At 42.9% G+C, this 72,089-nt stretch overlaps 1 protein-coding gene across 1 annotated transcript; it reads left to right on the top strand.

Moving 5' to 3' along the window:
* Window positions 1-1,276: 1,276 nt before the first annotated feature.
* B3GNT2 (UDP-GlcNAc:betaGal beta-1,3-N-acetylglucosaminyltransferase 2) lies at window positions 1,277-45,829 on the top strand. Its single transcript, XM_040351209.1, has 2 exons — window positions 1,277-1,571; window positions 42,740-45,829. The coding sequence occupies exon 2, from the start codon at window positions 42,749-42,751 to the stop codon at window positions 43,940-43,942; it is 1,194 nt and encodes a 397-aa protein (XP_040207143.1). The 5' UTR covers window positions 1,277-1,571; window positions 42,740-42,748; the 3' UTR covers window positions 43,943-45,829.
* Window positions 45,830-72,089: the final 26,260 nt, after the last annotated feature.

Genomic DNA, 72,089 nt, shown 5'->3' on the forward strand with positions numbered 1-72,089 from the left:
CAGTGTATAGAGATCAGTGCACAGTGTATATGAATCAGTGCACAGTGTATAGAGATCAGTGTATATAGATCAGTGCACAGTGTATAGAGATTAGTGTATATAGATCAGTGCACAGTGTATATGAATCAGTGCACAGTGTATAGAGATCAGTGTATATAGATCAGTGCACAGTGTATAGAGATCAGTGTATATAGATCAGTGCACAGTGTATAGAGATCAGTGCACAGTGTATAGAGATCAGTGTATATAAATCAGTGCACAGTGTATAGAGATCAGTGTATATAAATCAGTGCACAGTGTATAGAGATCAGTGCACAGTGTATAGAGATCAGTGCACAGTGTATATGAATCAGTGCACAGTGTATAGAGATCAGTGTATATAGATCAGTGCACAGTGTATAGAGATTAGTGTATATAGATCAGTGCACAGTGTATATGAATCAGTGCACAGTGTATAGAGATCAGTGTATATAGATCAGTGCACAGTGTATAGAGATCAGTGTATATAGATCAGTGCACAGTGTATAGAGATCAGTGTATATAAATCAGTGCACAGTGTATAGAGATCAGTGTATATAAATCAGTGCACAGTGTATAGAGATCAGTGTATAGAGATCAGTGCACAGTGTATAGAGATCAGTGTATATAGATCAGTGTGTATAGATCAGTGCACAGTGTATAGAGATCAGTGCACAGTGTATAGAGATCAGTGCACAGTGTATAGAGATCAGTGTGTATAGATCAGTGCACAGTGTATAGAGATCAGTATAGATCAGTGCACAGTGTATAGAGATCAGTGTGTATAGATCAGTGCACAGTGTATAGAGATCAGTATAGATCAGTGCACAGTGTATAGAGATCAGTGTGTATAGATCAGTGCACAGAGATCAGTGTATATAGATCAGTGCACAGAGATCAGTGTATATAGATCAGTGCACAGTGTATAGAGATCAGTGTGTATAGATCAGTGCACAGTGTATAGAGATCAGTGTGTATAGATCAGTGCACAGAGATCAGTGTGTATAGATCAGTGCACGGTGTATAGAGATCAGTGTGTATAGATCAGTGCACAGTGTATAGACTCCCCGGTATATAGAAGTCTATCTATCATAGACCAGTAGAGTGGATAGGGTACAGCCTGGATCACACTGACATCCTCCGTCTGTGTGTACAGGAAAAGGCTGCTCTCGTGCACTGTGTTCCATCACACACACCCCGCCCACTTCCCCGGACTCTCCAGTTGGGCGGGGTTAGAAAAGTGCAGCCCCGCCCCGCCCTGTTCTCCGTCCCCCCGGCGGTGTGGGAAGGTGGATCAGTAGTCTGGTGTCGGTGATCTGGTTGGAGGGTTCGGGTTGCGTGTCCCCGGACTTCTCTCCTGTCGGATTTACTCAGAGATCCTCCGGCTGGATTGTTTCCCCCCTCCCGGGGCGGACAGTGTGTCCGGAGAAGAGGGGCTCCCTCAGGTAATGCAGTACAGCTGCGGGGCGATGAGGGAGCGGAGAGGATGATCGGACCCTGGGAAGACTCAGCGCCGCCACAGAGCCGTCCCGACCACCGAGACTACAGACAAGGTAATCCCCCGACCGATCACTACACCATCTATATCGTCCGATCGTCACTTCTGTACTCCGCCCCAAAGTGTCCGATCACTGCAACAGGGTGTCCCCCCCCTCTCTCCCTGTATGCTTCGTCATCACCCTCCTCCGCTTCCACCCAGGTGTCACCCCCCCCCCATCTCTACTTGTGGGGTACAACCCCCTCCCCCCACTTCTAGTGTCATCACCACAACTTCCCGGAGATGTCTTCTATGTTTTTATAGTCGGCTGATAGACTCAGCAATCACACCGGACTATTTATACATCATTAATACTGGCAGTAAGGAGATATTCAGGGGCACCCCGATACTTCGGTGAGGTCACCCCCAACACGATTGGAGTAGAAGAAGGCAATGTACACAGGATAGTGACATGTGACAGCATGCTTTATATATTTTATAAGTGTGTGTGTGTGTGTATATATATATGTGTGTGTGTGTGTGTATATGTATATATGTATGTATGTGTATGTGTGTGTGTGTGTGTGTGTGTGTGTATATATATATATATATATATATATATATATATATATATATATATATATATATATATATATATATATATCACAAATATATATGTGTGTGTATACAAATATTGTATGTGTGTGTGTGTGTATATATATATATGTATATATATATAATATATATATAATTAGTCTACAGTCTACTGTGGTCTGGTCTTCTATAACAATACTGGGCATGGTGATGAACTTGGCTAAATAGATGTAGATATCCCTACTTTCTTATGTATACAAATCAGACCGTATTTAAAAAGAAACCGTATTATATAAATCAGAATGAATAATATACATTACTAATCTGAGATAAATATTACAGAAAAGGGGAACACCGCTGAGGTTATCCTGCTCAATGTTGCTATAGGAGACCATGGGATAATAATAATAATAATAATCAGTCTGCTATGGTCTTCTATAACAACATTGAGCATGATGACCTCAGCGGTGTCCCCCTTTTCTGTAACATTTATCTCAGATTCGTAATGTATATTAGTATTATTATTATTATTATTATTATTATTATACATTCTGATTTATATAATACTGTTTCTCTTTAAAGCGGAGGTTCACCCATAGATTACACATTTTCCCCTTAGCTTCATGCTCGTTTTGTCTAGGGGAATCGGCTAGTTGTTTTAAAATATGAGCAGTACTTGCGGTTTACGAGATGCATCCTCTCCGTCGCTTCCGGGTATGGGCTGCGGGACTGGGCGTTCCTATTTTGATTGACAGTCTTCCGAGAGGCTTCCGACGGTCGCATCCATCGCGTCACGATTTTCCGAAAGAAGCGGTGTGCAGGCGCAGTATAGAGCCGCACCGACGTTCGGCTACTAGTGACGCGATGGATGCGACCGTCGGAAGCCTCTCGGAAGACTGTCAATCAAGAAGGAACGCCCGCTCCCGAAGACCCATACCCGGAAGCGACGGAGAAGATGCATCTCGAAAACGGGTAAGTACGGATCATATTTTAAAACACCTAGCCGATTCCCCTATACAAAACGAGCATCCAGCTATGGGGAAAAGGGTCTAAAAATAAATAAATGGGTGAACTCCTGCTTTAACCACTTGCTTACTGGGCACATAAACCCCCTTCGTTCCCAGGCGAAATCTCAGCGTCCGGCACTGCGTAGCTTTAACTGACAATTGCGCGGTCGTGCGACGTGGCTCCCAAACAAAATTGGCGTCCTTTTTTTCCCCACAAATGGAGCTTTCTTTTGGTGGTATTTGATCACCTCTGCGGTTTTTATTTTTTGCGCTATAAACAAAAAAAGAGCAACAATTTAAAAAAAAAATATATTTTTTTTACTTGTTGCTATAATAAATATCCCAATTTTTTTTTAAAAAACTATTTTTTTTCTCAGTTAAGGCCGATACGTATTTTTCGACGTATTTTTGTAAAAAAAAAAAAAAAATCACAATAAGCGACTGGTTTGCGCAAAAGTTATAGCGCCTACAAAATGGGGAACAGAATTATGATTTTTTTTATTATTATTTTTTTTACTAGTAATGGCGGCGATCTGCGATTTTTATTGGGACTGGGATATTGCGGCGGACGTATCGGACACTTTTGACACAAATTTGGCGCCATTCACATTTATACGGCGATCAGTGCTATAAAAATGCACTAATTACTGTATAAATGTGACTGGCAGTGAAGGGGTTAACACTAGGGGGTGAGGAAGGGGTTAAATGTGTAGCCTGGGTGTGTTATAACTGTGTGGGGGGAGGGGGGTGACTGGGGGAGGGGACCGATGCTGTGTCTCTATGTACAAGAGACACAGATCGGTCTCCTCTCCTCTGACAGCACGTGGAGCTCTGTGTTTACACACAGAGCTCCACGTCCTGCTGTCACCTGCCGTGTCACCGACGATCGCGTGTACCCGGCGGACATCGCGGCCGCCAGGTACACGCATCGGGTCTTCGGCGATGCGTCGGGACAGTTTTTACCCGCCGCGCGCCACCCAGTGGCGCGCGCGGGTAATGCACATAAAGGCCGTTTTTAAACGGCCACTTGGCACTTGAGAGCCGCGCTGCGGACGTATTTTGTCTATAGCGCGGATTTCAAGTGGTTAAATACTGGTCTGATTTTTTTTTTTTTTAAATAGAAGAAAGTAGGGACATCTCTAGAGGTATTTAGCGGAGTTCAACACCATGCTTGGTATTGTTATAGAAGACCATGGTAGACAATTTAATAAATAATAATCATTTATTATGTGACGGCATGATTTATATAATACTTTGTTAAATATCGAAATTGATATACATAAGAAAATGGGGACATCTCTAGAGAATCACTGCTACTTGGCTGAGAACATCATAATCGTCAACCTGTATTGTTATAGAAGATGGTGTCTACCATGATCTTCTATAATCACTTTGTCACAAAAAAAAAGAGGGGGGATTATATATATATATATATTCCCCTCTTCTTTTTTTTTTTTTTCTTTTTTTTTTACAAAATGATTACCGTATATTATACTTTGTTAAATACCAAATTGATATAAATATAACAAAGTAGGGGCATCTCTAGAGATTTGCTGCTACTTGGCTGAGAACATCATCATCATCATGCCCTGTGTTGTGATAGATCATGTCAGACTGTTTACCAAATAGTGACATGTGACATCAATATTATATTTATACTTCGTCTTTTTTTAAATGTTGATCTGAGATAAATATTGGAAAGAGATGTCGGTCAGGTTTTCATAACCCGGGCTTGTCCCTGAATACAAGGAGTGATTGAACCCTCTTTTATTTTTATACTTTTTTTTTCACTTTTTGTTAAAGAGGGGGTTCACCCTAAAAAAAGAAATTGTTTTTGTCTATCATGCCATCCAGCATACTAGCGTCAGCTGCAGTATGCCTTTATTTTTTCGCTGTACTCACAGTTGAAGCCATTAGTTAAGTTTCAGACTCCCGCGGGAGTAGGCGTTCCTATGAAGAGGGGAACATGATTGACGGCCGGCTATGGCGCGTCACGCTTCCCGAAAATAGCCGAAATAGGACATGGCTCTTCACGGCGCCTGCGCAGTCAGCTCCTAGTCTGTGCGCAGGCGCCGTATAGCGCCATGAAGAACCGAGTCCTACTCCGGCTATTTTCGGGAAGCGTGACCCGCCATAGCCGGCCGTCAATCATGTTCCCCCTCTTCATAGGAACGTCTACTCCCCGCGGGGAGTCTGAAATGAAACTAATGGATTAAACTGCGAGTACAGCGCAAAAAAATAAAAATAAAGGCATATTGTAGCTGACGCTAGTATGCTGAATGGCATGGTAGAAAGTTGTTTTTTAGGGTGAACCTCCGCTTTAAAGCAAACTTGCACTACAACCTGATCGTATAATCTCCCTTTTTAGCTCTATTAAAAGCTATGCAAAGTAGGGCCTGTGTGGTTGGATACAAGGTGATTTGAAAAGCTGACTATAGATGGATAAAAATGTGTGTGGATCAACAGTGATTGACAAAATTTCAATGCCTCTGTGGTCGTTTGTTTGAGAGGAGTTGATGTAATGATCGACTCTTCTCAAATGGGACTGCTAAAAAATGTGTTCGATCAATGCATGCATCGAATCGGCTGCAGCACTGATCCGTGTATTCTGACAGCAGAGGAGACCCATGGTCCGAATACAATAGCTCAGTGAAAAGTATAAATGCTGGTGTGTGTGTGTGTGTGTGTGTGTGTGTGTGTGTGTTGTCCCCTAAGCCAGTGATGGCAAAACTTGGCACCCCAGAGGTTTTTGGAACTACATTTCCCATGATGCTCAACTACACTGTAGAGTGCATGAGCATCATGAGAAATGTAGTTCCAAAACATCTGGGGTGCCAAGGTTCACCGTCGCTGCCCTAAGCATTAGTAATGAAAACATTTGGAAAAGTCTACAGCAAAGGTTAGAATGTAACCCCAGAAAAATGTACAGTTTGTGTTGAGCGATTGATAATATGTTGATTAATTAGGTGATCGGTATTGATACAATGATGGCGTTATCGCATGCACGTTGGCAGAAATCGACCTCCTTTTTATTTTTTCTCAATCAATTTCTTAACCATGTATTACCAGCTTTAGGTTGGTTGCACATGGGGCATCCAGCTGGTGAGCACAGGTACAGCGTTTAGCCTTGCGGCCTATCAGTCGCAGGCTGAAATATGCTGTGGCTGAACGCTGTACTGAGTGATACTCAGGTTTAGGGGCCTATGTGTTCTGCAAAGAATGCCCAGAATGCAGGTATTTTGGAATCTAGGCGTAGCACTGTCCAGCATATTTCAGCCTGCCATAGACTGACAGGTTGCAGGCAGCAGCGGAGCTGGATGGTGCATCTGTACTTCCCCACCGCACATAAATATTGGAGTCGCAGCATATAGACACGCGATATGGAAGCGGCCAAGACCACATTCTTTATGTAACTAGATCAAGTTCGTCTGTTCCTGCCATATGCTGAACAATGTATTCTCAGTCTATACAAATCAATGACAGGCTGACAATCCGCGGGTGATCTCATGTCATCACTGAAGGAATGACAGCTCTGTACACAGAATGGGCTGCTCATCCTTCGCTAGCAGCAGGTACTTGCTACATGCGGTGGTGTATTCTGGTTTTGTGCTGTCCTAGGCAGGGCTAAAATTGGGAGCCCCCCTAAATTTGTCCCACCCCAGCCGCGGTATACCGTTCTGGTGTCAGGGTCTACAGTGAACAGCTGTGCCTTCCTCATCAGACCCTGAGACCTGATTTGTCAAAGTGCCACGTGGGGGTTCAGCAAGGCCACGGATGGGGTCAATCGGTGATGAGAAGGAATCTCTGTATGGATCAAAAGCAAAACGCAGAGCGCCACTCTTAAGTGCAGCAATATAACTAAACAACCAGTTTATTGGACAAATCACAACGGGAGGATCGCAGAGCTGTAGAATCCAGAGCATACGCTGCTCAGTCAGAAGTCCCACCAGCAGTGGTGGCTGGTGTTCCATCTTTTAGGGGGGAGCAGCCCACTCTTTTTATGGAGCCTCAGGCTCTAATCATGACCTGTCTAAAAAGCAAACAAAAAACCCCCTAAAAACAAACCCATTGGAATCCATATGTTAGGGGCCGGGTGCATGGATTAAGAGGGCTGCATCCCGTATGGAAGGGCCGCCACTGCCCACCAGACAGATCACTGTGTTCCAGGGAGCCTGGTGCCAACCATAGTTGCAGGAAGGCGGCATGGCTGACCGCCACTGCCCACCAAACAGATTACTGTTTTCCAAGGAGCCCAGTGCCAACCATAGTTGCAGGAAGGGGGCATGGCTGATGCCTTTCAGCGCCAACCACGGTTCCTTTGTCAAAACACTATGGTAGGCACCAGGCTCCCTGGAAAATTGTGATCTGCCTGGTGGTCCTTCTGACTAATTATAGAGCCGACTCTGCCCTTCTGCCTGGGGGCGCCGCCGCCCCCCTGAAAAATGCCACCCAAGGCAAATCGCCTTGTTTGGCTCGCAGTAGAAATGCCCGACTCTCATGTCCGATTAGATGCAGACAATTGCAAAGCATGTCTTTTTTCCTTGCACAGACTAAATTTAAACACCTGTCCGTACCTGCCGCAGACATACGCTGATCTGGGCACTGTATGGGCATGTGAATGAGCCCCAAGGGTATTTGCATTTTACATGCACTCATGCATTATGTAGCATTATAATCTGCCCCTGAATAGACAGAATTTTATTTTCTCTGAATGCAGCTAAAATGAACGCAAATGGTAAATATACCCTTTAAAATCATTGCATGAAATTCTGTGCGGTAAGGATGTCCTATGTGCCCACGTATGTCTCTGCTAGAGTGAATGAGACCTAATCAATGGGCGCCTGTTGGAAATCGCCTGTGCCTGACACATTCTACGTGTGATTTGGACTCCGGTCAGTGGCAGAGTTAATGATTGGTGGACGCCGCACATTACACTCGTGGTGTACTTTGTGAGTACAGGTGGTCTCAGTTCAGCTGTGACCCCCCCCCCCCCAGTCTCAGCTTCAGATCTCCTTTCACTTCTTGGGCATACAACTAGTTTTAGCGTTTATCATTGTCTGACGACAGAAAAAAACTGGATTGTTCAGATCAACCATCGGCTCTCCTTACTAGGATTCTGAAAAGCTGGAGAAAGCCGGATGTTTTGTTAAGGATCATGTGTAAATCCTTCCCCAGGCATCACTCATTGGATAATATGCGAGAGTTGTGTGACAAGCCCCCTTAGTCTGACCATCTTGGCAGCCGGCAGGATTTGGCAGATCGGTGGATGGCAGAGGATTTGCAAGGGCATGGCTGGAAGAACAATGTGGCGTAGAATTAAAAATAAATGAATGCAGACCCTTCGCTGTATTTTATGGGATAATTTCATTTGAGAAACTTTTTTTTTTTTTTTCGTTGCATGTCATGTCTGCAGATTATATTAAAAGTGTCTGGTTTTCCCTGAGCCATGTGATTTGCACAGTGATATCTTTCAAAACGTTTTGCATGAGGCTGTCTACCTGCCTGCAGCATGCTATAAGCTTATCTTACAAATGCACGTTGCGTTTACCATGGAGGCAAATTAGGAGGTGCCGTGACATGTTTGACTCTTTAGGTGGTGTTTTTTTATTTTTTTCTAGGTGGAAAATTGTGGTTGTGCACGTGTCTTCCCTGCCTGGTTTTTACTCCCCAGCTCTTTTTTTTTTCTGCACAGGAGCGGTTTCTATAAAAGCTTTTGGTGTATGCTAATGGGGTGTGCTCTTGTTGGGGCTCATCAGGGTGGATAAAAATCAATACATTTATTTATTTTTTAATAACCTTAGATTTTTTACTACAAAAATAAAAGGTTATTAAAAAAAAAAAAATCTAAAGATGTTTTATCTATTTAAGATGCATTAATAATTTAGTTTATTCAGCATGAAATGTAGCTTTATGTATCATGAGGCTGTATATGCTGCAATATTTACATCAATCAATGAATCCAAGCTCTGCAAGCTGAGATAACATGCACTGCATTCAAACAATGTCACACTAACCTGACCACTTATTCTAAATGGGAAACCTTTAATTTTTTTAATTTTATTTTTTTTGCAAATATTACATTTATTATTATTCTAACTACTTTCAAGAATAAGTTCTTGCATTTAAAGATTTTAAGAGCACCTGTCATTTCAGAACCATCATGGCAGCGCCTGTTAGGGGGCATCCACTCACCCGCTGCTGACATGTCCCTCACCTTGTTGTATCGCCAGCCGTCCCATTAAAGTGAATGGGACTGTCTGTGAGTTAAAGCGGATGTTCCACCCCAAAAATATATTAAAAGCCAGCAGCTACAAATACTGCTGCTGCTGACTTTTAATATAAGGACACTTACCTGTCCTGGAGTCCAGCGCCGTCTGCAGCAGAGCACGAGCGATCGCTCGTCGCCCTGCTTCTTCCCCCCCCCCCCATCCACGCTGAGGGAACCAGGAAGTGAAGCGCTGCGGCTTCACTGCCCGGTTCCCTTACGGCGCATGCACGAGTCGCGCCGCGCCCGCCGATTGGCTCCCGCTGTGTGCTGGGAGCCGAGTGTTCCCAGCACACAACGGGGGGGGGGGGGGGGAGGGCGACGGGATGTGACGCAATGCCCGTCTTTTGCCCGTGAATGCCGGGCCAGAAGTGGGTGAAAATACCTATCTTTAGACAGGTATCTGCACCCCCCTGAAAGGTGTCAAATGTGACACCGGAGGGGGGGAGGGTTCTGATCAGCGGGACTTCACTTTAGGGTGGAGAACCGCTTTAAAAATGGGTCAGGGGAGGAGCCGCTGCGGGACTGATGAGTTGCTGTTTAAAAATTATGATTTAAATCCAGTCTTTTTACTAGTGATTTAAATCCACTTCATCCTAAGACTCATTCACGTGTCCTGCATTTTTCTGCACTGGATAATTGCATATCAACACTAGGTCACAATTGTTTTCTATGTGCCCCGTTCTCATGACAATGCTGGTGTGGTGTGCAGAAAAAAAAAGGCAGATAGGATGTCATTTTCTGCTGCTCGCTGAATAGCCCTGCCGGTCAAATCAAACAATTGGGGGGTGGAACCAGTGTTTTGCACTCTAAAACACTGCTACAGCAAAAGGCTATGTTTACCTGCGCAAAAAAAAGTGAATTTCTAAAAGTGTGTGTGTGTGTGTGTGTGTGTGTGTGTGTAAAATATATAATATAAAAAAAAATGTTGTGCATGCATGTGCCCGGGAAGCATTGCACCACCGATCAGCAGGTCCCTTGCAGACCTGTCAGATACACTGACAGGAAGAATCCATAAACTATCACCTGCAAAGGGAATTGTAGTTCATTCATACAGAGCTCTGTGTATGAATGCACGGCCGTGTGGGCAGAGCCCCGCATGGCCGCGCTGCTTTAAAAAAACAAAAAACAGAGCTAGTACGGGGAACTTCTGCTGTCATAGGGGGGAATCGAGCAGCGGCTGCAGCATTGGGGACATTTTACATGTTCCCGACGGTGAACATATCCTTTTAGAGTGGTAGGAAACCTGTGTGTGTGTGTGTGTGTATGTGTATGTGTATGCGTGTGTGTGTTTTTGTGTGTTTTTTTTTTTTTTGTAACCTGCATGGTAAAACCATAATGTGCTAGTATGCATAGCACATTATATGAAGCTTACCTGAAAACGAAGCCCTCCAGCGCCGTGCTGTCGCATATGAGGGCTTGCATCTTCACCTGGTCTTCCTTCCGGGTTCACAGACTCCGGCTATGCGAGTGGCTGGAGCCGCGATGATGCCACTCCTACGCGGCCCAGGACTCTGAAGGAATGGCCCGGGTGGTGGTTTCTTCAGAGTGCATGTATGGTAAATATCTCCTAAATGTTGCATGTTTAAGACATATTATTTATAGGGCCTATAGGTAAGCCTTATTGTATGCTCACCTATGGGTAAAAGTCAAATATGGGAGTTTAGGGGTCGGGTGACGTGAAGTAAGTCAAGGGGTGTGCCTGATTTTTAACTTATAACCATATTGCCAATAGGAATAGGCTTCAATTCGTTGTGCAAGTAGCCTTGTCCTAAGCAGAGTTCACTCTATGGTAAAAAAATAAAAATACACATGTCTTGTGAGGTAACAGACAACAATTGTCTAGCGGCTTCCTGTATAGAAAGTTTATCTGCTGATTTAGATCTTGCTATGTGTCATAGGCGAGGTTCTCTACTGCCTGACAGTATTTCACCTCCATTTTTATATGTAATCGCTCAATGATTATTAGATGTACTGAAGATGTCTAAATCTTCTCCTTGTCTTCACCAGCAAAGATTTGTCTCTTTTCCAGCCTATTTATGGAAGCACGTGCACTTGTATCCTGAGATGTTGTTTGTGCGTCTTTCAGACACTCCCAGTGGCATGTTCTGAGGGAACATAAAATAGGCCATAAAAAAATAGACGAGCTGATAACATGTACTTATTGAGGGGTTAACACAAGGAAATAAAGCTTTTTAGGCCTCGTGTACGCTGCTGCTGGTAAACAGGTGTGTGTGTGTGTGTGTGTATATGTATATGTATATGTATGTATGTGTGTATATATATATATATATATATAACATTTTGTACAGTTGTTTACAGTAGTTTCTAGGCAGTTGAGTTTAGAGGCTTTTTTGGAAAGCAAAAAATGCATTCAGATGCTGAGTTTAGAGGCATTTCAAGCTCCAAACGCGGGCTAAATGTTTTGTTTACAGGTGTTTTTTGCCTATTTTTGCGTTTAGAAATGCTTCTAAATGCTACATGCGGCAGGTAAATGCGGCAAAACAGACGTTTTAAACATGGGTTATTATCTGTCAAGTTAAATCGTTGAGAGGTTGTAAAAAATGTCCTGTGTACGTTAAGCCTAAAGGCCCGTACACACGATCTGACTTTGCAACGGGAATTGTGTGATGACAGGATGTTGTCGTATAATCTGACTGTTTGTATGCTCCATCGGACAATTGTCGGATTTTCTGACAACAAATGTGTGATGTCGGATTATCCAATCGTGTGCGTATACAAGTCCGTCAGAAAAATATCCAAAAGTATACACACGCATGCTCCAAACCAATGCCAACCATAAGACAACATTAGCAGAAGTTGCCCAAAGGGTGGTGCTAAAGAGCTGAAAAAACTCGTAGTACGTCTAGTACGTGACTACGTTCGTGTTTGTTGGTCGACAATTGTGTGCCGTTTGTATGCATTACAAGATCAGTCGACACACAAAATTCCACTGCTTTGTCCGATGGAAATCTGATCGTGTGTACGAGGCTTTAAATTGATATGCGTCCATTTCCAGTAATGTCTGATAGCATGCACTAAAATTGCACCAATGTCATAAGGTAAAGATTGTTCTAAAAAGTACACAATTACCACAAGGGTGTAAATGTATTGAGAAGGGGGGGAGGGCAGAGAGGAGCCTATTTGGGTACTGTTAAGCAGTTAGCGTCCTCTGTAAGAAAGAGGGTGAAATCGGCAAAAAGCATGGAGGTCTACAGAGTTACCCTTGATACGGTTCAGAGGCCGCCTTGACACAATGTATTATGCATATCTTATGACCAGTATGGGTTTGTTCTTGATGCTCAGGCTTCAAGTATTGTTTTCTGTCATGGGAACTGTAGACCTGCAGGCTTCTTTTTTGGCCTTGTATTCTCAATCTCTCATGGTATAATTGAATGGGAAAAGTCACCTCAGAATCCTTCAGATGGATGGTAGGACAGTAAAAATAGGAGGCAGAGACATCGCTTCCAAAAATTTTTTTTTTTTCTGTCATACGAACTTTAGTGATCTCCTTCATTTTCGATATGGAGATTAGCAGGCAAAAAAAAAAAATGGATGGTCATTCGTCCGATTTAGCTCACTGTGTGTACCAGACTTTAGGGAACTAGCACTATCCCAGTGCGGGTTCCCACATCGCATGTTACTTAATCACGCTGCCCTCTGCGAACCACTGCGGGTGTCAATAGCAAATTAATGACACCCCCAGATCATTTCACAGAAAGCGGTGCAAACTGTGAAATGGTACAGGAATCGGATTGCATTGGTGTGAAAACTTATGTGACCCGATTCAATGCCGTTCTGTACCATTTTGATGCAAATTCAGCCATACAAACCGTGGCTGAATTTGCATCGCATGTGATCTACACCGCACTGCTGTGCAGGAATCGCATTGCAAGGTCTACGTTCTCACCAGTGTGAACCCAGCTTCAGTCATGAAATCTAAGCAAAATATAATTGTATGGCTTATGCTTTGCTCAGATTTCATTTATATTCATTATATGTGTATGTCTACTAATCTCTCTCCAAAGCTCAATGCCCTTGTTCACATTGAAACAAGTAAAACCTATGTAGGGAGATTTGTTTAATCTGTGTATCATCTGACACTGTTCACTTCACTGGGTATATGTGAGGGTTTACATCCATTTTTAGTTGAATTGCTTTAGAGCAGGCCATTCATCTAAATGGGCCACCCAGTGCACCACGCAGACCAAAAATCGCACAAGCAGAATTTTAGGCAATGCATGTTGATGCGTAACTTGGTGTCAAAATGTCCGATCGTGTGTACGCGGCAATAGTGTGCATTTTGCAGTTTCTATTCCAACTGATACTAATTTTTACTTTTTTATTTATTTTTTAGGACCTTTTGACCCTAGCCCTGACCTAGATCATACCCTGATCAAGCCAGTTTAATTTTCTTTTTTCAGATTACTTTGTTTACGTTTTTTTGCCTCCTAGTAAGGAGAAACAATGGCATATTTCTCTATTCAAGAGTAGGAAAAAAAAAAGGGTTTGGGCTAAATAGTCACTGTGATAACCAATCGGGTGATTGGGAAGCGGGCCTCCCATTTCCCGATCATTAGTACAGGACCCAGGGCTCTCAGTGAGAGGTACACGTATATGGTACAGTTGGAGGGAGTGGTTTAAGAGGAGAAAAGTGCAATAGACTGTGAGTCGTGGAGAGAAAGGCGTGCTACTCTGAATTGCATCTTAATTAGTGAGCTGTTGAAATTGCGAAGCAAGAAGTGACATTGTCATTGTCAAATCTACTTTTATTATGCCACTTAACATACCACATGGCAGTGATATAGTAGTCTTGGCATTTACTAACTTTTAATATTTGCTTTCTATTTTTATAGGTGCCATATAAATTACCGGTTGTATATGTTGTTGTTTTTTATTGGTTATTATATATGTAGTAAATTATCAGGTGTTTTTTTTTTTTTTTTTTTTTTTTTTTATCACTGCAAAAGAAAGGTATATAGTTGGTATCCAAAGCACATGGATTTCACTGCCACAACAATAAATGTAAAGGATCAGCAAGAGATTTCCAGCATTGATTCAATCAACATCATCCATCTAGCATACGAGCAACAGTCCACATAAAGCTACTAATGCTTCTGGTGGAATTGTGGCTGCAGTTGGGTATCCTTCCTAAACACAATTTGAGAAGGAGTAAAAGTGGTAGTAAAAAACAAAACGGGGAGGAAAAAAGTTCTAGGGAGGAATACATTCTCCCTTCCAATCTTGGTCAAGAAGTACATGTCAAAACACAAAGGCTGGCCATACATTATACAATTTTCTTCTACAACTTTCCTTTAGAGCATAGGTGCTCAACCTGCGGCCCTCCAGCTGTTGCGGAACTACAAGTCCCATCGTGCCTCTGCCTTTGGAAGTGGTGCTTGTAGTTGTCAGCGGCTTGCAATGCCTCATGGGACTTGTAGTTCTGCAATAGCTGAAAGGGCCGCAGGTTGAGCGCCCATGCTTTAGAGTTACCAAAACCTTATAATATGAGGTCACAGCTAAACACTTTAAATTTTGTATGCAATCAGGCAGGCCCTTGTACTACATAGTTGAAGGTAAATCTTAGGCCCCTTTCACGCGGGGGCGGCTGCGCTTTACAGCAATTTTTGCGTAGGTTTTCCACCGCTAGCAGGATGCTTTTAACCCCTGCTAGCGGCCGAAAAAGGGTTAAAAACGGCTGCAAAGCACTGCTAATGTGTGGCGACCAGTGCCAGACGCTAGTATAAAATGTAGGATTAATGAGGTTGTTAACCTTCATGTTTTTATTTCACCTTAATGCATTTAATGCATTAAGGTGAAAAAACATCCGCTACTTGCCAGACCCCCCCCCCCCGTTTACTTACCTGAGCCCTCGAAAGTCCAGCGTCGAATGCGCTTGCTTCTTGGCTCTTCTCGGCCTGGTCTTCTCGGCTCTTCGTTGGATAGATTGATGGCAGCGCAGCCATTGGCTCGTGCTGCTGTCAATCAAATCCAGTGACGCCGGGGGCAGGGCTGAGTCCGGTAGTAGGCGGCTAAGGACTCCAGATACAAGACTCGGGAGCGCGCCTGCAAAGTAACCCCCTTGGGAGAGCGCTTCCCAGAGAGGTTAACAGAAGCCGGGAGGAGCCGAGACAGCCGCCGAGGGACCCCAGAAGGCGTGGATCGTGGCCACTCTGTGCAAAACGAGCTGCAAAGTGGAGGTAAGTATAACATGTTTTCTATTTAGAAAAAAAAAAAAAAAAAATTGAAGCTTTACAAGCCCTTTAAAGTATCTTTGTGGGGGCGGGGGGTTTAATAAAGCAGCTTTATTATCGGACTGTCAACAAAGAAATGAACTAATAGTGGCACGTGAAGACTGGTCCATGAACTAAATATTTAGAGCATGTTTTGTCTCAACACTTTAAAGGAATCTAGAGTATTTCTGTGTATACAGTGTGATTCATAAAGAAGTATTCGGTTTCAACGCTCTATAAAGCAAGAACGTAAGCTATTTTATGTTAACAGAATTGTAGGGGAATGTTTCAAGGTTTTTTTGGAGATGATCACACATGGAGACGGAAATCCATTTCCGCCCAAACGCAAGTTGAGCTATCTGAATCAAGTGCAGTGATGGTGGCTGTGATGAGCTGTTTCACCTTCGCTAGATCAACAAAGGGGAGGGTAAATACCTTGTCCTTTAAGTACATCTGCAGGAAAAAGTCACAAGGTCTTCTGGGTGGCCATTGGGTCAGTGGCATGTTGTAGTCTGCAACTCGTCTAATCCATTAGTGAGGAAGATGTTCATTGGGGTAATCTTGCACGTTGCCTGCCCAGTGTGGTGGTGTACCATCCAATTGGAGAAAAAAAGTTGTCAATTTGAAACTCCAACTTTTTGACAGTCGTAGATAGATTTTCTGGTTGGAGGTTCTCTTGCCAATGCACAAGTTACAGATTCCATTTTGCTCATTTCAAGAAAACGACGACGACTCCACTGCAGACGCTGCCATTTTGATTGACCTTTCCTTTGCCTTCTGGCTCATCTTTCTTTCCCCCGCTCATGTAGCAGGCTGTATTATTCATATTTACCTTGTCTTCTCCACAGATACTCTCTGGCAATCCTATACAGTACTTGCCTATATTATGTATCCTGCTCCATGGGTTTTATAGGTGGGAAGACCGCCGCTCCAGGTGAGCACCTCCAGGTAATCACTGTCTGCTCAGGAACCAGATAGGTGCTGGCAATGCACAGGATATGCAGATAAGGAAATTGATGGACAGCCGCACTCCAAAAAAGTCTTAAAGACGTGCTCTTTATTGAAAAATGCTACGAGCTATGACCAAGCATTGAAATCCAATGCGAAACGTGTAAGCTGTTTTCCCCACTGTATGCTGATTGTATGCTGTGCATTTTTTAATAAAGAGCACGTCTTTTTTAAGACTTTTTTGGAATGCGGCTGTCCATCAATTTCCTTATCTGCATATCCATGGGTTTTATACCCACGTTCACATGGTCACAATACGTTTTTGGTCGGCCAGCACAGCCTTGGACTATGTTGCCTCAGCCCCAGGGGGATGTTACAATTGTGGTTCCTCCAGCCATCAACATAACTATATGTATCATATATTACCCCCAGGTAAGAGTGCTTGGGAAATTCTTTCATTCCCCCTCTTCCAACTATTCCCCCTTGCCCTGCCTATGGTATTAGTTTGCACTTACCCCCATAAATTTTTGTTTTATTATAGATAACTTGTTTTTAATCGCTCCTGATGATTGGGAATACCCATGAAACGCGTAGCTATTCAACGATTGTTACATGCTACTCCTTTGCAGAACTATGTTCAAGATTCAACTGTTTACAGTGTATACGGCCACCTATGGTCATATGTATTTGTTCACCATTCCCAACTATGTTGGAATATATGTGTACATATAAGAATCATTTACCTGTTATCCATTGTTACTGTCATTACAGTGCTTCATTCAAAGTCCCACAATTCCCCCTCTAACCCATTTTGATTGACTAGTCACATGATTCACGCACCTACACGCCCATGTCACTTCCCTCAGTAGCGAGACTTTTATGAATTTATGAGTAAATCTACCTATTGGTTTGCAGTTGTGGTCCGTATCCTTAACTTGCTGTTTTACAGCATCTGGAAACGGTATACTTTATGAATCGCACTGTATTTTGTTTCCGTTTGTCAAACTAAAACAAAAATGTAGAAATACTTTTATCTATTGGTGCTCCGGGTTCTTTTTCAAGTCTTTACATATCTATTCTTTGCTGCTCTGCGCCAACAGCCTGCTTGGAGCCGGATCACACTGGGGCGGCACGACTTCGGGGGCGACTTGGGAAGGCGTCCTGAAGACGTCTTCAGAGGCGACTTGCAAAATGACTTTTGTATAGAAGTCAATGCAAGTCTTCCCGAGTCGCCCCTGAAGTCGTACAAGAACCTTTTTCTAAGAGCCGGTTCACACTGGGGCGACTCGTCAGGCGGTATAGCCGCCTGATGAGTCGTGTCCCATTCAATGCAATGGAACCGTTCTAATAGGAGCGACGCAAGTCGCTCCGACTTAGAAAAAGGTTCCTGCACGACTTCGGGGGCGGCTTGGGGCGACCTGCATTTGACTTTTATACAGAAGTCGTTTTGCTGGTCGCCTCTGAAGTCGTCCTCAGGACGACTTGCAGAGTCGCCCCCGAAGTCGTGCCGCGGGAGTGTGAACCGGCTCTAAGTCGGAGCGACTTGCGTTGCTCCTATTAGAACGTCTCTATTGAATACAATGGGACGCGTCGCCCCAGTGTGACCCGGCTCTTACAGATTTCTGTATCTCTAGCTTGCAAATAACCAAGTTCTAGGCATGACTTCTCTCCAGGCCTACTGGCTGTATTTAAAGGAGGCTGTAAATGTTTCCGATTGGAGGAAACGTTTATTTAGAAAACATAATGCTTTGTGGGATGGGTGCACCCTGCAATAAAAGTTGTGTGTGTTTTTTTTTTTTTTTTATTACAAAAAAAAAATCTATAGAAATTGCATGCACAAGTTCACACCAGTGCCACGCTAAAGTCATGACTTCTTGCGCTCTATGGTAAGTCGCTAGAAAGTGACCAAAGTAGTGCCGGAACCTTTTGTAAAGACGCTGCAACTTTAATCCCATAGATTGGAAGGGGCGCCATTGAAATAAATGGGTTTCGACTTGTGTGACTTTGTGTAGCAAGTCACATTGGTGAGAACGGAGCGTTAAAAAAATAAATAAAAAAAGTCTAAATTATAGCTTTAAAAAATTTACAAACGGGTATATAGTTTCCCTTTTTTAATATGTAAACTGAAACCCACTTAATTTTCTGATCTCGGTGAAGTGTCCAATTTCTCATTGTTGCAAAGTTGGCTATCATTCCCTTAATGCAGTTCCATCGTGTTCCACTGTGGTGTCTGGCATTGTTTCAATCTTCATGTCTCATTGGGCATTTGTGTTGTATGTCACCGTGGTTTCCTAGTGACTTTGTACATCCATGCATTTTAAGCCCACCGTTCTGGGAGGTGTGAACAGCTGGTGTCTAAAATCTGGCTGAAACTGTAGACGGGGCTCCTTGGCAGAGGGAAACAGGTCTAGCAGGTTGTGGTGCTGGCTTCTAGTTACTCCATTAATCTAGGTGACTACAAAGTAATTGACAAGTGCAGCCTGCCAGTATGACTTTTCTGGCAATCCTTCAAGAAAAATATCATTTTGTGAACCACAGACGCATGTGTTGATAGACATTTGCTAATTCTCTGTGCCGCTTTATAAGCAGACTGGTGGCCTGTCACGTCTAGCCGGGACTAGCTGTATGAAGAATAAATTGGCTGGACAGAACGCCCAAATCATGGAAGGCTCTGTGCCTTCGTTTATTTATCTATCAATGTGGTAACCACCTTCACTTTGTGTATTTTGTCATATTGTGTCATAGGGGAGTGCAAAGTGAATTGTAAATATTTTATATATTGACATCAAGAGGAAAATATAATAATAAAAATCTTTTTCTTTTTTTTTTTTAAATAGTAATGGCACTTGAGGCACCCTAAGGCTGCATTTACACCTGAGCGACGGTTGTTTGGTCATTTTTTCGGGCGTTTTGTCGCGCGTATTCATGCTTATTTGCATACAGCATCATTCGACGTTTTTGTACTTCGACGGGGCTCCTTGGCAGTGGAATGTGCAGTGGATAGTATGTGTATGAGAGGAGTGCGGAGTGTATGGGTAGTATGTGAAGGTGAGTATGGAGGTGGGTAGTATGTGCAGGATCATGTCAGTAGTTTTTTTTTATTTCAAAATGCTTTTTGGGGGCCACTGAATGGTGTCAGTAGGGCAATGGACAGTGTCAGAATTGTTATTTTATTTTTTCCACAATGATTGGGGGGGGGGGGGGGGCAGTAGGGCAGTGGCTGGTGTCGGCAGTTTTCTGTTTATTTTTCATCTATTTTTTACAATTTTGTTTGTAAATTTTATTTTTGACAGTGCTGGTAGGGCGGGGGGAGGTGTCAGTTTTTCACTCTATTTATTTATTTATTTATTTTATTTATTTATTTATTTTTTATCCAATTTTGTGCATCAGCCCTGTAGATGGGCTTTGGTGAGATCAAGGGTCTAAACAAGTCTCTAACATCTCCCCTATGAGACAGGGAAAGGGACTCCCTTTCTCGGGAGCCTTGGCACTGAAAATGAATGGATAGGAGAAAGGCATTCATAAACTGAAGCATAGTAAAGGTTTACTCTGCTTAGTTATTACAAGAGCAATCTCTCACTGTGTGCAATTCAGAAAAGGAAGGAGCCGGTAAATGACATATTTACCGACCCCCTTCCTCAACTCTCCATCCTGACACATACACCACAGCAGCTGGCGAGAGAGGAGGGGAGCCAGCTTGGGGGGTCGGCAGAGGACGACACAGCATACATTGGAGGGGATGTGTGGTGCGGCTGGGGAAAGTTGCAAGTACCGATCTCACTGTGTGGCATTTTAGCTGAAATCCGGGAGAGAAGAAGCTGCGGCTGTATGAGAAGCCATGCAGGAGATCAGTACTTGCATCCCCCCCCCCCCTCCGCACCGATCATTCATAGCTGTCAAGGTACAATGTTCAATGTGTGCAGGGTGGGCCACAGGCGCCCATTTGTGGGTCAGTGTGCAGTGAACACCATGGATGATACGGCACTGGTGTTTCTCTTTGCTCCCGATGACTGAACAGAGCAGCAGGAAAAAGGGGTATGTTCTGCTTTGGAGAGGGAAATTGTGTAAACATGTTTGTTTTCCTTGGTTGGGCAAAGCACTTTAAAACTGAGCCCCGCGATCCGTATAAGCCCACCGAGCCTTTACCTCTCCCTATTGTACACCTGCAATAATTTGCTTAAAGGGGTTGTAAAGGTTCGTTTTTTATTTTCTAAATAGGTTCCTTTTAAGCTAGAGCATTGTTGGTTCACTTACCTTTTTCTTCGATTTCTTCGATTTTTCTTTTTAAAGTGTATTTTTGTGCGTGTACTCGAGAGAGGAGCCGGACTGCAGGAGTTGGGAGTAGGCAGGCCTCCCCCAGAGGCAGTCTGCCACCTTTCTCCATGCCCCGGGTGGCAATGGCGGGTGTGTGAGGGGGTCCTCTCACACAGCCCGCCCTACCTGCTCCGCTTTGAAGCCCAACGGGGCAGAGGGACTCCCTATAAGGGAGTGAGAGGATTAGCCCGCTCAACCAGCCCCATTAGTCCTTCGCCTCTCTTTTAGAGACCGCGTGGTCAATGTGAGTGTGTTAACCCAATTTAGAGTGCGTGTGTAGGTGTGGTGGTTTTTGTGGGGGGGGCGTACTAAGCACAGGCTTACCTTGCATAGCACACCCACCGGGAGCCGGGCTGAGACCACCAAACTCAATTCACATGTAGCCGAGACCGGGATCCGAACCTCTAGCTGCAGAGGTGAATGGCTTGTCAGCGCAGTGCCAATCGCGTTGAGCCACCACAGCTCCTTCGATTTCCCTTCTAATAAATGTTTTTCTTTGTTTTCTTTGTCTGAATTTCTCACTTCCTGTTCCTCCTCAGTAAGGTGTTCTAAATGACTTTCCACCGCTCGGATGATGGTGGAAAGCTTACTGAGGAGAAACGGGAAGTGAGAAATTCAAACAAAAGGAAGGAAAATTGAAGGAAAAGGTAAGTGAACCAACAATGCACTAGCTTAAAGGAACCAATTTAGAAAATAAAAGACGTACCTTTACAACCCTTTTAAAGCGGGAGTTCACCCCCAAATCAACTTTCTGACATTGGTTCCAGCATACTGCTAACATCTGCAGTATGCTGGGGTTTTTTTTCCCCGCTACTTATCGTTTTATGAGCCCTTGTTATCCGGCTCCGAGCAGGGAATCCTGCAGGGAGTAGGCGTTCCTAAGCGAAGAGGAATTGATTGACGGGCTGCTAAAGCGCGTCAGGGCTTCCGAAAATACCCAAAGTGACACTCGGGTGTTTACGGCGCTAAACGGCACCTGCGCCTGCCGTGTAGAGCTGACTGCGCAGGCGCCGTAAACACCCGAGTGTCACTTTGGGTATTTTCGGAAGCCGTGACGCGCTTTAGCCGACCGTCAATCAACTCCTCTTCGCTTAGGAACGCCTATACCCGGAAGCGATCCCCGCTCGACGCCAGATAACAAGGGCTCATAAAACGATAAGTAGCGAAAAAACAAAAAACAAAAACAGCATACTGCAGATGTTGGCAGTATGCTGGAACTAATGTCAGAAAGTTGATTTGGGGGTGAACTCCTGCTTTAAGTACCATAAATGTGATTATAGCTCTGGCCACTTGGTGACATGCTGGCCTTACTTTCTTGTATCTAGCATTGGGGATGTAAGCGCATATCAACAGCACTCTGGCATCAAAGTTGTAATGTGTGAGCAAATCCTACTCCGAGTCCAACAGTAAGCTCAGGCAGTGTGATGACACGGTGGACCGATCGTTGGGTCCACAAATGCCAGGGCTCGCGGGAACAGGTTGGATGTGCATCAGCAAGAAAGAGCAGTATGTGTAGAGTAGCAACAAAAAATGTTGCATGACATTTTTTCTAGTGCATACCCAACTTTAACCACTTCCCGCCCGGCCTGTGGCCGATTTACGTCCGGGAAGTGGTTGTGAAATCCTGACAGGACGTCCTGCAGGATTTCATGCTGCGCGCGCCCGGCGATCGGTGATGCGGGGTGTCAGTCTGACACCCTGCATCTCCGATCTCGGTAAAGAGCCTCCGGCGGAGACTCTTTACCACGTGATCAGCCGTGTCCAATCACGGCTGATCACAATGTAAACAGGAAGAGCCGTTGATGGCTCTTCCTCACTCGCGTCTGACAGACGCGAGTATAGGAGAGCCGATCGGCGGCTCTCCTGATAGGGGGGGTTCGCGCTGATTGTTTATCAGCACAGCCCCCCCTCGGATCGCCACACTGGACCACCAGGGAAGCCCACCCTGGACCACCAGGGTGGGCAACACAAAAAAAAAAAACATTGAAAAAAAAAATGCCAATCAGTGCCCACAAATGGGCACTGACTGGCAACATAGGTAGATCAGTGCCACCCCACAGTGCCCATCAGTGCCACCCCACAGTGCCCACCTATCAGTGCCCATCTGTGCCGCCCTTGAGTGCCCCCATCTGTGCCGCCCTTGAGTGCCCCCATCTGTGCCGCCTATGTGTGCCGCATACCAGCACCGCCAATCGGTGCCACCTCATCTGTGCCCGTCAGTACTATCCCGTCGATGTCCATCAGTGCCATCTCATCGGTGCCCATCAGTGCCGCCATATCAGTGCCCGTAATTGAAAGAGAAAACTTACTTATTTATAAAAAAAATTAACAGAAAAAAATCAAAACGTAATTTGTTTTCAAAATTTTCAGTCTTTTTTTGGTTGTTGCGCAAAAAAAAAATTTGCAGAGGTGATCAAATACCACCAAAAGAAAGCTCTATTTGTGGGGGAAAAAAGGACGCCAATTTTGTTTGGGAGCCACGTCGCACGACCGCGCAATTGCCATTCAAAGTGCGACAGTGCTGAAAGCTGAAAATTGGCTTGGGCGGGAAGGTGCGTAAGTGCCTGGTATGGAAGTGGTTAGATACGGTCCCTTTCGGTTTGGGTACAAGGCATAGGAGCAGCTTTGTTTGGATGTTCAGTGTTCATGCCAAATTAGCACTGCACGCGATAAACAAACATTCATGTATAATCCTTTTGATCGGTTCCATGGAATCGCTCGAATTCATTCAAGGTATGTAGATTTGCTAGCCTAAGACCCGGTTCACACTGGGGCGACACGACAGGCGGCTCAGCCGCCTGACGTGTCGTGTCCCATTGAATGCAATGGAACCGTTCTAATAGGAGCGAAAGGTTCCTGAAAAAAGGTTCCTGTAGTATTTCGGGGGCGGCTCGGGGCGATCTGCATTGACTTCTATACAGAAGTCGTTTTGCGAATCGCCTCTGAAGTCGTCCTCAGGACGACTTGCAGAGTCGCCCTCGAAGTCGTGTCGCCTATGTGTGAACCGACTCTTATAGTTGACGTCTTTTCTTTTAGGTCCGGAATCTTCCTTTTGGAAAGAACCGTGGCTATAACTAGGTTTCATTAGCAGTGTGTTTGGTAATAATGAACGAGGTCTCCTAGGGAGACTTCTCTGGGGAAGGAGCGAGTCTCTCATCTAAGGCTTGGAATTGATGTTTATAGCAGGGTGCTCACACAACAAGGGATCATCTGCTGAGCTCGCACACCAATATTTACCTACGCTAATTTTGTAATGTGGAATAATTGCAGACTATTCTTTCCCTAATCCAGTTTTTCAAGAGCCTTTAGTGCAAAAAATCCTGTAGGCCCTCCAGCAAACCTTTCCTGTTTTTCCTTGTTTATGGCTCATTGACGTGACGTGCCAGACTAGCCCTGGCTGACCCTGGGGAGGTGACTAATAGTTGTGGGGCACCTCCTTGGAAACTGGCTCGCGTCTAATTCACCTGCCGTGACGGTTTCTCCTGTTTTTACATGCTTGTATTTTATCTGTGTAAGTCTGAAGGAAAAGGGGCTCTTGGAGGATTGTATGGTGATGGCTATATATACTACAATGCTATATTTAGATCTACATGTAAAAGACAACATCACTGTGCAATTCATGCTATGCAAAGTGTGTCATCTTGGCATAGGGGCAGTCAAGGCTTAAGGTGTGTGCGTGTGTGCGTGTGTGCGTGTGTGCGTGTGTGTGTGTGTGAAATGTTTGCGTGCTTTGATGCAGGGGATTGGCAGAGCAGCCCAGATCCTTTTTTCAGGTCCCTCTTTGCTGCTTGCTATGGGGGCACCTGAGCAAGCTGCAGCTCCGTGTGTCCATTCAAACACAGCGTTGCAGTTCGGCCCATCCCCTCTCTCCTGATTGGCTCCCGCTTCTGTCAGTCAGCTAATGGTGCCACTGCTGTGTCTCAGCCAATCAGCAGGGAGAGTCCTGGATGGCTGAGGGATTCGTGGACATCACTGGCTAGAGATGGGGCTAAGGTAAGTATTAGGGGGTGTGAGAGTGGCTGATGCACAGATTTTTATTTTTATCTTTATGAGTAGAATGCATTAAAGTGGTTGTAAACCCTTAGGCCCTGTACACACGACCGGTTCATCCGATGAGAATGGTCCGACGGACCGTTTTCATCGGTCCACCGCTGAAGTGGTCTGATGTGTGGACGTAAAAGGCACGACGTGCTGAAAAATTAAGTTCATTGCTTCCAAGCATGCGTTGACATGATTCTGAGCATGCGCGTGTTTTGAACCGATGCTTTTGTGTACTAACCATCGGTTTGGCCCGATTGGTCAGCGGTCCATTGGTTAGATTTTTTAAAAGCAAGCTTTAAAATTTTGGTCCGAAGGACAAAAGACCGATGGGCCGTACACACGGTTGGTTTGAACTGATGAAACTGAACCTTGGTCCATCCTCATTGGTTTTGACCGGTCGTGTGTACGCGGCCTTAAAGACAGTTAAGCCTATATTAGGGCTTGCCTGTAGCTACCCAAGATATCTCCTAAACCTGAACGGTTTAGGAGATATCCCCTGTCCCCTGCATGTGCAGATGTAATCGGCACTGTTGCAACCTGAAGCAATAGCACCTATGTGCCGTTGCTTCAGTCTGTGTGTCGTTACCGGCGGCTTCCGCGCAGGAGTGATGTTATAGCTGCTCTTGCCAATCGCAGCACCTGAGCTGTGATATCCGGAAGTAAGCCACGGGCGATATGTCGGCGGCCAGAGGGGGAGACGAGGACCGCTGCGGGCGCTTTGATCTCGGGTAAGTCGTAATGAGCTAGTATGCATACAAGCTCATTATGCCTTTTTTGTCTTGCAGGGTTTTTTAAATGTGTATATACTTTCTTATTTTTAGACTGCTTTGGTCCGGTTACGTAATCTCCCTTGTGTAAGCCAGTGTCTGCTGCAGGGAAGGTGAGAGAGTTCTCTCCAATAATGGAAGTGGTGAAACTGACCCCTCCGGCTTCTTTTCCAACCGGCTAGTTGATTGCTAGATCTACGTGTGTAACCATCAGCCTGCCCATACATTGGTCAAAATTGAACTGGCCGATCCATGTATGGCTGGCTTAAGACGCATGCACCTGAATATGGTGGGGTGTCGGATGCTAAGCCCCCTGCTGTGCACTGCTACCTCCCATCGACCCCTATGTGACTATTGTATGTTGTAGTGAACTAGTTGCTGGTGGGAGTTACCACCGTAAACGCTTTGGAGTGTTGTTGGATAGTCAACCACGTAGATCCTTACGAGATCAAGGTTGGAACTTGCTGACGGAAGATATTTTGCAGGGGCTATTCAAAAAAGTTAAACTTGTCAATTGCTCTAAAATGACAAAAATATCCTTGTATCACCGTAAAAAGAATGAAGAAAGCTGGAGTTGGAATAATTATCGGTACATTCCACTTGACCTCAAGTTCCACTCATATCTTGGTCAATGATTAGCTTAATGTTTAACAGGAATCACATGAGCTCAGGAAAAGTGAAGTAACTTTTCTTGGGAAAACTCTTTCAGGCTTGTGATCCTAAAGTACAGAAGGAACGTTTTTAATTCTTTATACCTGTACAGCATATCGATTTTTATATCCATACTAAAGGTAACATTTGGAAGATCGTTGGATCGTCACAGCTGCTATAAGCAATTGGGAAAATTCCAGCATTTCATGGCAACCGTGTCATGCAGCCTAAACAGTATTGCTTGTTTGACTCGATCATTCCTGTTCCTGGCAGAAGCTGACCCAAAGGCATGGTGTGGCAGTCCTATTGTACTTGCACCAGTAGCCAGCCAGCCTTGATGGCCCACTATCACTATTACCATCGTGCCAGCAATGTGTTACGGGCTGAGATCTGTTCAACTGTCATTAAAAAAAAAAGTATACAGCATTCCAATAACTATGTGTAATTGGTGCATGAATTAATTTTTACAGAGGTAAGTCTGTGAAACCACTTAAGAATTAATTGGCTTTCTGCAGTAATTTTCCATAAAATGTGACGTCTTCATCTAAAGACTGGTACACACTGCCTGAATATTTCTGCTGATCTGGCAGACTTTTTGCCAGTCTGTACAGTAGCCTGGCCTAATGTCTTGCTTTTGTTGACTGGGCATGCTGGGAAAACCAGCGGCTGATTGGCATCCGTCTAGCTCTGGCAGATAATGGCTGACTGGAGTGATCTGGTGGTTCCCCAACACGACTCGGCAGTGGGATCGCTGTACTAACACCACATTGTTGACAAGCTCCACTGTTTGTTAAACCCGCACCAACAAACACATCCAACCCACGGTACTAAAATTGTATGTATATATGTATGTATGTATGTATGTATGTATGTATGTATGTATGTATGTTTATGTGTGTGTGTGTATATATATATATATATATATATATATATATATATATATATATATATATATATATATATATATATATATATATATATATATATATATATATATATATATATATATATATTCACACTTTGTCTTGTTGGATGCCTTAAAGGGGTTGTAAAGTATTTTTTTTCCCTAAATAGCGTCCTTTACCTTAGTGCAGTCCCCCTTCACTTACCTCATCCTTCAATTTTGGTTTTAAATGTCCTTTATTTCTTCTGAGAAATCCTCACTTCCTGTTCTTCTGTCTGTAACTCGCCACCGTAATGCAAGGCTTTCTTCCTGGTGTGGAGAAAGCCTCTTGAGGGGGGAGGGGGCGGGCAGGCAAGTCAGGACACTCTCTACTTTGCAGATAGAGAAAGGAGCTGTGTGTTAGTGGGCGTCGCGTCCTTTACACTCCTGCTCGCCCCCTTCCCCCTCAAGAGGCTTTCTCCACACCAGGGGGAAAGCCTCGCATTACGGTGGTGAGTTACAGACAGAAGAACAGGAAGTGAGCATTTCTCAGAAGAAATAAGGACATTTAAAAGCAAAATTGAAGGATGCGCTATAGGTAAAGAAAGCCATTTAGGGAAAACTATTTTTTCCTTTACAACTCATTTAAAGTAAAACTATAGGTTCAGTTTGTTAAAATGAAAAAAATCATACTTGCCTCCACTGTGCAGTTCGTACTGCAGAGTGGCCCCGATCCTCCTGTTCTGGGGTCCCACGGCAGCTCTTTCCCGAGGGAGTTACCTTGCGGGCGCGCTCCCGTGTCATACACTTGGCATCCATAGCTGCCGAGTGTATGACTGGAAGGGGCCCCCCTGCCAGCACCCGCGTCATTGGATTTGATTGACAGCATCGGGAGCGACGCAGGATTTGCAAGCTGTTTCATCTTAATGCATAGGATGCATTAAGGTGAAAAAACACGAAAGTTTACAACCCCTTTAACACTTTGAAGACATTTGTTCAAGAGTAGTCGACCTGCATAAGGCTGTAAAGCGATACAAGGCAATCGCAAAGTTCCCTTTGCAAGGCATGGTTCACAGCAGCTTATGCTTCTTATGAAAAGCAATCTTAAAATGTTTATTTTCCAGCCTCATTAATTGCACTCCGGGTGTGCAAATGCTGATGCCAATTGACTTTTGTTGGCCTAGCTTTATGGGCTTGCTTAATTTTTTACCTCCAGAACTGAATGTTTAATGAACGCATCAATAGACACAAGATATTTGAATTGTGTTTTCCAAGGGGTTCACATAATTTTTTTTGTTTTTTGCCAATGTAGATTTAAGTCAAGCAACCCGCCAAAAATTAAGTGGCTGGGGAAAACTATAGCATGCACAGTAGTAGGCCGTAAAGCTGAAAGGCTATACTGCTGGGTTCCCTTTCCCGTAATGGCAGCACCCGATGAAAACGGCTGCGGTGCCGACATCGCTGGACTCCAGGATGGGCATGTGTCCTAACGTTAAAAGTCAGCAGCTACAGTGTGTGTAACTGACTTTTAATTTTTAAAGGGGCGGGGGATCTCCACTTTAAGCCGACCATAGATGGATCAAAATTTTGCTGGTTTAGCAGGGACTGCCTGAATTTCAATCCATCTATAGGCAGGCTAGTTGTACAGAAGTTGATCTCTTGATTTGATTTCTGTACAACCAGCCTATTGGAAGTTTTTTTGTTTGATCAGTTTGCCGAGTGTATTCTAACAGCGGGGACGTCTCTCTGCGGTCAGAATAAAATAGCTCTGCAGGAGGGATTACCCCATCTACCTTCTACTGTATGTGTAGATGGGGAAATGTATTTAATTTTCTTTCGTTCAACTCGCTGGTTGAACAAAAGAAAATGAATCATGCCTGCTTTAGTTTGTCCCAGCAACTGTCACTATTGTTGGACAGTCAAATAACCCTGTACAGATTGGAGCTAGCAAAACCTTTGCATGAAATGAATGCAGCCATTTAAATGCAAATGCTTTGCTAACACTGTTGGTTCTTGTACATTTCTCTTCAGGTTGGTGGGGGAAGACAGAGGAGCTGAACAGACATTTGTATCTAGAATGTAGGTGTGTACTTAAAGCAGAACTCTACCCATAACAACTTGCTAAAAGTTCTTTAGCAAAACCTGTCACATTGATGATTTGGGGAGCATAAGTAAACTGTGGAAAATGTTGCATTTTATTTGGAAATCAAGGTCCCAGAGTCTGGAGAGGCACAGAATCCAAGTCCAGTGGGAAGTTTCCAGTCAGTGATGATTTAGAGCCATGTCATCTGCTGGTATTGGTCCATTGTGTTTTATCAAATCCAAAGTCAGCGCAGCCCTCTACCTGGAAATTCTAGAGCACTTCATGCTTCCCTTTGCTAACCAGCTTTATGGAGATGCGGATTTCATTTTCCAGCAGGACTTGCCACCTTCCCACACCAAAAGTACTAATACATGGTTTAATGATCGTGATATTGCTGTACTTGATTGGCCAGCAACCTGGTCTGACCTAAACCCCATAGAGAATCTGTGTGGTATTGTCAAGAGGAAGGTGAGACACCAGACCCAACAATGCAGATGAGCTGAAAGACACTATCAAAGCAGCCTGGTCTTCCATAACCCCTCAGCAGTGCCACAGGCTGATCGCCTCCATGCCACGCCGCATTGATGCAGTAATTCATGCAAAAGGAGCCCCGACCAAGTATTGAGTGCATTCTATACTGTACATGGACATTTCAGTAAGCCAACATTTCTGTATTAAATATTAATTTTTTTATTGGTTTTATGTAATCTACTTTTCTGAGATACTAAATTTTGGGGTTGTCACTAGCTGTAAGCCATAAAAATTAAAAGAAAAATGCTTAATATATCACTGTGTGTAACGCATCTATCTAAAATGTGTTTCACTTTTTGAATTGCTGAAATAAGTGAACTTTTGGATGCTATTGTAATTTTGAGGTGCATGTGTGCCGCGCACACATGTTTTTTAATGCGCCTATGCAAATGATACAGTGGACAGTGCTGTTCACATGATCAAAACATGAAGTGATGGCATCACTTTTCTTCAAAATTGAAGCCTTGTGTCGAGTCCTGAGGAGTTTGAAGCCTTTCAGTGACTCTCATTCAAGTGTATGGTAATAATCTTCGAATGCACTGGCTGGCATTTGCAGCTTGTTTTAAAATGATTTAAAAATAAAAATCACACAGGAGGAATATAATGTCCCACAATGACCTGTAATGATGGAGGAGAGTATAGTGTCCTGCAGTCACTTCCTTCTATGCACTTCCTGTTTGTGCTGCTTGGCGATGGCCGACATCTTCTGAGTGTAGGTGCGTAAATTATGATTCTAAAGGGCACTTTCATGCCCCCAATATCTGACAATTGAATGTACTCAATAGCGCCTGGAAACCCTCCTCCTCTTCTTCTGCTCAGCCAATTGCTCAGACATCGGCATTATCTGCAGGACAAACGTGAACTAAAGCTTCACCATGAAAAATGTTTATTTCCTTACAGATCCCTGTGGGGGGGAGCTTTTGTGGAGCTGTTTTAACGTGCCTTAACACGCCTTAACACATATCAAAATCGCGCATACGGTATTTAGGGGGTGTTTTTAACCACTTCAGCCCAGAAGATTTTACCCTCTTTCTGACCATAGCACGTTTTACAGTTTGGCACTGCGTCTCTTTAACTGAAAATTGCACGGTCATGCAATGCTGTACCCAAACAAAATTTGCGTCTTTTTTTTCACACAAATATAGCTTTCTTTTGGTGGTATTTGATAGCCTTTGCGTTTTTTTTATTTTTTGTGCTATAAACAAAAAAAGGGTAATATTTTGGACAATATTTTTATTTTTTTGCTATAATGTCCCCAATAGGAACAAACAATCTGTCTCCTCCTCCCCCAACAGAACAGGAATTTGTGTGTTTACACACACAAATCCCCAATGCTGGCTCTCGTGCACGCGATCGCACTCACCAGCCACGCTCATTGGGTCCTGCCGCCGTGCAGCGGGCGCGCACAAGCCCTCTGGCGGCTTCTAAAGGTAAAGCCGTACTTGTACGGGGTTTCACCCAGGAGAGTCATTGTGCTGCAGTATATTTACGTGAGCCGGTTTGGAACTGGTTAAAGCCTCATTAACCACTTGCCAACTTAGAAATACAATGGCAAAGTTGTCTGGGGGCATGCATGCTGATTGGTGGGTTCCGTGGACTCTGTCTGGCACCTGCCGATCCTTCAGTACAGAGGGAGAATGGCGGTTTGCCTATGTAAAGCAGGGACACGGATATTTGCCTTCCTCTAGTAAAAGCACCTCCCACACTGTAAAAACACCAGCTAGGTACACGGTTAACCCTTTTAACGCCACTGATGTTAACCCATTCCCAGCCAATGTCATCAGTACAGTAACGGTGCATATTTGTTAGCACTGATCACTGTATTGGTATCGCTGGTCCCAAAAAGTGTCAAATCTGCTTTGCCACAATAATGCAGTCCTGCTATAAGCTGCTGATCGCTGCCATTACTTAAAAAAAAAAAAAATCATCCCACAATTTGTACACCAACTTCTCCTCAAAGCAATCTATGCTTGGCCTAAATTGTGACAGACGGCTATACATCTATACACTTTATTTGTTATGTGTTTTTATAGCAGTAAACATTTTGGAAAAAAATAAATAAAAAAAAATTGGTTTATTTGCGCTAGAAACCAAAAAAGAGGTGATCAAATACCACCAAACAAGCTCTATTTGTGGGGGAATAAAAGATATAAATTTTATTTGGGTACAGTGTCACATGACCATGTAATTTGCAGCTAAAATAACGTAATGCCATATTTTAAAAAAATGGCCTGGTCATGAAGGTGGGTAGTCTTAACGCCAATACTAAAGCATATTGATGTTATAGGAGCGTTTGGTAAGAGTTAGAAATTTAGAGTGTGAACAAGCTTGCCTCTGCTGATTTCCTGCACATTCCTATTGGCCAATAAGGGTGTCCAGCATAGTGATGATCCAGTAGAAATGTGTGTGTGTGTGGCGCGGTTCTGAGTGGCGGGCTCCCAACACTTGTCACTGCCCTCATTCTGAAAGGCAAAGTTTTTTTTTTTTTTGTGTCTGGAAATCCCAAATCTATTTGTGTGTGTTTGATGTAGTAGTTTTGCTGTCGGCTTAGCTTTTTGCTAAACTAACAATTTCCACACAAAAAAACCCCCATTAAACCAGATATCTTAACTGTTGTGCTATACCGTGCTCCCCTCCCCCCCCTTTTTTTTTTTTTTTTTTTTTTAAACCACTTCAGGTCCCGCCCATTGTCGTCATATGTTGTCCACAGCATTTCTTGTTTAGCTGGACAAACTTGATTTTATTTCTAGGGGCTATTTGGCTGTTGTGTTTACTGTTCCCCCCCCCCCAATATATTGCAGATGTTCCTTATGAGTGCTAGCTTCCAGTGTCCTATGTTAACCCTACGTGCCTGAAATAATGCCATGGTCGCTTGCTGCTTCTACTTCTTGAATTCCGCTCACGCTCCTGTCAGAATAAATTGATCAGCTGCTGATCAAGAAAGATCTTCCAGCATGTCGCTTCAGCAGCAGCTGATCAAATGATTGACTTCCCTTGAGCGAAGACGGAAATCCACTGTTTGTAATTGTGCCAGTCCCTGCTTAACCAGCCAAATTTCAATCGCAGTATGGCCAGCTTTAAGGATAAGTTCACCTTTCATAACATGTTACACCCGTATTCAATCGGCAGCCCCTATTGTGACAGTTGGCAGGGTATCTTCTTCCAGCACTTGCTGTCGCAATTTTATAAACCAGGTGGAAATGCGGGGCTCTGCCCTCCAGCTGCGGCGTTCATTCTGTGAATGAGAGAACTACAACTACCATCAGTTGCAGCTTATGGCTTGTAGTTCTCAATGAACTTACTAGGGTGCCTAGAGCTCTAGTAGTTGATTTTTTTTTTTTTTTTTCCTGCCATTCAGTAACTGCCTGCCCATAAGAGGTACGGGCAGACAGCTACACTGACAGTCTGGAGGAGCCTGACAAGATCACAGGTGTTTGTTTTTGTTTTTTTAACCTGCAAAAAGATGTGCATTTTTATACCAAGGTGAGCTTCACCTTTTTAAGAGGGGAAACCTCAACACTGGCTCCTGCAGTAAAGCCATGGAAATAGCTGCCATATAAAGCATGTGCAAACATTAGAGATATGCGTCTTTATTAGGTAGCTATAGCTCGCGTTAAAATTTTGTTTGCACTTCCCTATTAAAGTACATTACTCTATCGGGGTTAGGGGAGTTACAGGGCCGCTGATTTGAATGTTATCAGTTTTCCCATATCCAGGAACCATATAGACTAAATACAGATTTTTTTTTTTTTTTTGGTAATTGTTAACTTTATAGCAAACTTTGCAGCTCCTTTTTATTGCTGGTTGTATTTTCATTTAGGTTGAAGTTCCTCTTAAATCGCACCTATTACCAGAACAATGTCCCATAACCAGTCTGCTTCTTTAGACTTATAAATGGTAGTAGAAGTAATTCTAAAGCCTTGATTGAGGAAGTCTTGATTTGGCAGTTGGTCACATTTGGACAGTTGGACTCGCCCCCGCATGTAGTCACATGGCCATTCTAAACTTTGATGTCTCCATGTTTCTTTATTAGACAGTCACATAGCATTGATTTACAAATCTACAGTACATTCACCTCATTTCCCATCTTCAAAGTGCTTACATGCACATGCACACATTTTTGGACCAGTTTAGACAATAGTCCATTAACTTACCAGCATGTCTTTGGAGGGTGGGATGAATCCTGGAGTACTCAGAGGAAACCCGCACAGGGGAAAATATACAGTCCGAATTTATTTGGTCACGTTTCTAGCAGTGGTAGATTTCTGCATCACCAATATGGACCATGGCAGCACAGTACATACACCACATGTTTCTGATTGTCTGTCAGTAACGCATTCCCATAGACTTAAATGGGTTGTAATGTGTTTTTTTTTTTTTCTAAATAGGTTCCTTTTAAGCTAGTGCATTGTTGGTTCACTAACTGAAGCAGCCAAAGTTTTGTTGGGAAGGATACTATAAATAGATTAGCAAAGAGCTAAACTATTCACAGAACAGCTCTGAGAGTCTCTGCCCATGTGGAGTGGGGGTATATGTCTTTCCTCCAATCATCTGTCTTGGCTGTATGCCAATAATCCCCTCCAAGTGTTGAACAGAAAGAGAAAAATCTCCAACACAATCTGAACTTTCTAAAGAATATATAAAGGTGAAGACAGCACATATACATGTAATACTTGAAGATTCGTTTGATCCGAGGCTGTTCACTTCTCTAGGTATATGAGAGTTTACATCCACTTTAAAAGGGTTGTAAAGGTTTGTTTTTTATTTTCTAAATAGGTTCCTTTAAGCTAGTGCATTGTTGGTTCACTTACCTTTTTTCCTTCGATTTCCCTTCTAAATGTATTTTTTTCTTTGTCTGAATTTCTTACTTCCCTTTTTCTCCTCAGTAAGCTTCCCTCATCATCCGAGCCATTCTGGCCGGGGGTTAGTCAGTCAGAACAGCTTACCGGGGAGCAACAGGAAGTGAGAAATTCAGACAAAGGGGGGGGGGGAACATTTAGAAGGGGAATCAAAGGAAAAGGTAAGTGAACCAACAATGCACTAGCTTAAAGGAACCTATTTAGAAAATAAAAAACAAACCTTTACAACCCCTTTTAAAGTGGATGTAAACTCTCATATACCCAGAGAAGTGAACAGCCTTGGATCAAACAAATCTTCAAGTTTTACATGTATATGTGCTGTCTTCACCTTTATATATTCTTTAGAAAGTTCAGATTGTGTTGGGAGATTTTCTCTTTCTGTTCAACACATGGAGGGGATTATTGGCATACAGCCAAGACAGATGATTGGAGGAAAGACATATACCCCCACTCCACATGGGCAGAGACTCTCAAAGCTGTTCTGTGAATAGTTTAGCTCTTTGCTAATCTATTTATAGTATCCTTCCCAACACAACTTTGGCTGTTTTTATCATATGTGAAGGAGAACTTGTCAGGAGTTATCATGCTGATAACCGAAGAATGGAGCAGGAGACAGCTACGGGACATAATGCTTTGAAGAGAGATAAGAAAATGCTGCAGAAATGCAGTATCCCGTGGGTACACCCCTCACATTTTTGTGAATATTTTAGAATATCTTTTCATGTGCCAACACTGAAGAAATTACACTTTGCTAAAATGTAAAGTAGTGAGTGTACAGCTTGTATAACAGTGTAAATTTGCTGTCCCATCATAACACGCAGCCAATAATGTCTAAACCCCTGGCAACAAAAGTGAGTACACCCCTAAATGAAAATTTCAAATTGGGCCCAATTGGCCATTTTCCCTCCCTGGTGTCATGTGACTTATTAGTGTTACAAGGCCTCAGGTGTGAATGGGGAGCAGTTGTGTTAAATCTCGTGTTATTGCTCTCACTTTCTTATACTGGTCACTGGAAGTTCAACATGGCCCCTCATGGCAAAGAACTGAGGATTTGAAAAAGTATTGCTCTACATAAAGACGGCCTAGGCTATAAGAAGATGGTTGCCAAGACCCTGTAACTGAGCTGCAGCACAGTGGCCAAGACCATACAGAGGTTTAACAGGACAGGTTCCACTCGGAACAGACCTCGTCATAGTCATCCAAAGAAGTGGAGTGCACATGCTCAGCGTGATATCCAGAGGTCGTCTTTGGGAAATAGTCAGGTGGGTTGGGGGGGCACAGCCTGTCAGTTTTTTTTTTCCTGACAGGATTCCTGGCCGTGTGTACAGGGCTTGAGGCCGGGTTCACACCTATGCGAATTGAATGTGCGTTTCCCCCCATTCATAGCAGGAGAATGTGACTGTCTCTCTATGGAGCCGGTTCACATATCTCCGCAGCGGGTGCGGTGTGCCGGAAAAACGTGTGGCTTTTTTTTTTTGCTTTTTTCAGGTTGGACTTCAGCCCAAAATTCGGTCTGAAATCGGACCTGAATCGGTGAACCCGCACGCACCAGACCCCCTGCTGTGAGCCGCATGTGACTACAATGTGAACCCGGCCTAAATTTCAGGACTGGTAGACAGAGATGCAAATAATTTTGACAGGAGAAACCGATCCTTTATGTGTATAATAATGTTGTATTGAGCTGTAGAGGTCCTTTTTTTATATATGCCATTTTGTTTTAATCTAGGTCCCCCTGGAAACCTAGACTCTCGTATAACTTACTGGTAGCATGCTGTGGCAAAATAAACTAGGCATTGCAAGCTGCTAGCTTGTAGTTAATGAGTGACCATAACTGATTTCAAATTCAGTAATTTGCATACCACCTGCTTTGTAAAGTGCTCTGTCAAAACAGTGACGCTCACTACATAGCCCGTGCACGCTTTTCTTGATTGCATGCACCATGAAAAGATGTGTGTTTGTGTTTGTGTGTAAAACTGGAGGAAGGCCAGGTTTATTGGCGATTATACTCTGTGCAGAAGTCTTTATCTATAAGTCCTGGTGAGTTGTATTTGCATGGATAATACTAGGTAGTTTCATTCAGGGTGGATTTGATTTAAATCACTAGTAAAAAAGCTTGCTTTAAATTGATTCGCTTTTTAAAGAGCAACTGTCATCTTTGTCCCAAAGCAGCTCCTTCTATGACCTGCTGTTGACTCAGACGGTCCCATTCACTTTAATGGGACCGCTGGTGATGCCGCAGTAACACAACAAGGTGAGGGACGCGATGGCAGCGGGTGAGTGGATGCCCGCTAACAGGCGCTGCCATGATGGATCTAAAATGACAGGTGCTCTTTAAATGTAAGGACTTATTCTTGCTGGTAGTTAGAAACTCTAATATTTGCAAACAAAATTAAGGTTTCCTATTTAGAATAATCTGTCAGGTTAGTAAAACGGCAATATCAGAACTGATTCAATCATACAGTTTGTAGTGTACATAGATGTGCGAAACAATGGGATAAAGGAATATTCCAGAACTTTGTTTTATCTCATGGTTACTGTAAAAATTGTGTGAATGCAGTGCATGTTGTCTCAGCTTGCAGATCTTGGATCAATTGAATGAGTTTATCAAAATAGAAATATTGCAGAATATTTAGCCTTATGCTATATAACTAAGCTCTTTCATGCTGAAAAAAAACTAAATCAATACATCTTAAATAAACTATCTTCAATTAGATTTTTACTCCAAAAGCATTTTAAAAATATCAAAATAAATTGGCTAAAAATCTTATATCCACCTCTTATTGTTGCAATAGAGAACAAGTCCAGAAACACGCTTTGCTGCTTGCGATCCCGGAAACATGGGGGGGAAATGAGCCAAAGCAAGCATGGCATTTTAATTTCCCTTTTTAATGGCAACACACACACACACGTAAGACAAATGCGATTGTCTCACAACACGAAAATAGTTGCAGTAGCGACTTTGAATGAATGGGCTGCTCTTTGCTGTAGCACAACAAATGCGTAAAAAGGGAGAAGGCTTTCGCGTTGTGAAGGTGTGCATGCTGCAGAAATCTCCCCCCACTCCCTCCCACAAAACTACTGTAAAATAAGTTATACTTGTTTTTAATTGAGTGAAACTTGTATAGATTGTGATGCTGTCGTTGGCTATGTAGTGAACTGCATTTGGAAATCCTGGAAAATTCTATGCAATATGGCACCATTTGGAGTTACTAGTCTGAGGCATTTAAAGCCAATATGTCGGCAACCTTAAACTGGAATATTGGATATGGATGTTGATGGCCTTTTGATATGATTCTCTTGATGCAGCAGTATGCTAACCTTCGAATGCATGTGCAGTAGTACCCAAAATAAGTGGTGTCCTACCCCCCCCCCCCCACTTGTAATAGAAGTCCCTAGCTACCTCCTGGAGGAACCTTGGTTGAAAAAGGCTTTTCTAGACAGTCGGTATGTCTGTGCTCTATAAAGACACTTGTGCCTGGTTTTTACTCATAAAGTTGTATAAGCGGTGTCTGTTCAGGTCAGAAAATTGCAGCCATGAATCTAAGTTTTAAGTAAGCGTTGGCTACATTTAAAATTCCAGATACTGTTGGTTATAATAAATGTTTGTCTTAATTTTTTTACTTATTTAGCCTCGGGTGTGTATTTCCTTCTGTACCACTTACTATACATTTTTGGATAAGTAGCCAAGTACAAAATTGCTTGGTCTTGGTAACCGTTAAAGGAGACCTCAAACCGGCAGAGTTATTGTCCTTCATCTTTGTTTTACCAGCAGATTAACCAGCATTAAAGTAGAAGAAAATGCTAGAATAACTATTTTTTTTTTTTTTTTTTTTTTTAACCTTGCCTCCCTATGCTTAATGCTTACGGGTTGTAAGAAATCTTAGAAGAAAAGTAATAAAAACGGTATTTACACCGAGTGTTCAAATGATCAAATGAAAGGTATCACAAATCGTAAAACACCCATTTCCTGGAGGAAATATGCAGGATCTAATTTATAAATCCTCCAATATAACGGCAGAGATCACTACCTGGTATGCATGCTGGAAATAAGTATATACCGTAGTTCCAAGAGCAAGCATTGCATGAAGAAATGCCACTTGTAGACAAATGGACCACTTGGTGTCTCAAGTAGTATCTGCAAGAGGACAGACTTGTTAGGATAAAAAGAGACCACCTCTTTCTCTTTGTCAGAGTAGTGAAGAAAAGCTAGAGGCTTTTTTTTTCTAATTCTGACTCGGTTTGCGAGTGACTCGCAAGACGAGCAGAATTCACGCTAAATAGGCCTGCAGTACCTCATTTGGCCTGAGGTGCGGGGCGCAGAAGCCAAACAGAGCCAAACATTGGCCTGCAGTACCTAATTTGGCCTGAGGTATAGGGGCGCAGGAAACGAGTGCCCCACCTCTGGCCGCATTCGGTATTGCATCCCATTGGTCAATGCGGAACATTTTTTTTAGTTTCCATTGACTTTAATGGGAAAACTCGCTTTGATATGTGAGTACTTTGGATTACGCGCATTCTCCTGGAAGGGATTATGCTCGTAATCCGAGGTTTAACTGTATTGATATTTCATACATAGGGTTCATGCACACTGCAGTTCAAAAAAAGCTGTTTTTACAGGCTGTTTCAGCTTTAAGAAGCTTGTGCTTTTTTGTGCTCCTTGTGCATTTTTTTAAATTCAGCTCCTTCAAGCTCCTTTTTGAGCATGAGAGTTTTTTTTCTTTATATTAAATTTAAAAAGGCTTGTTAACGCAGGTTCTCTGGCCCATACAGTGTGAATGAGTTCTAATTTGGCAGGAGTCAGTGAGTGGCCCTGAATGTTCAGGGCTACACACCTGTCAAATAAGGATCAGGGTGGGAAGGGGTTAAAAACCTCCACATTGAGCACATGCTCTTACTAGAGACAGGCGATAGAAGGTGTTTGTGTGTGTATATATAGATTTAAAGGAGAAGTACACTTTAAAAAATATAATTAATGCACATCTCTTTGCACGTAAAAAAATTTGCATTTATTTATTACTTGGACCTTGTAAAGCGGGGATTGCAATTGGAGGACCTCCAGCTGTTGCAGACCTGCAAGTCCCATGAGGCATAGCAAGAGTCTGACAGCCTCAAGCATGACACCCAGAGGCATGATGGGACTTGTATCTGTCTGCTCCTACCTGGTACGAGCAGCAGATGCACACTGACAGGAATAGATTTAGGTATCAAGGCACTGAACAGTGCAATGGTAATTTATTGAAACTATAAGACCGCCGCAAAGTCGGGTGGTACTTGTAGTTTCTCATTCACATGGCACTGTGAATGAATGACGTGGGCAGAGCCCCACACAGCCACATTCTTTTTAAGCAGTGACAATGGGCACACAAAGAAGAAGGGGCCTGCTCTCACAGTCTCTGGGGAGGGGGGCTGGGAGAGGCTGCAGCTGCTGGAACATGTTACACCCTAAATACGGATGGAACGTGTAACCTGTTCCAGAACTAGAACCTATCCTTTAACATGCAAACTTGATGTGTCTGCTTCTGTGGGTGCCAGGGCTACTTCAGATAAGATGGTGTACTTGGGCCTCATGCACACTGGGTTTTCTCCCAGATCTTCGGAACACCTTTTTCTCCCGGGAAGAGAAAAGGCATGTAAAAAAAAAAAAAAAAAAAAAAACATGCCTAAAGCTGCATTTTGCAAGCGCATTAAAGAGGTTGTAAACCTCCATTTTCAAGTTGTACCTCTAGGTAAACCTATAATAAGGCTTATCTATAGATACATTAAATATCTCCTAAACATGCGTAGTTTGGGAGATATTTACTTTGTACTGTGCCAAAGATGTCGTTGGCACATAAGCTGTAAAGAGACGGCCCTCTGTACCTTTTTTCTTTACCGGCGAGTGCCGTGACTGGCAGCTCCCAGGCGCATGCACATGACTGGCCAGTCACAGAGCTGGAGTCCGTGGCCCGGAAAGAAAGAGCATGGATGCGACTTCCAGCAGTGACAGTGTTGGCTTTGATTGCAGGTAAGTGTCACATAATGTGCTAGTATGCGATCCATACTAGCACATTATGCTTTTACTTTGCAGGGAACAAAAAGGAGTACAGCTTATTAAGGTTTACTTCCGTCTTAAGGTGCATCCCTTTTTTTTTTTTTTTTTTTTTTTTTTTTTTTTTTTTTTTTTTTTTGCGCCATTGTTCATTCCATTGGTCAGAACATTAATTTGACCATTAAAATTAATGCTCCCAGCATGCAACTTTCTGCTGAAACGCTCCTCTCCTGAACGCGTAAATGTGTGTGGGTTTTTTCTTTTTGGTCTGTATTTTCCTTTTTTTTTTCCCTGTTGCCTCTAAATATTTGTAAATGCCTATGTGCACATGGACACATTTGCTAACGTGGAGGGGCATTTGGAGAAAAGTTCAAACTGCGTTTTTGATGCCCAGTGTGCAGAAGGCCTCAATGGGCAGTGACTTGTTCTGTACATGGAGGGGTAAAGTGCTGGAAAAGGGGTTCATTCAAGGAATTTAAAGTGGTTGTAACAAAATATAAAACGTAAAAAAACAAGTTCATGTTTTTTTTTTTTTAAGGTATGATGTATAGCACTGTGCTTTGTAAACTTGATATGAATAATTTTCAATAAAAATTATTGAAAAAAACTTCTATACATCTGCTCTAAAAGCCATAATGTCATGGATCATTTTGAGGTTGAGATGAGAGGCAGGGGGCCCCATAGTGGTAAGGACCAAAGTATCCCCCAATATCATGTTCTCTCAAGTTCAGTGACCATAGGATTACGGTTTATAAATCCTAATTTGTTACAAATTTAAATATATTTAGTTTCTTACAGTAAGCTATGACTCGGTGTCTAGTCGCTGTATTACAAATGCTGTTGTTGCATAACAGAATTTCCCCTATTCAGCAGTACTTTTAGCAATACATAGCTGCATTTGTATCCAAAGGGACTGTTCTTTTTTTTCTTTTTTTTTTTTTTTTGGCATATAGTACTCAAATGGATTCTTCATTTCATTCACTGATACAGCATTGTAGTCTAGCGATTTCTGGTAATATGAAATGTTTCGCTTTATAGACCTGGCATAGGCTTTGATGTGAGGCTTGTAATACTTAAAGCGGAGCGTCGCCCCAAAAGGCCCCCGCCCTCCCATTTAAAATGGAGCTGTGGGGAGCAGCGCTCTGATTTTTGACAGGTACCCACTCCAACTCCAACCACCAAGGCCAGGGATATGCAATTAGCGGACCTCCAGCTGTTGCAGAACTACAAGTCCCATGAGGCATAGCAAGACTGACAGCCAAAAGCATGACACGCAGAGGCATGACGGGACATGTACTTTTGCAAGAGCTGGAGGTATGCTAATTGCATATCCCTGACCTAGGCGATCGGAAGTGGAAGTTCTCCTCACTTTTGCAGTCCTCTGGAACATGTGACAGGTCCCAGAAGACTGCAGTGTGCTTTGCCGCTCATGAATGCCCAGTGGGCACCCATCTGTGAAGCCGCAAGCTGTCACAGCCAGGTGCCCATAGTATGAATGCTGGGGAGAGAGAACACAGGGTGAAAACGGCTGACCGCAGCACTTGATTGTTGGATAGGTGAGTGACTGTTTTATTAGGTCAGCAGCTACAGTGTTTTTTTTTTTTTTTTTTTTTTGTAGCTGCTGACTAAATTTTTACATGGGAGACTGGAGCACCTCTTTAGAGACCATTCGCACAGGGGTGATTTGTCAGGGGCAACAGCCGCCTGACAAGTCGCGTCCTGTTCTAATTATTAGAACCATTCTAATAGCGATGCAAGTCGCTCCAGATTCGAAAAAGGTTATTGTACGACTTTGGGGGCGACTTGCATGGACTTCTATACAGAAGTTCTATACAGAAGTAATTTTGCAAGTCGCCTCTGAAGTAGTCTTCAGGTCGCCTTGCCGAGTCGCCCCCAAAGTCGTGCCACCCCAAATATCCGTTGCTCACTTCCATGGAAGCAGGCACAACCCAACCATTTTAGATTTTTCTCTATCTGTAAATAAAAACCTTAAATGCTTTTTTATATAATTAACTTTTTTTTTTTTCTTCTTCTTGGCAGGTATGAGAAATGAGTGTTGGCAGGAGAAGATTAAAATTGGTGGGGATCCTAATGATGGTAAACTTCTTCATCTATGTCATTGTCGAAGTTTCAAAAAGCGACAGCCAAGACAAAGGTGGAAAAGGACAGGTTCTCTTGCCACATGGCAAATTCTGGAAAAAATATACAGCAAGCAATGCTTTTTGGAATAGGGAGCAGCAAAAGCTGGACAGATTGTACAATCCAATACTCAACATGCTCAACAATGTTACAGTGGAAGAGATGGTGTCTTTCAATGCAAGTCTGCTAAACTCCTGTGAAATGGACACAAATATACCATCTGAAATAAAAGACTTTGGCAGCTTGCCAGACAGATTTAAGGATTTCCTTTCTTATTTAAGATGTAAGAATTATTCCCTGATTTTGGACGAGCCGGATAAGTGTAAAGAGAAGCCCTTTTTGCTACTGGCCATAAAGTCCTTGACACCACAGTTTGATAGAAGACAAGCCATACGAGAATCTTGGGGAAAAGAGATAAAATTAAACAACATGACTGTTGTACGGGTGTTCCTTCTTGGACAAACTCCAACCGAGGACAATCACCCAGATCTTTCAAGTCTGATTAAATATGAAAGTGACATGTACAATGATATCCTCCTTTGGAACTATAGGGATACTTTCTTTAACTTGACTCTTAAAGAGGTTCTCTTCCTGAAGTGGGTCAGCCATTCCTGCGCAGACGTCCAGTTCATTTTTAAAGGTGATGATGACGTTTTTGTAAATACCCATCAGATCCTGGATTACTTGAAGATGTTATCGGCGGAAAAAGCCAAAGATTTATTTATCGGGGATGTGATCAAAGATGCTGGTCCCCATAGGGACAAGAAGCTGAAGTACTACATTCCTGAGAGCCTTTATGAAGGCTCCTACCCACCGTACGCTGGCGGTGGAGGCTTCCTCTACTCTGGCAATCTGGCATTAAGACTCTACAATGCCACTTCTAGGGTTCTCCTTTATCCTATAGATGACGTATATACTGGAATGTGCCTGGAAAAACTTGGGCTAGCTCCAGAGAAACACAAAGGGTTCAAGACGTTTGATATAGAGGAGAAACATAGGAATAACATTTGCTCTTATTCTAACTTAATTTTAGTCCATCCAAGGAAGCCTCAAGAAATGATTAAGATTTGGTCGCAGTTACAAGACTCTAGTTTAAACTGTTAGACAAAGAGTGGAGGCCTTAGGCCTTGCCGAAGGAGTTCTAATTTTTGCACTGCTAATGTTGTGCGAGCTTGTGCTAGGAGTACATGTCTTTGTCACACAGAATGTTTCCAAAGACTTTGTCTGCTTTATGTAACCAGAGTCTTTGCTTAGCCTGAAGTCTGTTAATGTTTATGGTTTTTTTTTTTTTTTTTTTTTTTCGTTCTGATGCATTCAGTCTTAAGTTATAGTTTAAAAATTTACATGTGTGGACAGGATTTCCAGAAGCTTTTACATACGCACACATTTGTTTATTTGGATAGTACTTCCATTTTATTGGGATCACTGGTTTGCCAAGTTGCCTAATTTTCATGCAAGAGAATTGTGCAAGCTATAGATGTATGTAGAAGTACAAATGATAGCGGTTGTAGTACAAAGTTTTATTCAGCATACAATGTCGCACAGTTTTTAGCAGACCATGATCTTTATCAAGCCAATTCTACATGAAGGAAGCAGTATCCTGTACATACAGGGATCAGGCAGGAAAGGAAGACACATGCATAATCATAACATCTAGACAACAAATGACCATTTTTAAAGAAAAATTATACATGGAGAAAGAAGTGTACAGACATTTCATCAACGAAGTCCATGGGGGGGAAAAAAAAAGTTGTAGTAACCACTCAATCCATACACAATTATATTGGTGTACAGAGAATATGTATCTAAAACCTACCTATTCCTTTCTTTAGGAGCTGTATGCAATCCCCCACCTCTGGGGTTTGGGAATATGATCAATTGTCCTATAACAGAATCATGTGGACAGTTAGACAAAAGTGTCTTGCTCCAAAGGAGGCGTATCTAATGCTGTGAGGTTCTAGCGCTCACCATTTTGTGCTTGCGCCAACTTTTTTTTAAAGCTACGTGAGCGAGCTATTAAATATACCAGATATGCAGACTGGCACATCAAAAAGTGAGAGCGAAAATTGTATGGAGCCATCATAATGATGGATAACAGGTCCCTTATTGCCTGGGCATTCAGAATAGGGCAGGCAAAGATAGGAACCCTTTTGTTCATATTCCCATCACACATGTTCCTGGATTAAAGGCTCTTCTGTAGTGGGTGCTGCAGTGATCACCATCTGGACACTGGATATATCGCAGAAAAATACACATGCTCACACGCACCATGGATCTCAGATTGTAGTCCAAAGCTTTTATTGCAGAAAGATCTCATAACAGGATAAGTGCAACGTAACGGAGCCACGCAGTACCCCCTTCGTCAGGCATACAATTTGAGATCCATGGCATTCTGGTGAACATGTGCATTTATCAAAGATGGGAACCCTTCTTACAAGTGCCAAGTAATGTAATTGGTTGTGTTTTGACTGGGACAAAGTCTGCCCAAATCGAACTGTCCAGGGTCTGTTTCCTACGAAATGCTTGCATCTTGGAGAATGCCAATTGCAATGTATTCTCACATATGTGATACTGGCAAACAAAAGGTGTTCTATTTGGTATATGCTTAATTTTCCTAGTTTTAGCTCCCCATTTCTTGTTCTAAAGGTATACTTGGATGTTCCCCCTCTTTTCAAAATGTTGACACCTGCAGTTGGCATATATGTGTTTTCGCCTCCTTGTTACTGACTAGTCCCACCACCCTGAGCGTTTGATTGCAGACAATAGATCTTAAAACAGTAGGGGGATGAAAGCTCTAATATGAAAGGAGTTGATTACGATCAGTGGCTTTCTTGACAAGATCAATTGGTAACGTGGATCCAGACAGTTGTACAGTGGTATCCAAAATAAAGAGTGTGACTAATGTCAATGTAGTAATCTCCTCAGCCATGTTTATCTTGTCCTGAAATGATAGGAGGGACTCGTAAATATGCATGCATTCATTAGCAAAAAGATGCAAGAAAAAAGGGTCCTTTGCTTGCTGGAAGGTACTGGTCACATTGTAGCTTTTTTTTTCTTTCTCTTTGACAGACGGCAAAGTCCATATTTTCACATTTTTGGCAGTCTCTTTAGAGCCGGTTCACACTGGGGCGACTCGTCAGGCGGCTCAGATGCCTGATGAGTCGCGTCCCATTCTATGCAATAGAACCGTTCTAATAGGAGCAACGCAAGTCGCTCCGACTTAGAAAAAGGTTCTTGTATGACTTCGGGGGCGACTCGGGGCGATTTGCATTGACTTCTATACAGAAGTCATTTTGCTAATCGCCTCTGAAGTCGTCTTCAGGACGACTTGCAGAGTCGCCCCCGAAGTCGTGCCGCCGCAGTGTGAACCGGCTCTTAGAGAAGTGGTTTCCCCAAACATTTAGTCACATCTCCCTGTGTCACAGTATCATTGATACCTGAGCTACAGTTGGATAGTGTTTTTTTTGTTCAAATAAACTTTGTTTAGAAAACACTAATGGCACACATTTCTTGCCTTACAATGGCGTTATGACTATCGATGGACCAAGGCTTCAAACCAGTTTTTTGGGTTTTTGTTTTTTTCACCAATGGGGGGGGGGGTGGCATGGGGTTGTTAATGTAAAAGGTTTATGTGCCTTTCTGTTCATATCCCGATCTACCAGCTAATTTATATCATGCGGCAGCTGCAAGCTGCTTCTTGACCAACATTTCCCCTTGTGCTGCTATCCCAACTCCTATTCCCCATTGATTGTCTCTCAACTCTATCATACGTGAGCATGAAGGTTATCTGGAAGGATTTGCACCTGTTGTGTGAGAAGGAAAAGTTAGCTTGAAACAGATGGAGTTGAGAGCAGAGACTCTCTTTGGTATTTATGTTAAATGTTTATCTGGGCCAATAAATTCTGCAATTTCTTACCCTTGTTTAGACCTGTTGTGGTCACTTTATGAAGCTTGATTATATCAGAGGAGTTTGTTTATATGTGTGTTTTTTTTTTTTCGTTTTTTTTTATAATGGCATGCTGCTTAGAAAACACAATTGTTATATTTGTACAGAGTTAAATTCTGCTGCATATTCTCTGTAATGCAGCACCCTATACGTTTTTAAGTTATATTTTTTGAAGGGATGGGGGGGTGAAATGGCAGGAATTTTATTGGAACATGATTTGCAAAGTGCATGCTAATAACAAGTGTAGGAAAAGGGTAAAAATCACACTTGTGGCATGATCACGTGACTTGGTTCTTCACCAGTAGCTTTTTTTTTTTTTTTTTTTTAGTGTACCTGTCAAAATGAGAGATTTCAAAACCTATCCGTATATATCCTAGTGATGTGTATACCTGCTTTTGAAGGAAGTTGGAGGACAAGAGTGTCCTGCTTCAGTACCCAGAAGTCTGTTATGTGTTAAATAATAAGCCACCCATTGCTGAATTCCCCTTGTGTTTGCCCAGAGTTAAAATAGTGGCTTTGTTTAATTTTTTTAATATACCTTAAGGCCTGGTTCAAACCTGTGCATTTTCAGTTTCGTAGAAACATATTCTACAGTCCATTTTTATTTTTTTTTTTAAACATGATTTTCTATTGGTCACGTTCACATCTGTGCATTTTATGGAAAGGACCAAGGACTTGCATTTTGAAAAACTCAAAATGCACCTGGAATATGCAACTTGCATATTCATCACAAATTCATCATTTTAGCTCTAGTAAAATTATTTGTTTGCACATTGTGAAACAGTATAACCTTTTTCTTAAAATCTGTTCTACACCAAAATCTGAAGTTTTTACTGGGATTGACGCTTCAAAAAACCATTCATGCTTCTAGTTTATGGGATTGCATTTATTGTTGGAGCCAAGTCAGAGTGTGAAGTCTCCAAATATTGGCTGCACACTTTTAAATATGCAGTGATTTTATTTGGCATGTTATGGCCCTTTCACACTGCTCTGTAGCAAGTGTTTCAGATGTGTTTCCTGTGCATTTCTGGTGCGTTTTTTTTTTTTTTTCTTCACTTAAATGCAAATCATGGTGCGATTTTTAACTGCAATTTCAATAGGAGTCTGTGCCTTTGGTGTGGTTTACAAAACCACACTAAAGATGCAGCATGCAGGACATTTCAAAATGCGTCACACCTAAAACGCAGTGGTATGAGGAGTCCCATAGGAAACCTTTTTCTTGCAAGTTAAAAACAAAGAAAAAAACATACGAGTGTTTAAAGGGCCCTTAAGGGGTCTGTTCTGTTCGAAGTATTGGTATTTTGTGTCTGTCCCATTCTCCATAATTGCTGTATTTTCCAGTTTCAACCTAGAGTTCTGCGTTAAATGAACAGCGAGTTCTGATGCACAAAACTCCAGCATTACAACTTTTTGGTGCTCTATGTGACACGTCATTGTAGTTTTTGGCAGTGGGTCAGCAGCTAATATGGCAGCCTTGTAATAGGACTTTTGAAAAACAAAATAGTCTGTCAATCACTATGTAAGGGAAGGTGTTCTGCTCTGTTGAGTTCATATGACCTTTCATTAGTAAAAAGCAAACAATTTAATTATTTTTCACTAACTTGACCTCCACAATGACCCTTTCCTTCAGGAACAAAGTACAGACTACCAGTGCTGAAATAACCGTGCTTTTTATGTACTGCTACATTTGCATACAGCAACACATATTAGGGGGCAAACCATAGTAATCACACTGTTTTCTAACCAGTCCAATTGCCGCCTTCTAATGATCCTCAGCCAGCAATGTCTGTGGGAACTCCATAGACAAAAGCCATACATGGCTGATAGACTGTTACCTAATGTCTGTGTGCACATTTACTCCTTTAAATATAACCGTATCCGAGTCCTAAAGAAACGTGGGATCGTGTAAATTCTGCAAAATGTAGGAGACTTGGTTAAATTAGTTTACAGTCTTATGTGACCAGAGCTGGAAAGATCCCTAAAGCCTGGGATAGATGGGCTTACATTTGGAACCATTACTGTTCATGTCTGTAGAAGCATTAATATACAGGCTCCTGAACTGAGCATGAGTTTGTCTAGTCATATATATGAGCAGGTTTTGAATAGACCACCTCTTCTTTTTTTTTTTTTCTTTTTTTTTCCTCTGTTCTTTTCCTTTTTTCTTTCCATGGTTTTCATTCACTAACTGCTAGTTTGTGTGTTACCACATGTAAATAAACCTATTGACATCTAAAAATGGGCAGTCCTCATTCCTGACTTTGTTTTTGGAGGTGCACATTCCAGGTCCTTAAAGTGTCACTAAAGGAAAAAAAATGTTTTGCTGAAATGACTGTTTACAGGGTATAGAGACATATAATAGTTAACTGATTCCTTTTAAAACTAGATAAAAAACAATCATATAATGTACCTACAGTTTAGTTTCGTTTTTGCTGTTGTTTCCTGGTTCTCTGATGTACAGAGCCAGAGAGCCAATAGAGGGCAGCGATGCTTTGTCTAAAACCCCTCAGCACCAATCCAGTTTCGTTTTACAAACTGTAATCACACCTCCTTGATTAGTCACCACAGTGAGAACTCTCCCAGTACTGTGGTGATCAGGAAACGGACAACCAGGAAGTGTCCAGAACAGAGAGGAATTACAGCAACATCAAAGCAAAAATGAACAATGAGGACATGAAACCAGGACTGCAGTAAGGTAAAGGAAGCTATTTAGCTAAAAAAAAAAAAAAAATCCTTTAGTGACCCTTTAACTACTTGGGAAGTTAAAGCATATGCATGGTTTGGTATCCTCAGAAATTTTAATATACCGGTAGGTGTCCAGTTCTTTTACTTTCCCTGGACGGTCCATCTTTAAAAATATTACCGTATTTTCCAGCGTATAAGACGACCTTTTACACTGTCAAAAACTGGGGGTCGTCTTATACGCCGGGTGAAGCAGCTGCCCGATGGCTATCAGCCCGCCGGGTGCTCTGTAAAGCTGTATGTATTCAGTATTATGCGCCGCTCAGCCAATCCGCCAATGGCGCATAACACTGAATACAGCTTTACAGAGCACCCGGCGGGCTGATATTCATCGGTCAGCTGCTTCGTTTTTTGAACAATGGTATTGCCGCACAAGGGGGGGGTCGTCTTTTATGCTGCCAAATGGGGCTCAGGGAACTTCTGATGTTCAGGCAGGGCTGGCCAATAACCAACTTTTACTGTATTTTAATAATCCTCTTTTGACAGACTTTGGTCAGCATGATCAGCTGATTTAATTTAATGGATTACAGCAGCAGGTTTGGGGGGACATTCTACCACATATAGAATACATGCTTAATTGTAGGTCTATACTGTATCAAGAAGTTTATAATTTAGGTATGATTTTTCTACTAGTGAACAGATCAAAGCACATTGTAGCTGTATTAAAGGGAAATCCCGTGCCATACAGACATTCAATTTCGACAATTCCATCTTCTCTCTGGACCAGCCAGCTTTTCCATCCTTGCCTTTTTTAATGTTTTGAAATCCATGTGCATATGGAAATCCCTGACTTGGAGAATAATATCCATTCCAGATGCATGGGCCAAGCATGGTGGCCTTTTTAAAGATATTCTGTTTTGTCCAGATTAGACTTTTTGTAAGCAGGCAACATAGGAATGAATACTTCCCCCCCTGAATGGTAAACTTCGGTTTGCTGCCATAGGTGCCCAAAACCTGACCATGGGGGAATCATGGGTTACTGCACCTACTTTCCACAGTGCAGTACTAGGAACCAATATACTTTATTTTATTTAAAGCAGGGCTAGGGCCGCAGTAAGGGCCTAATGCTGCTTTTAATTTGGCCCTATATTGTAAGTGTTTATGTCACTTAACCAGACAATACTAGCTACAATATGCTAATATCCCATTTATATGATTGCACTGACTAAAAGCTCAATTGTGAAATCTAGAACGATCATTGGTCATAATGATTGTTATTTTCAGCTCTCGTGTCTGGAAATAAGATCTATTCATGGCAAATAAAGCATATGGTACAGTTAAATGAATTGAGCCTTACAAATCTTATGTGAATGAATACATTCTCGTGTACTCTGGTCAAAAGCAGCACGCCAAGGTCACTTATTACTGAACTGCCTTTATTTCCTTTTCATACAATTCTATGCTAAGTAAACTGCTTCATTAGCACACTTTTAAAAATCAAAAGGCTGGCCTCATCTTCGTAGACTGTCTGTCTAAATGTTGGTATAGGTACAACGGTAGATGGAATTGGGCCTTTGGGCATATGTATCCTCTTTAAAAAAAAAAAAAAAGTTATAAATAAAAAAAAAACAATGTTTATTCTACGTCTGTATTTGGTTATAAAACGGCATTTTAAATATTTGACATTCTCAACGTTTTTTTTTTTTTAACTACATATGAAATGATTGTGTAACAAAATTGCCTTGGCAGTCAAAAAGACTGGTCTTTAAAATGTACCGGTGTCCTACATTAGAGGAGTCAACCATTTGAAAGGGTTTAATATTCATGAAAAAAAAGCCATTTTGTTCATTAGGTACTACAGAAAAGTGAGTATCGTATTTTCCAGCGTATAGACTACCCTTTATACTTAAAAATATCCCCCAAAAATCAGGGGTTGTATTATACGATGGTATGTACTGTATGCAGAGTCAGCCTGTGTTCAGTCTTCCGCCTATCACGGATGTCCTCTTGTCCTCGGATTCCTTGTTTTTTCTTGAAGGCTGAATCCCGATTGGTTGCTCTACACACAGCAGCTCTAATGTTTCATTGGTCCTTCGCTATCACTATGGATTCGTATGGAAAACAACCTTGAGTGTCCCGAAGCAAAGTTTAGAAGAGCGGTGTATTGTCCCGACACTTGTTCCCCATTGCCCGAAAGGAGCAGAGAATACATTTTTCAATAAATTGCCAGCATGATTTTGCTTTGTATCCCTTCTTCGATTCCTATTTTATTTTTCTTCTAGTCAGACAGGTTGTTGCAGTTATGTTGGTGAAAAGGACCTTTAAATTCGTTCTCCATTTTCAGATCTTTTATGTTTGTGTGTATATATAGGAATATAAGCTATAAAACACATGCAGCAGTACGTGGGGCGGTATTTACAGTTTTTTTGTTTTTTTTTCATGCCGTAAGTCTAAAAAGGTCAGTCCAACTGATGTCTGTTTTTTGTGTAGCAGTCTGTTTCTTGAGAATTTTTTTTTTTTTCTTTTGTGTAATTTGTTTTTATTACAACTACTGAGATCACTTAAACTACCACATTTGGTCATTGAAAACCAATGTTTCAAGCCGATCAGTTTCTATGACATTAGGTTGGCTACAAAGCTGTTGGTTTTTATATATTTTCTCCAATTCTGAAACTTGAAGGATTTGGGATTATTGTCTCCCACTCCCCATAATTACAGTTAACAGTACAACTGGTTTAGCGCACACTGTAACTGAAATGTTTAAAAACACTACTCAAGTCATGTTTCTGGTGTGCGGGGACAGCCCTGCCTGCTTCATGCCGTGATCCATCCTGGCATTACCAAAAACAATATTCCTGGAATGCTGGTCATGTGATGTCGACAAGCTTTCTTTTTCCCAGCATTTGGCTCCCTAATGTCTGTTTTTTATATTTTGGAAGTCTCAAGAGGCTGGGAAATGAGGAAGTATTCTCTCGTGCACTCATCACAGGACATTCACACCTTATTGTGGACCAGGTAGTGGTACTAGAAGGTCTAGAATGTCGTATATATGAAGTTGACGGTCACGGAAAATTTATTTTTGGATAACGGGTGCACCTGTGAACTTCTGCCTTGGAGCAACCCTTTTGATGAAGAAGCATCTGCTGAAATTTCTTCAGAAGCCTGTACTTGGAGAGTCGGTCTCCCGTTTTTTCCTTAATGGTGACTTCTGCCAACTCTACAAGATACAATAGTGATGTATGGATCAGTGAATAAACCATTACGCACAGCTTGGGATACATAGATCAACATTTCCAGAGGTGTTGACTTCTGTAGAAACTTCAACAGATGATTCACCTTCACTAAAACATGTTTAGCCCCATGGACAGGGGGAAAGTACAGTTACATCTGTTTTTTAAATGGTTAGTGCACCTCTTCAGAAAAAAATGAAAAGGTGCACACACACCCTATATCCCTCCACCCCATGGTCACAGCTGTACTTATATCTGTGTGTGATGAACTGTCAGTGCCCACGCAGCTGGTTTCACAGTCAAGGATTTAAATCTCTGCTCTTCTCCCCTCCATTCTGCAGGGCTTCCAGGATGGATCAGAGTGTTTCTCTGTGCTGGCACTGACCAATCAGAACCACTCTCATCACTCCCAGGAGCCCTGCAGAAAGAAGGCAGAGAAAAACAGTTTTCATATTCATGGCCAGCTCCACTGACTGCTCATCACCCACAGAAGTACAGTAGTGGCTGGCAGGGGTCTTTTTTTTTTTTTAAAGAGGGGTATTCATTTTTTTATTTTATTTTTTGTTTTAAAACCATATATAATGTTACTGTAATAGTTGACAATAGTGCTGTTTCACAATTTCCAAGTGCCCATATTTCTATTTATTGAAATGTAAAAAAAAAACTTTTTTTTTGTAAATTCGTCTATGTAGCACATTATTTGTACATAAGGCTTTTCTGTTGACTATTTAACGTTGCATGATTTATTTTTATTTATTTTTAATTGCCTGTAATTTTGAGTTTGAATATAGTCAATAAAAACAAATTATTAATATTTTTCCCAGCAATGGCAAATCTATATTCTGACTACAGTGCTCAGAGTCGGGGAGGAAAAAAAAAAAATGAAATAAATGATCGCCCTTCCTCACCCTCTGCCTTCATCACACCACTATAGATTGCAAAAGGAAAACTTATGTAAAGTTTAGAGTGCTTCTCTGGGAGAACTGGTCATCCCTGGCTTTAGACATCATCCAATTTAATATAACTAAAGCCTCATGCACACGATCAGACTTCAAACAAACTTTTCCGTGGATTTTTGGCCGTGAACTTGGGATGCATACACATGACAGGACTTTTTCAGCAAACTTTTCCAAAATCACATGTTTTTTTCTGCTCTTTACCGCCACCCTTTGGTCAACTTCTGCTATTGTTGGTTGATTTTAACATTGGTTCTGAGAATGCGTGTTTGTACTTCAGACTAAAGTCCGATGGATTTCTGTACATGCGGCAGGACTTTTGTTGCCGAAAAGTTTGTCCGTTTTGCAGAGCGAACTTTTGTTCGATGGAGCGTACACACGCTCAGATTTTTTTTTTTTTTTTGAAGACCTGCGAATTTTGAAGTTTGTTCTCAAAGTCAGACCATCTTTTTGGGGCTTAAGAGTAGCACAGGTAATTTGATGCATACAATTTTAAACAATTAGTGGAGTATGCAGTTTCTGTAACGCCTGCCCCAGATTTTTGTGTTTCAGGGTGGCTCCTCTTCTCTTGCAGCCGCCTTTTGGAAACACCCTTGTATGTAGGGACTAGAGTTGTGTGTATAAATAGAAGCACTAATGACGCTTCCCTTCTCAATGCTAATAGACTGGTTGGAGATTGCACTGTCCACTATAAAAAAAATTCCTGTGTCCAATGTACGTTTCAGGGAAGCAACACTAGAGAACAAGAGCCAGCCTCATTGAAAGTTGTAAATTGCAAATGCTTGGGTAGAGAATTTTAACAAATGGTTTGCTAGGGAATATTTAATTTACTGTGCTCAAACTATAAAAAAAATGCTGAGGGTTTAATACTAAACCCCTGAAGGGCTGCAAGTAATATTCAGTGTATATGACACGGCAAGCTGTCAGATTGCAGTCATGTAACAGGTCAGAGTCTGCAAACATGCTAGAGAAGTTGTTAAAGTGGATCTTCACTGCACCTTGGCACCACAAACACGATTACATTTTCAAAGCAAACACCCCCATCCAGCCTCCCATGCTTTCAGGTTTTTTTTTTCTGGAGCAATCCCTTTTAAGAACAATTGTCCTGTCTATTTACTAATGCTAGCAGCATGGGAACTAAAAATAATCAGTGACTGGGAGGGTGAAGTTCCACTTTAAAGACTGCAGATGTGCTTGAGGATATGGACATGGACTGGGAACAGCTTTCCTGAGACTGTTAGAAATGAATCTCGATTACAGGCCCTTTACAAATAAATGCTCCCTACAGATGCTTAAAAATTTGTGGCAATTGTGCCACTTTGATCTTTTATAATGGATATTGATGAGAGGGATATCTAGAGGGGGGGGGGGGGTAAATAGTCAAGGGATAAACCGAACAAGAAAGGATGATGGTGTGAAACTATACTTACTAGCTCAGTGTAAAGAATAATTTTCCTTCACTGGCTTGAGTAAGTAGGTGCTAATAGGCCACACGTTGGGCACCAGGAATTTAAAGTGTGAAAGCAAGAGGTACGATTAAAGGCTAAAGCCACCTTTTAAGGCTGGCTGAAATAAGTGTTGGGTGGTTATGGATTCCCTCTATTTATTTATTTCATATATACCGTATTTATCAGCGTAAACCATGCACTTTTTTTCCCCTTAAAATCAGGGGGAAATTGTGGGTGCGCGATATACGCCGATCCCCGCCTTCTCCGACATTGTCCGAGCCGAGTGTACTGTGCACTCGGCCACGCTCGGCTCCGCCCGCAGCCTACTGAGATCACTTAAACTACCAGATTTGGTCATTGAAAACCGATGTTTCAAGCCGATCAGTTTCTATTACATTGGCTACAAAGCTGTTGTTTTTTATATATATATATATATATATATATATATATATATATATATATATATATATATATATATATATATATATATATTCTCCAATTCTGAAACTTGAAGGATTTGGGATTATTGTCTCCCACTCCCCATAATTAAAGTTAACAGTACAACTGGTTTAGCGCACACTGTAACTGAAATGTTTAAAAACACTACTCAAGTCATGTTTCTGGTGTGCGGGGACAGCCCTGCCTGCTTCATGCCGTGATCCATCCTGGCATTGCCAAAAACAATATTTCTGGTATGCTGGTCATGTGATGTCGACAAGCTTTCTTTTTCCCAGCATTTGGCTCCCTAATGTATTTTTTTATATTTTGGAAGTCGCAAGAGGCTGGGAAATGAGGAAGTATTCTCTCTGCACTCATCACCGGACATTCACACCATATTGTGGACCAGGTAGTGGTACTAGAAGGTCTAGAATGTCGTATATATGAAGTTGACGGTCACGGAAAATTTTAATTTTTGGATAACGGATGCACCTGTGAACTTCTGCCTTGGAGCAACCCTTTTGATGAAGAAGCATCTGCTGAAATTTCTTCAGAAGCCTGTACTTAGAGGAGAGTCGGTCTCCCGTTTTTCCTTAATGGTGACTTCTGCCATCTCTACAAGATACAATAGTGATGTATGGATCGGTGAATAAACCATTACGCACAGCTTGGGATACATAGATCAACATTTCCAGAGGTGTTGAAACTTCAACAGATGATTCACCTTCACTAAAACAGGTTTAGCCCCCTGGACAGGGGGAAAGTACAGTTACATCTGTTTTTTAAAGGGTGAGTGCACCTCCTCAGAAAAAAATGAAAAGGTGAACAAACACCCTATATCCCTCCACCCCATGGTCACAGCTGTACTTATATCTGTGTGTAATGAACTGTCAGTGCCCACGCAGCTGGTTTCACAGTCAAGGATTTAAATCTCTGCTCCCCTCCATTCTGCAGGGCTTCCAGGATGGATCAGAGTGTTTCTCTGTGCTGGCACTGACCAATCAGAACCACTCTCATCACTCCCAGGAGCCCTGCAGAAAGAAGGCAGAGAAAAACAGTTTTCATATTCATGGCCAGCTCCACTGACTGCTCATCACCCACAGAAGTACAGTAGTGGCTGGCAGGGGTCTTTTTTTTTTAGAAAGGTGGGGAAGGTATTCATGTTTTGTTTTAATACCATATATAATACTGTAATAGTTGACAATAGTGCTGTTTCTCAATTTCCAAGTGCCCATATTTCTATTTATTGAAATGTAAAAAAACATTTTTTTTTGTAAATTTGTCTATGTAGCACATTATTTGTACACAAGGCTTTTCTGTTGACTATTTAACGGAGCATGATTTATTTTTATTTATTTTTAATTGCCTGTAATTTTGAGTTTGAACATAGTCAATAAAAACAAATTATTAATATTTTTCCCAGCAATGGCAAATATATATTCTGACTACAGTGCTCAGAGTCAGGGAGAAAATGAAAAAAAAAATGAAATAAACGATCGTCCTTCCTCACCCTCTCCCTTCATCACACCACTATAGATTGCAAAAGGAAAACTTATGTAAAGTTTAGAGTGCTTCTCTGGGAGAACTGGTCATCCCTGGCTTTAGACATCATCCAATTTACACAATAAAGCTGTTGGGCTAAATTATCCTATTTCCATAGTTAGTCACACAATTTGTTCACATATCACACACTTTTAAGTGGGTCCCATTTTGCAGTTAGCAGTTCTCTCTATCTGTGATATGTAAGTAAGATTGAAGAAAGCAGCTTGGTCTTGTTGATGGTTGCAATCAGGAAATGAGTGCCATAGAGCATTCCATTAGTGTAGGACCTGGCTACATAACCAGCAGTACCAGGATTACACGTAGATCATTTTGTAAATGCAATTTTCTTTTAATTATCTAAAGGCAAAGCCTATTGCAGCTTACTATTCCTTGGTTAAGTGACTGCATTAGATTTATTTTCCAGCTTTTTTTCTACCTGGTAATCGTACAAATAACACATGTCCTGTACTTGGGTGGCTTCATCACTCCCGGACTGTATCTATGTAGGGAGCCATGATTGTCAACCTTTGTTGATCTGGACAAAAAACATGTCCTTGGCTCCTTCTCCATTACATGAGGGGGGCAGGGCAATTGGTCATTTACAGAAGGTAGCTAGAAAGGAAGATACTACTTGATCTAGCTCAATGGGATGAGCACACTGCATTTTGGGACAAGAGCATAGGTATTGTATGTATATGCAGGAAAATAGTTCTTTATATCCCTTGCTGCTATACAAACTAATATAACTAAAACCTCATGCACACGATCGGACTTCAAACAAACTTTTCTGTGGATTTTTGGCCGTGAACTTGGCATGCATACACATGACAGGACTTTTTCAGCAAACTTTCCCAAAATCGCATGTTTTTTTCTGCTCTTTACCGCCGCCCTTTGGTCAACTTATGCTATTGTTGATTGATTTTAACATTGGTTCTGAGCATGCGTGTTTACTTCGGACTAAAGTCAGATGGATTTCTGTACACGCGGCAGGACTTTTGTTGCCGAAAAGTTTGTCCGTTTTGCAGAGCGAACTTTTGTTCGATGGAGCGTACATACGCTCAGATATTTTTTGAAGACCTGCTCATTTTGAAGTTTGTTGTCAAAGTCAGACTGTGTTTTTGGGGATTTAGAGTAGCACAGGTAATTTGATGCATACAATTTTCAACAATTAGTGGAGTATGCAGTTTCTGTAACGCCTGCCCCAGATTTTCGTGTTTCAGGGTGGCTCCTTTTCTCTTGCAGCCGCCTTTTGGAAACACCCTTGTATGTAGGGACTAGAGTTGTGTGTATAAATAGAAGCACTAATGACGCTTCCCTTTTCAATGCTAATAGACTGGTTGGAGATTGCACTGTCCACTATTAATTTTTTTTATTGAATTTATTTGAATAAAATGGAAACAACTGCGCTATGTTCAAATGGTACAATCTGAGTTAATAAGCAGCAATTAATATGTGAAACAAAATGTGAAAAAGGTGTAACTGCGCTAAACCAAAAATTAGTGTTCCTCTTTAAGGCCCAATGAAAACCCAATGAAAAAAATATTGTACCTGAAAAATCAATAGACACAAATACAGTGATACATGTAAATAACAGTGGTATATTATGGCTCCAACCAGCTGGGAACCTAACCTACAAATAAATGTGTATATAGATCAATGTCCTCTCCATCCGATGCAAAGTGAGTTGCAATGTAAGTGAAGATAAATTGATCATGCAAAAATAATTAACAAAAAACGAAAAACAAAGGAAAAATAGCAAACTCAATGATCAATTATTAAATAAATGTCCCAGTGAGTGAAGACAGTCCATAACAAAGTGTCAGATTAAACACCTGTGCACAATCCAACTGATAAATGCTTGTGATCCCAGCGAACCTCATGTGAATCCACCACCGTTGATCAAAATCTGCTTACCAGATGCAAAGGTCCTCATGGACCAAACCCAGCATATCACTCCAAATAGGGAACTGGTTAGTGGTGTATTCACGATACAGCAGAGCTTCACACATGGGCTCAATGGAAGCGATCATATAAAAGAAAGAAGTGCTTCCATAGCATAAAACCAGGGGTATTTTATTTAAAACAGGCACATAGGTATACAACTCACATTTCAGATGATTTTCATAGGCATTCAAACCTGTAGCGCCGGCCGGACGCTTACAGGAAAAAGACCGTTTGTGTAGAGATTACAACGATGAGAGGGGATGACGTCAGCACGCCGCTCGCTCCGCCCGACGCGTTTCGTGATAGGTCACTTCCTCTCGGGGCTTCTGTCCAATGTACGTTTCAGGGAAGCAACACTAGAGAACAAGAGCCAGCCTCATTGAAAGTTGTAAATTGCAAATGCTTGGGTAGAGAATTTTAACAAATAGTTTGCTAGGGAATATTTAATTTATTGTGCTCAAATTTAGAAAAAAATGCTGAGGGTTTAATACTAAACCCCCGAAGGGCTGCATGTTATATTCAGTGTATATGAAACAGCAAGCTGTCAGATTGCAGTCATGTAACAGGAGAAGAGAGAGTCTGCAAACATGCTAGGGAAGTTATTAAAGCGGATCTTCACTGCACCTTGGCACCACAAACACAATTCCATTTTCAAAGCAAACACCCCCATTCAGCCTCCCATGCTTTCAGGGTTTTTTTTTTTTCTGGAGAAATCCCTTTTAAGAACAATTGTCCTGTCTATTTACTAATGCTAGCAGCATGGGAACTAAAAATAATCAGTGTTCACTGGGAGGGTGAAGTTCCACTTTAACCTCCCTGGCGGTATGATTCTGTCTGGAATTACGTACCAAAAGCGGTACAATTATTTTGCAAGGAAATTGGCGTTTTATACTGTAGGCCTGTAATTTTTAGAAATAACTCACTTAAATCTGACCAAGCAAGAGTCTTGTAGGCATCCCGGGTATGATTTTTTTTTTAAAACAAAATTATAAATTATAATATAATAAATAATTATAAATAATTATAACAAATAATATAATTATAATAAAAATTATTCAATAATGTAATCAACTCAAAATCACTGAAATTTGCAGTTGCAGAATTGTCGCTGTCATTATTTTATTTTTTTTATGACGAATTTCCCCGCAAATCGCTATCGCACATTTCTGCAAGTGATTATAATTTATTATCGCTGTTTTCTAGCTGATCTAAAACCATTTTTGACATAAAGGGACACTTTTGGACAATCTACAGTTTTTAGGCAGAAATGACATTTTTTATTATATAAAAGTACATGCAGGGCACTGGGCAGACCACTAGGGACAAGGGGGGTGTGTATTTTTTACATACAGTACTGTAATCTATAAGATTACAGTATACTGTATGTAAAGTGTTTGTTTACTTTTTTGAATTTGGCGCCATTCTCCATCCCCGTGCGTCGTAACGTCGCAGGGAACGGAGATCGGCGTCGCACGGGGACTGTGAATCGAGCGAGGAGGACCCGCTCGCTCACACAGCGGGTGGCATCGCTGGATCCAGGGACAAGGTAAGTAAACCAAGCCTGTGGATCCAGCGAAAGGTAAGCCCGTCCAGCCCGAGCATGACTCGGGTTTACCGATCCTAACATGAAAAACCAACCCCGAGTCACGCTCGGGTTTACCGTCAGGGGGGTTAATGACTGCAGATGTGCTTGAGGATATGGACATGGACTGGGAACAGCTTTCCTGAGACTGTTAGAAATGAATCTCGATTACAGGCCCTTTACAAATAAATGCTCCCTACAGATGCTTAAAAATGATTTGTGCCACTTTGATCTTTTATAATGGATATTGATGAGAGAGTTATCTAGAGGGGAGGGGGGGGGGGTAAAAAGTTAAGGGATAAACTCAACAAGAAAAAGGATGATGGTGTGAAACTATACTTACTAGCTCAGTGTAAATAATAATTTTCCTTCACTGGCTTGAGTAAGTAGGTGCTAATAGGCCACACGTTGGGCACCAGGAATTTAAAGTGTGAAAGCAAGAGGTACGATTAAAGGCTAAAGCCACCTTTTAAGGCTGGCTGAAATAAGTGTTGGTGGTTATGGTTTCCCTCTATTTATTTCATATATACCGTATTTATCGGCGTAAACCGCGCTCTTTTTCCCCCTTAAAATCAGGGGAAAATCGTGGGTGCGCGATATAGGCCGTTCCCCGCTGTCTCCGACATTGTCCGAGCCGAGTGTACTGCGCGCTAGGCTCGGCCACGCCCTCAGCCACGCGAGAGGAGCCGAGTGTGCAGGAAATCCGGCTCTGCACAGCGTGCCAAATTCGAACACATAATGCTCGACGGACCCCTCGCAAGGCTGCAGACGGACGCCGGACAAGGCCACCGATGCACGCCGGGCAAGACATCCAAAATGTAAGTTTTTCCCTAAACTTCCCTCCTCAGCTTGGGGTGCGGGCTATACGCCGGCGCGCGGTATATGCCGATAAACACGGTATGTATTAACTTGTCTATTCCTATAGTTAGCTAGTTTGGCAAAGCTCTGATGTAGTTAATGGTGATAATACAATAATAATGTTAGCTATTGAAAATAAACACACTGCTTATATAAACCAGGGTCTTATTTCCCAAGCAAATAGGAATGCTAACACAAAAAAACTAAAGGAAAATATTACATTACAGAGCATATAAAACAAAAGAACATCAATGAGACATTGCGTAAGGTCGTCCTTGAAATGTTGTCTCGTCGGCTGGGCTTGCTGGCATTTCAGCCATGAGGCAAGAGGAAGTTTTTTTTTTTCCTGTCGGTCAGCACTTTTAAACTCCATTCAGACACTGCCCACACAACCCCATTGCCAGCCCCTCTCAGAATTCTGACAAATCAAAATCAATAAGCAACAGTCCTAATATCTGTCCATCCTCCAGGAAGCATGCTGTAGTGTCCACTAGGGGCAGTGTTTGTCCATGTATTACCTGGGTCAAATCTTCTGGACTTTGTTTGCAGATGTGTTAATCAGGCACTTCAATCTTTATTACATCAGGTGGTCTCTAGCCAAGCTTTACTCCCCTACCAGGCGGAATGAATCAACACCCTGCTGGGTCAACTTCCAACTTAGGCCACCTGTCTGTATCAACCAGGAAGAAAAATCCCAGAAATATATTAAACCATGTTGCCTTCCAACACTAGTGATACATTAATTTGTGAGTTGCACTCCTGTGACCCATAGCAGAACCCCAACCAAACGAGCTTAGGCTGGACTTCTCCTTTTTTAAAGGATAAATTTACCTTCGGGAACATGTTACATTTTGTTCATTAAAAAAAAAAAACTGGCTCCTAACTTTTTTAGCTGTCTCCTAGATTCAATACAAATTTGTCAAGCCCTGCTCTAGTATTATAGCAATGTCATGCATAAAGAGAAGACTTAGACCTTAATCACACTAACACTGTCAAACCCGTGTTTGGAAGACATTCCTAAACCCATATAGATGCAGGTAATGATTTTCCAGTGGTTCAGTGTAAACACCCATGCGATCCGATTCCAGTGCGGGGAAAAAAAGTCCCTGCACTTTTTTATGCAAATCCAATGCAAGTTTAGCCATACAAACTGTATGGCTGAACTCTCATTGCATGTGATCAGCACAGCAGTGCGGGTGCAAATCAGATGCAATGTCTGTGTTCGCATATGTGTGAACCCAGGCTCACAGATGGTTTTCATCGACACATTTGAGATGGCATCCCATGAACCTGTCAACGCCCTGGTAGAGTGCGCCGTCACCACTGAATGACGCTCACAACCCCTAGCTCTGTATGCCTTGGGTATGAGTTTGAGAATCCATCCTGACAAAGTTCTTGCAGTAGCCTTCTTCCCCAGTATTTCCAAAAAATGCCAAAAAAAGTGTTCTATTCCTGCTGGCCACAGTCGGCCCCCCCTAAAGTCTAAAGGACAGTAAACTTCCCCTTTGTTTACAAAGTTAGGAGACCCTGTTATAAACCAATCAAACTAATCAGAGCTGACCAAGAGCAAAGTACAGGGGGTATAAAAAGAATCACCCCCTTTTAAAACAACCACGTTTTGTTGCTTTGCAGCATGAAAATAAGACGGATACAGGTATTGTTTTAGCCAAATGTATTTACTAGTACAACTTATAACATCCAAGTGAAAGATATAACACCAACATGTCAAAAAAATAAAATTTCCAAAAACAGAAGCACTTAAATTGAAAAACAGATCACTCCCTTATGTCAGTATTTTCTGGACCATATTTTGCTTTAATTACAGTCTTTAGTCTGTTGGGATATGTCTCTACTAACTGCATATCTAAAATTTGCAATATTTGCCCACTCTTCTTTGCAGAACTGCTCAAGTTCAGTTAAATTTGATGGTGACCGTTTGTAGACTGCAGTCTTCAAGTCATTCCACAGATTTCCAATGGGGTTTAAGTCTGGGCTATGACTAATTCATGCAAGAACATTCATCTTTTTCTCCATCAACCCCTGTGTGGTAATTTTTGCTGTGTGCTTTGGATCATTGTCATGTTGGAAGGTAAACCTTCTCCCATTGACAACTTTCTGGCAGAGGGCAGCAGATTTTCCTCAAGAATCTGACAGTATTTTTCCCCATTCAGTTTTCTTCTATCCTGACAAATGCTCCAGTCCCTGCTGCAGAGAAAAAAAACATAACAGGATATTGCCACCTCCATGCTTCACTGTAGGAATGGTGTTTCCATTTGGATAAAGAGCTATATTATATTTTCACCAGACATAGTTTTGTTTTGAGGCCAAATAATTCATTTTTAGTTTCATCCCCCATTTCCAGGACCAACGTGACGTCACGCTGCCTCTGTTCTTAAAGTGGATGTAAACCCTTACATGTAGCCAGTGAAGTGACCAGCCTCAGATGATGGACAGATGAAACAAATCTCGCTACATAAGTTTTACATTTTTTCTCTTCCTGTTTAGCTGTAGGAGTGGATTCTTGGCTTACACTGGGAGACAGCTGATTGGAGGAAAGGCACACCCCACCCCCTCCACATAGGCAAAGGAAGGAAGAAATATTCAGAGCTGTGCTTTGACAAGACAAGCTCTCTGCTAATCTATTTATAGGAACCTCCCATGACACAAATTTCAGGCTGGTTTTAGGCTGCTTTCACATTGCAGCGTGGAGCTGCGGTGACGTCGTATTTACCGCGATATTCGGGCGCTAGCGGTGAGGTTTTAACCCCCGCTAGCGGCCGAAAAAGGGTTAATACCGCCCGTGTTGCGGGCGGTATTACCTCACTTTCCCATTGATTTCAATGGGAAGGCGCGGTATAGGAGCGGTGAACACACCGCTCCTATACCGCGGTAAAGATGCGGCTAGCAGGACTTTTGGTGCGCTCCTGCTAGTGCACCGCTTCAATGTGAAAGCCTTCCGGCTTTCACGTTGAACACTGCAGGGCATGATTTTTCATGCGGTATAGCAGCGCTATTTTTAGCGCTGTACCGCATGAAAAACGCCCCCAGTGTGCAAGGGGCCTTATGGAGAACTTTTCAGAAGTTATCATGCTGATAACAGATAAAAATAAATAAAGTGCCAATGAAAAATTTAAATAACAACAATAACATTTTAATTAAAAAATAAACAAATGTTTTTTTAAACTTATAAACAGCTGCAGTGAAAAATTTGCTGTGCAAATGAACAATACACTACTTTTACATTAAAGGAGTTCTCCAAAGTGCGCAAGCGCGCGGCGCCGAGGACGGTCATGTGCTGATCGAGCTCCGCACAGCCGCGGCCCTTTCAGCTATCAAAAGCAATCAAACGGGCGGATCGACCCCTAGTGAGCACACCCTACAACTCGGGACCGGATCATGCAGCGGAGGACCGCCGGCAACAAACATAACCAGCGCCGACCCTCCCAGCATTCTCGCAAGACGCGCTCACAGGCCCAGCTACACTCCCCTCAGCCTAAGATGGCGCCGGGCAGGGGAGACAATACACGTGGCGGCTCCCGGGACCAGCCGGAGGATCGGGCGGAGGAGGTGAGGAGGGGAGGGGGAGGCACGGACCGGAACAGCACACAGACTCAGGCACATTCACCCTGGGGACAGATGCAGCCGGGTTTAGTAGCTGGAGGAGGGGTTGTTTCTCCCCTGTATCAGGCCCCCCTGAGTGTGATGGCGCTGAATGGAAAAGAAGCGCTGATAGGAGGAGGCCAGAGCTCAGAGACTGATACACACGGCCCTGGGAATATAATTTCGATACAGGCTGAAATACACAGAGACCCCTTCTCTTCACAATCCCAGGTTGGGACCCCCTCCCCATGCTCTGACCTGGATCGAGGGCCCCACCAATCCCCCATATCAGGCTCCCCTGATGGAGCATTGCTGATGTTTACTACATCCCCTGCCTCGTCCACGGACAGACAGATGGCGGAACTCGCTGAGATAACATTCAGCCAGGGAAGTTCTGCGCTCCTGATGCCCCCTGCCCTTGCCCCTGCCCCTGCATCCTCATACTCTGGGGATACGGTGCTGCTTGCCAGGTTCTCGGGCCTTTTACAACAAGAACTGACAAAAGCTTGTACAATGATTACCTCTGGGATAAAGTCTGATTTTCAAAATATTGGAGCACGGCTGGATAGCATTGAAACCAAAATGGACGGCACGGTTAAACGTGTTAACCAAAACTCCAAAATGATCACATCTTTACAAGACCAATTGGATGACGCTAACGCAAAGATTGAAGATTTGGAGAATAGATCTCGCAGGTACAATTTCCGGGTGCGGGGTCTCCCAGAAACGGTACTGAATCTGGAGGAGACCGTACACGCTTTGATGTCACAGTTGATCCCGGACATTTCTCCTCATCAGCTAGAACTCGATAGAGTGCACCGCGCCTTAACGGCCCCCAGGCAGGACGGCCTGCCACGAGACGTTATAGTTAAGCCACACTACTACAGGATCAAGGAGAAAGTGATGCTGGAGGCCAGGCAGTTGGGTAACGTAACTGTTATGGGATACCCGGTCCAGATCTTTGCGGACATTTCGCAATCAACGATCCAGAAGAGAAGAGCGCTTAAACCCCTTTTGTTTCATCTTATAAATCGCCACATCAAGTATCGCTGGTCTTTTCCGTTCAGACTCTTGTTCTCATACAAAGGCAAATCCTACTCCTTCAATTCGTTTCAATCGGGGGAAGCATTGCTTCAAGAATTGGGATTGATCACTATGGATCCACAGACTCCCACAAGTGCACCCGGGGGAGGAGACAGGCCGGTGTCCCCCCTATGGTCCCAACAGGGTCGCTCCAGAGCCAGAAGACCCCCCTTGAATACTTGAAGATCGGGCATGGCCTGTGTCTATCTCTTTATCTGTTTATTCTCCCACTGTGCCCCTCACGGATGTTGGGGGCTGATCCCTCCAGAAGAGGGAGTTACAGTAGCAGGGACGAATAGTTTTGAAGTGTCTGTTTCTGCAAGGTTCATTTTGCTATTTTACTTACATAGGTGTTGCCGCGAGAAGGGCCACGTTTTCACTTTCATTGTTTATTTTCAATTCCATTTTTATCTAATTTTTTTTTTTTTTCTATTTTAAATGTTTTGCTACTATGTGATACAGCCAGGTAAACTGTTTATATTAAGAGACGATCCGGTCCTGACTAGGACTTTGAAATTGTGTTATATATTGCGGGGGTGCGGTCCAATGGGCTGGTTCCGCCTGTTCTAACTGGTCCGCGAGGGTAAAGGGCCGGGGTGGTAACGCATGCCACGAATAGCGAACTTGTTTTTCGGCGTGCCCGGGGGGGGGGGGGGGGGAGGATGTTTACTTCTCGTTCTCCCCTCTCCCTTCCCCTCTTTTTTTTCATTTTTTGCGTTTTTGTTTGTTTTAATTTTCCTCTCATTTTTACTCTGGCAACGACTGTCTTATAGGTGGTTTTTGTCAGACTATGATGTGATGCAATCAGACTTACTTCTCCAATGCCTTTTCTTCTTTAACCAGACTTTCTTTTCTTTTCCTTTGACTCGTCTACCTTTTGGTGCATCCCCATCCCAAGAAAAGATACAATCGCTTGGGTCTGGACCCCTATTTCTTCAGAAACGTGAGTACAGACTACCGAACCATCATGACAAATAGACCCCTCACTAAGTACACTATCCTAACACACAATGTGCAGGGCATTAATTCTCCCACTAAGCGAGCGAAGGCCTTCCAACAATATCACAAAATGGGGGTAGACGTTCTGCTCCTACAGGAGACGCATTTCTCTAAGACCTCGGCCCCCAGGTACCTGAACGCTAGATACACAACGGCCTATTTATCTAATGGACCTGATAAAAAGAGGGGGGTAGCGATATGTTTCGCCAAAAAGGTTCCATTTACACCCACCACCGTCATCAGGGATAAGGAGGGTAGATACATTATGGTAGTGGGGAAAATCAATGAGAGCGAGGTCACCTTTCTATCATACTATGCTCCCAATGTGGGTCAATTGACTTTCTTCCGCTCTATGTTGGAGATCATAATGCCCCATGTAGCGGGCCACGTGATCCTCGGGGGGGATAGTAATACTTCTCTTGACCGGGTCCTCGATAGATCTAATCCCGGGAAAGCGATACTGAAACACGCCACTAGACAGAGCGGAGCAATGGCACGTCTCCTACACAGTTATGACCTGATCGACGTGTGGAGAGACGCCCATTCTACTGATCGGGATTTTACGTACTACTCCCATGTGCACAAGACGTACTCGCGCATAGATCATGTATTCACGTTCTCTCCCCTGCTTTCATTTGTTTCGTCCGCTACGATACTCCCCATGTCTTGGTCGGACCATTCCTCGGTCCAAATCGTGCTGACCGACCTCTGGGCAAAGTCAAGCCCACCATCGTGGCGTTTGAATGAGTCATTGCTGAATGACCCTGCCTTCGAAAAAGAAATTGAGCGAGCTATAAAACAGTTTTTTGAGGAGAACTCCTCGTCGGTCTCCTCTCCGGTGACCCTTTGGGCAGCCCATAAGGCTACCATGCGGGGAACGCTTATACAGCTTGCCTCTAAGGTTAAGAGGGAACGTGAATGCACGATTCGGCAGCAGGAAGAAGAATTACGTCGGGTAATGCGTGAACAGAAATCTAACCCACACCTCGATTTTAGAACCCAAATTGACGATGCGCGTACGGCTTTGAATTTAAGTCTTACTACGAAGGCGGAGAAATATCTTCGGTGGTCGCGCCATAGATTTTATTCTTTGGGCGATAAGCCGAATAAACTGTTGGCGAGAAAATTAACCCCTAGGCCGTTCAATCCCGCCCTACCTAAACTGAGACTGAAGAATGGCCAACTTACCCAGAATCCACACAAGATTCTCCAAGAGTTTGCCGCATTTTATTCTAAACTGTACGAATCTTCGGGGGACTTTAGCAATGTTCAGGCAGAGGCATTTTTGGGTAATGTACCCATCCCCAAGTTATCTAGCGACCACGTGGAATTGATGGAGGCAGAATTCACAACAGAGGAAATTGTGGCGGCCATTAAGTCTCTGAACCCTTCTAAATCACCGGGCCCGGACGGGTTCACTGGCCACTATTACCGTAAATACTCGGAAATCCTAGCTCCTCACTTATGTGCCCTCTTTAATGGCTTGCGCAGAGGCTCCCCCCTTCCGCCGCACGAGAATAGGGCGTTTATACATGTCATTCCTAAGCCTAATAAGGACCATAGTGATTGCACAAATTATCGCCCGATTTCGCTGATAAATGTCGACCTTAAACTACTGACAAAAATACTGACTACCCGGGTGAACTCATTTTTAGCACAATACATTCACCCTGACCAGGTGGGATTTGTACCCCATAGACAGGCCCCGGACCAGACAAGAAGAATCATTGACATTATATCTGCGTTAAACTCGGGCTGGGACGGGGGAGGGCAGAGAGGAGCTTTGCTACTTTCGCTAGATCTGCAAAAGGCGTTCGACTCCTTGTCCTGGGAATACCTTTTCTTTATACTAGAGAGATATGGGTTTGGGTCATATTTCATGACGACACTTCGAACAATATACAACGCTCCCATTGCTAATTTGGTGGTCAAGGGCTATAGATCTCGAGACATTTCCATACACAGAGGCACCCGACAAGGCTGCCCTTTGTCTCCAGTGTTGTTTATCTTGGCTTTGGAGCCCTTGGCTACCAAAATTAGAACACATCCGGACATACTGGGGGTTCACTGCGGAGGGCGGGAGCACAAATGTGCGCTGTTCGCGGACGATATATTGATGCTCCTCTCCTCTCCGGTTACCTCCTTGCCAATTCTGAATGTAGTACTGGGACATTTTGCGACGTTTACTGGTCTGCGGGTAAATCACTCTAAGTCTCAGGCTCTAGGTGTCTCCCTACAGCCCCACATAGTTCGAGCCTTGCGCGGACAATACTCTTTTAGCTGGCAAGAGGAAACCCTCCCCTACCTGGGCATTTATTTAACTCCTACTCTTACTACACTATATAAGAAGAACTATCCCCCTTTGTTTCGCAAGTTGTTGGAGGACCTTCAGAGGTGGTCGACTAAACCCCCGTCATGGTTCGGTAGGCTGTATTCGGTCAAGATGACCATTTTACCTAAGGTGTTGTATTTATTCAGGACTCTTCCAATAGCTATAGTAAGCGTGGATATTAAGAAGTTTCAGTCCAAACTGCTTGATTATATATGGGATCATAGGAGGCCTAGGGTGAACAGAAAAACACTGTACACCCCTAAATTGGGCGGAGGACTGGGTATGCCGGACCTTCTTAAGTATTTCCACTCAGCCCAGTTGGCCCAGCTGATCCGTTTTCATACGGGTCGATCCAAACCGCTCTGGATGGGACTGGAGTCTTCCCTGAACCCGGACAGAGAGATCAGTCACCTGATGTGGCTGAGAGGACGGGATAGGCCAGCTATGCTATGTCCGTCTCTGTCATTCTCCCTGAGTCTCTGGGATCGCCTAGCCAAAACATATCGATTTAAGTCACCACATACCCCGATGGCATCTCTGTTTCATAATCCCCTGTTCACCCCGGGTCTCCGACCCCAGGACTTCTCTTGGTGGATCAATAAGGGCCTATTGAGGATAGCGGATCTCTGTGACCACAAGGGAGCTTTGTCAAAATTGGTTCTACAGGAGAGGTATGGTCTTCCGAATACTGAATACTTTCGATACGCTCAAATTGCTCATTTCTTAGAGACTTTGAACCGTACCTCTGATCTTTCCACATCTACGGCTATGGAGCAACTTTGCAGAACCTTTGACAAACATTATGGTCACATATCAATAATCTATAGTTTGTTGTCCTCCGGTACTCAAAAGATGGCATATATGCTAAAGTGGGAACATGATCTAGGCATGGAACTGGAAATGGCAGAATGGAGTAAACTGGTACAGGGGGCTTCTAGATCCTACATTAATACCTCTTTAATTGAGGCTAATTACAAAGTGTTGTTGCGATGGTACATGGTCCCTGCGCGAATAGCCACTTTCGTCCCGGGGGCGTCCCCGCGGTGCTTCAGGGGGTGCAATGAGGACGGTTCCATGTACAAAGGGTGAGACGATTTTGGATACGCACTTACAACTTCATCTATTCTTTAACCCAGGTGAACCTAGTTAAGTCGCCTCTACATGCACTGCTGGGACGCCCGGTGGAGGGTGCGTCAAGGTACTTGAGAAAACTGATAGCTTTTATATTTGTGGCAGCCAGAATCTCCATCGCCAAGTCATGGAGATCCCCCACTGTCCCCTTTGGCATTTTGAAGTCGAAACTGTCCTGGATTATGGTGAACGAGAGGTTGTCAGCCATTCTGAATGATAAAGTCAAACTTTTTGACAAGGTGTGGGATCCCTGGATCGCTTATCTCACAAATGCACACTGATCCGAATCAATGCTAGAGCTTTCACCTTCTTGGATTAAGGTGGGGATGCACCATCCCCTTTCTCTCTCTTGCTCTCTTCTCTTTCTTCCTCTTCTATCTTTCCTTCTTCCTCCTCTTCCTTCTTTTCTGCTCTATTACTGTTATGTTACCAATTCAGCTGGAGTGGGCCATTGTATGTTGGCCCTCTGGGCCTAGATAGCGCTCCAATTGGGCGATTCTGTGCTAAATTGACGGTTATCCATGTTTGGGGATGGCCCTAGAGGGAGTGCTCATGGACACAAGATATGTAACTGTTATGTGTATACTTGCAATACTCTGTACTTGTTGAATGGCCCTCCAGATGCTGACTGAGAGTGCCTTCCCCCCCCCCCCCCCAATTCTCTTTGTATACCCCTCTCCTCATTTTTTTTGAAAACTTAATAAAAAATATTGGAAACGAAAGGAGTTCTCCAAGCTAACACTTTTAACCCCCGCTGTGCCCGGGCTGTAAAACTATACAAAATAAACGTTCACTTACCTGCCTACGATCCCCCGTTGTTCCGATATCGCCGTCCCGTTCTCCGGTCCCGGTCTGTTCCACTTCCTGCAGGTCGGTGACTTACAGTGCGCTCAGCCTATCAGCGGACGCAGCAATGTCCCGTCGCGGCCGCTGATAGGCTGAGCGCACTGTGAGTCACCGACCCGCAGGAAGTGGAAGAGAACGGGACGGCGATATCGGAACAACGGGGGATCGTAGGCAGGTAAGTGAAAGTTTACTTTGTATAGTTTTACAGCCCGGGCACAGCGGGGGTTAAAAGTTTTAGCTTAGAGAACTCCTTTAATAACAGTCCTAATCCTGTGATGTATAGTGCTCCTGCTCAGAAAAAATATATATAATAGATTCCGTGGTCCTTAGTGCTCAGACAAGGTCCCCCCACATGGATGTGCACTTAACCCTCAGTATGGACCAACTTTCTCTAGTTTGGTCAAATAAGCGTGTGGGGAATGCCCTGAAGATTCTTGTTTTCTGACGGTTCCTGGGCTGGATATACCTCATGCAGCTGGATATGGGGAAAAAAAAGCTTCATTGCGCAATACCGTTTAAAACATTTATTTTAAAACCACAAACAACAAAAGCAATCGAACTCATGTTAGGGTGCCTGTGGCCTGGCATCCAGTGTGAATAGCAGGTGATTTGTTTAGGGAAATTGGTCCATAAGCAG

This window comes from Rana temporaria, chromosome 4 (genome assembly GCF_905171775.1).
Source record: "Rana temporaria chromosome 4, aRanTem1.1, whole genome shotgun sequence".
In the NCBI taxonomy this organism is placed as follows: domain Eukaryota; kingdom Metazoa; phylum Chordata; class Amphibia; order Anura; family Ranidae; genus Rana; species Rana temporaria.

What these genes read in the sequence shown, in the direction of transcription:
- B3GNT2 (XM_040351209.1), top strand. Translation starts at nt 42,749, where the DNA reads ATGAGTGTTGGCAGGAGAAGATTAAAATTGGTGGGGATCCTAATGATG.